We start from the raw sequence: 72089 nt of genomic DNA, 5'->3' as shown, positions 1-72089 counted from the left end.
TGTTTGTAGGAAATGCCAGTCCATATTCATTTTCCTAATCCACTCCCGTCCCAGTAGTGGAGAACCTCCTTCAGATATCACATATAAGTCCATTATTTGACTGTCTTCGCCCTTGTGGACCACGGCAACCTCTATTTTCCCGATGGGGTACACTCTTTGCCCCGTGTATGTTTTCAATATAATCCCCGTATCCTGTAGGGGAACATGTTGGAATAACTTTCCGTAATCTTTCTTATTTATGACCGTCAATGCCGATCCAGTGTCCAATTCCAGTTTTACTTGGACTCCTTCTATCTGAAGAGTGACCCAAATTGTCTGGAGGTCTGCACCCTTACCAGCGTTGAGTACTCTTAAGCTAGCCAGTTCATTACTGCTAGCGTCTGAATCGGACTCCTGTTCGGTCACCTTGTGTACCTTTGCGTATTTTCCTTGCGGTGACTTCTTGTTGCTGGTCTTCTTCCCTGACCTGCATACTCTAGCTATATGTCCAAGCCTACCACAAGTTCTACATTCTTGGTTTTTAAACCAACACTGGTTCTGATCATGCGTTGTCTTTCCACAACGATAACATTTGCCAGAACTCACACCCAATTTGTGTGCACTGAGCTCCGGTGATCGTAGCTGCATTACTGCCGTGCCTCTCGCTGCGGCTTCATGTGCTGCTGCCATAGTGACCGCCTTCTCAAGTGTCAGCTCATTCTCCTTGAGCAGTCGCTTTTGTGTATCCTGTTTAAATAAACCACACACAAATTTGTCTCGAAGTGCCTCTGTCAGTCCCATTCCAAACTGGCAATATTTCGCTAATTTACGCAATTCCAGCAAATAATCAGCATTGCTTTCATGCTGTAGCTGCCTTCTGTCGTAAAATTTAAATCGTTCCGCTAGCATCAGCGGCGTGGGGTTTAGATGATCTTTCAGGACAGTAACAATCTCATCGAACGTCTTATCCGCCGGTTCATCTGGTGATAACAGGTGTTTCAATTGCCCGTATGTCTTCGCACCCATTAAATTTAATAATGTTAGAGCTTTATCTTGGTCATGAATTTTATTGGCCTTACAATAATTTTTTACTCTTTCAACATATATGGCCCAATCTTCGAGGTCACTATCAAAGGTGCTAATATTCCCGTGTTTAGGCATTGTAGATTTGCAATTTCTCAGATTTTATTTTGTTTACTTGTTATCAAAGATGGCGGCTTCCCGCTCTTGCCGTCGTCCTCCGCCCACAAAATGGCGGTTTTCCCGCGCTTGGCGGTCTTCACCCGTCCCCCGACGCCGTCTCCCTTCAGCCCCCGAGTGCGGCCCTTATCTTTGGTTCCGATCGCCCGAGTGCGGCCCTTATCTTTGGTCCCGATCGCTGGCCCGCGCTGCGCCTCGCACTTGAAGCGGCTCCCGGCCTCTGGCTTACCCGCTCGCGCGTTTCACCGCGGCTCTTATCAGGGATTGCGATCGCCCTTATCTTCTCCAACTTCCCCAGCCCTGTCTTTGCAGCCAACACTGCACGGCTTACCCCATCACCTAGGTTGAACAAGGAAACTGCAGAAAGACTTCTGTCAGTCGCTGGAAGCTGTCAGGATGTTTGCTGCACTCCAGTGCTCAGTCGCTGATGGAGGCATCAGAGTCCTAAAGCCTGTCGCTTCTCGTGGGGTGGTGATGTTTGAAACCTCTCTTCAACTGCCGCAGGGTAAGAACCTGACTCGTCGCCAGTGTTAAGTATGTGTATTGTATTGAACAATTAACACAAAGACTTAAACGTATAACTCAAACAGGTCTTTACTGGTTGGAGGTAGGGACTATACATAGGTCTTTACTTCATGCCCACAGGCGGGAACTGAGGGGGATCAGTACCCACAGTACTATTTATACCCCTATGGCCAGGAGTGGTACTGCGTATCACTACGCCCAACAAGTAGTGCAGTCCTGTCCATAGGTTCAAAGTAGCACACATATTACATACACAACAAGCACTACCCACCTTGTGGTAGTCAAGATAATGGGCGCCCTCAATATCATGGCACGAACAGCTTCAAGTCCACAATGGGGGATATGAGTTGTGATTTGCTTCACAGAGTCATAGATCGATGCGTTGTTTGTGCAGGCCGAGCAGCACATCAACTTTGGCAAGGAGCAGTACTGGCAATCCAAACACTGTATTCACTAGAGTTTAGGAGAAAGAGAGGGGATCTCATTGAAACGTATAAAATTCTGACAGGGCTAGACAGACTGGATGCAGGGAGGATGTTCCTGATGGCTGGGGAGTCTAGAACGAGGGGTCACAGTCTCAGGATACAGGGTAGGACATTTAGGACAGAGATGAGGAGAAATTTCTTCACTCAGAGGTTGGTGAACCTGTGGAATTCTCTACCACAGAAGGCTGTGGAGGCCAAGTCACTGAATATATTTAAGAAGGAGATAGATAGATTTCTAGACACAAAAGGCATCAAGGGGTATGGGGAGAGAGCGGGAATATGGTATTGAGATAGAGGATCAGCCATGATCATATTGAATGGCGGAGCAGGCTCGAAGGGCCGAATGGCCGACTCCTGCTCCTATTTTTCTATGTTTCTACAACAGAGCTTCTACCACAACAGCAAAATACTGCGGATGCTGGAAATCTGAAATAACAACAGAAAATGCTGGTAACGCTCAGCAGGCCAGGCAGCATCCGTGGAGAGAGAAACAGAGTTAATGTCTCAGGTCTGTGACCCTTCGTCAGAACTGGAAAAAGTTAGGGATGTAACAGATATTAAGCAGATGCAGGGGCAGGGAGAGGGGGAGGAGGCAGGGGAGAGATTCTACCATAGAAACATAGAAACATAGAAGATAGGAGCAGGAGTAGGCCATTCGGCTCCTCGAGCCTGCTCCGCCATTCAATGCGATCATGGCTGATCATCCAAATTCAGTACCCTGTCCCTGCCTTCTCCCCATATCCCTTGATCCCTTTAGCCTTAAGAAATATATACAACTCCTTCTTGAATATATTTAATGAATTGGCCTCCACTGCCTTCTGTGGTAGAGAATTCCACAGGTTCACCACTCTCTGGGTGAAGAAATTCCTCCTCATCTCTGTCCTAAATGGCTTACCCCTTATCCTTAGACTGTGACCCCTGGTTCTGGACTCCCCCGCCATCGGGAACATCCTTCCTGCATCTAGTCTGTCCAATCCTGTTAGAATTTTATAAGTTTCAATGAGATCCCCTCTCATTCTTCTAAACTCCAGCGAGTACAAGCCCAATTGACCCAATCTTTCCTCATATGTCATTCCTGCCATCCCAGGTATCAGTCTGGTGAATCTTCGCTGCACTCCCTCCATGGCAAGAACATCCTTCCTCAGATAAGGCGACCAAAACTGCACACAATACTGAAGGTGTGGTCTCACCAAGGCCCTGTACAACTGGAGCAAGACATCCTTGTTCCTGTACTCAAACCCTCTCGCTACGAAGGCCAACATACCATTTGCCTTCTTAACTGCCTGCTGCACCTGCATGCTTACCTTCAGCGACTGGTGCACAAAGACACCCAGGTCTCGTTGCACTTCCCCTTCTCCCAATCTATTGCCGTTCAGGTAATAATCTGCCTTCCTGTTTTTGCCACCAAAGTGGATAACCTCGCATTTGTCCACATTATACTGCATCTGCCATGGTTCTGCCCAATCACCCAACCTGTCCAAATCATACTGGAGTTTCTCGGCATCCTCCTCACAGCACACATGCCCACCCAGCTTTGTGTCATCTGCAAACTTGGAGGTATTACATCTAGTTCCCTCGTCCAGATCATTTATATATATTGTGAATAGCTGGGTTCCTCGGACTGATCCCTGCAGTACCCCACTAGTCATTGCCTGCCACTCGGAAAAAGAGCTGTTTATTCCAACTCTTTGCTTCCTGTCTGCCAACCAGTTCTTTATCCAAGTCAGTACCTTGCCCCCAATCCCATGTGCCTTAACTTTACACGCTAACCTCTTATGCGGGACCTTATCGAAAGCCTTCTGAAAGTCCAAATACACCACATCCACTGGTTCTCCCTTATCTATTCTACCAGTTACATCCTCAAAAAATTCCAGTAGATTCGTCAAGCACGATTTACCTTTTGTAAATCCATGTTGACTTTATCCGATCCTGTCACTGTTTTCCAAGTGCTCTGCTATTACATCTTTTATAATGGACTCTAGCATTTTCCCCACGACCGATGTCAGGCTTACCGGTCTGTAATTCCCCGTTTTCTCTCTACCACCTTTTTTGAATAGTGGGGTAACATTAGCTACCCTCTGTAATGTCCGTGTGTAATTGAGACACGGACTGCAGAAGTTGGTTATAACAGGTGTTTATTGAATGGAGACAAAACTGGAACTACTATACAAAGTTACTACACAGGCTTATATACAGGGGTGGTCACTACTGGTACTGCAGTATACAGGGGCTGCAGAATATAGTTCCTTCTTCAAGTACATACACTACACCCTCCAATCCATGGGAACTGTTCCAGAGTCTATCGAATTTTGGAAGATGATCAGCAATGCATCTACTATTTCTAGGGCCACTTCCTTAAGTACCCTAGTCTTCCTTAAGTACCAACCTGGTCTTCTGTGCCCTTCCTTCACCCCACCATTGCCGGTCGTGCCTTCACCATCTAGTACCCACATTCTGAAATTCTCTCCCTAAACCCCTCCGCCTCCCCACTTCTCTCTGCTCCTTTAAGATCCTCCTGAAAACCCACATCTTTGACAAAAATTTTGCTCCCCCCCCCCTGCCTAATAGCTCCAACTGTGGCTTGGTGGCCATTTTCTTTTGGTTATGCATCTGTGAAGCATTTTGGGGATGTTTTTCCACATTAAAGATGGTGCTGTAACGGCCCATTACTGCTGCTGCTGTTGTTGGTATCGGTGTCAAATCTTTGTTCGGTAACGCTCCTGTGAAGCACCTTGGGACCGGCGTCTCCCCCCACCTTGGGACCGGCATCTCCCCCCACCTCTGGAGCACGCAGGCCGCGCACCAGCTGCTGCCGCCGGAAGAGATACCGTGCATGCGTGGCCATGCAGCAAATTTAAAGGGCCCGTGCATGGGGGGGGAGGTGGAATTGGAGGGAACATTGCTCGGGATGTTTTACAACTTTAAAGGCACTATTTAAATGCAAGTTGCTATTGTTGTAGATGAAGGCCTTTCCCTTTCTTTACTTTCAGGTGGTGAGTATCCACCAACTTAGAATGATTAATATTGATGCCCAGTTGCCAGGCAACAGTCATTATTCATTTATTCTGGGCCCATCCAACTTTGCCAAGTCCATCCAACAGAAGAGAGTGCTTCATAGAGCACCTGGACTATGGGGGCAATTTTGCCAGCCCTGGGGAGGCGGGTTAGGAGGTGGGACTGCCGAGAAATTGGCAGAATCTGGGGGCTGGTGCCCATCCCGCACCCAACCCGCCTCCGTGCCATCTTCCCGGGAGGTGGGTAGCCGACCCGCGCTGGGTCCCGTCTCCCGGATGCGGGAAGGGGATTACAGCCACTTAACTGCCTGTTAACAGATAGTTAACAGGCAGTTAAGAGGATTGTCCCCATTTTTCCACCAGAGGTGCAGACTTCCCGACGTCGGGAAACCCCGCCAGGGTCACCGAGGCGAGCAGTGGGTCTGCGGGGGTCGGAGGGGTGCTTTGGAGGTGAGTGATGGGTGCAAGTGTGGAGAGGTAAATATGTGAGGTGAGTGAAAAGTGATAGGGAAAGTTGACTTACCTTTGTTTCTTCCTGCAGGCTTCAACAGTTGGGGATGCGGAGAGTCCCTGTGAGGGTGCCGGTCAGTTCCTTCAGTAACCCCTAGATGGCACCTTCACTGGTTGGTTTCCCTTTGTTAATTGTTACTTGATTCTCCTGTTTATTACTTAACTGCCTTTCATCTGGTTTATTGGTTTCACTTGTTTTTGCTTGTATTTAAGTTCTGTGGTTTCTTCCCTCTGGGCTCAAGCCTGGCAAGGGAGTTAGTCTTGACTAGGTGCTCTGTCTTGACAAGCCTGTTGCCCTGTGGTAGCTTGCCTTGACAAGCCGGTTGCCTTAGTGGTTGCTTGTCTTGAGCTCCTATGTCTATAACTGTTTATCTGTGTTATGTTTCTGCTTGTATTTAAGTCTGTGGTTCTTCCTTTGTTCTCGGTCTTGACAAGGTGCTGACAAGTTGCTCAGTCTTGATAAGGTGCTCAGTTTGGACAAGCGTGTTGCCCTGTGGTACCTTGTCTTGAGCTCTGTATTGACAAGCCGGTTGCCTATGCGGTAGCTTGTCTCGAGCTCAGTCTGGACAAGTCGGTTGCCTCATGGAAGCTTGTCTTGAGTCCCTATCTTGACTAGCCGTTTGGTAGCTTGTCTTGAGCTCTTATGTGTGTTACTGTTTTCCCTGTGTGAATCTGGTAAAGTACCTTAAAGACTGCATACCTGCTTCTCGCCTCGTCTGTCTGCACTTGGGTCCAGAATCTACCTCGCCCGGACAGCACGGCCCCGTTTCTACACGGCCCCGTGACAGCAACCCTGACAGTCTCGCATCTCATCGGCAGAGATGACAGATGACTACTGCATTCTCCAATGCAACAGCTATCTGCTTTCTGTTCACAAAAGAGGTTAGATGAGCCTTGAATACAAGAACTCATCAAACAAGAGCGTGTCAGTGTTTGACAGCTTCACAGAGCTGTCAAACGATGACAATTCATCTGTCAAAAAATTTTGACAGATGAAACGTCATACGTTGACGTTCTCTGTAACCGGCTTCCCCTTAATTAGCCTGCTAAGCCCGCTGGGCGGGCTTAACAAGGCCAATCAAAGGAAAATAGCATAGGTTGGCCACAAGTCAATGGAGGCGGGACTAAAACCCGACAAGTGGGAGTCCCGCCTCCAAAGTGCCCCCATTGGCAAAGTCACCCCCTATAAGCGGCAACAATGACTTATAACACGATAGCAAAATATTGCGGATGCTGGAAATCCGAAATAACAACAGAAAACACTGGAAAAACTCAGCAGGCCAGGGCAACATCCGTGGAGAGAGAAATAGAGTCAACGTTTCAGGTCGAAACAGGTCTGAAGAAGGGTTTCGACCTGAAACGATGACTTATAACACCTTTGTCTCACCCGCGCACTAGGGCTGAGCGATAGTATATTGAGGCTTGGTCAGAGTGTTGCTGGAGCTGGCTGCGGGCTTTGTCAAACAGTCCCTCGGGTATATGGGACTGCTCAGGTGGTTGCCTCTGAACAGATTGGCAAAGCAGTGACAGCGTGCAGCATGCAACACTGTGAACGTGTAAACAATAGCGGTAACAGGAAAAGACCTTCTAGTCCATGCAGCCTGTCCCACATAATTGCACTGCCTTCACCATCACAATATATAGGCTCTCCACCTACCCCCACTCAAAAGCATGTGATCGCCTGCGAGAGGCAAAAAACCAGTTTAAAAAAACAGGCTAATTTGGCGGGGGTGGGGGTGAAACCTGGGAATTTCCTCTCCCACCACCCCCCCTCTGTTACATCCGTGATTCTTAAAGTATGATGTTTCCCAAGAACTACACGGAGGCTGTAACTTAACAATCAACAGGTGTTTACTGGAGTAGGGTAGTCTCAAGACTGGGAGTACAGAGGCATGCTCAAGGCTTATATGCAGGTGTGGTCACTGCCGGTACTACAGTATACAGGAGCTGTAAAAGTAGTTCTCTCTTAAAGGTACATACACTACAATTCCTCCCCTTTTAGATTAACAGTACCCATAACATTCAAATAACAATTAACACTTTAACATGCACATTAACTGAAATAGTCCATTTCTAAATTCAGCCTTTGGGGCGGCTTCCTGATCCTTTCTGGATAACGCCTTTCCTGAGGTTCTTGGTGCGGAGGCGATTCTGGCTCCCTTTCGTCGGTTAGTTCATCAGTTTCCGCTGCTACTGTTTCTGGAGTAGATGCTACCGGTATGTCGGGTTCATCCCCAGGTACGCGAGACATGGGGTTGACTCGTTCCTGTGACGCTAGGATCTGGTCGACGTGGCGTCTCACAATGTCCTCCCCGACATCCACTGTGTACATTAGTGGCCACTGCCGTGTGCATATCGTTCCGGGTTGCCATTTCTCTGTTCGGTAATCACGGGCCAAGACTGGTTGTCTTACATTGAAGCTCCTTGTCGGCTTCTCATTGATGTGCTGGAATTGTTTATCCTCAACATTTCTTCGCACATTTGGTCTGAGCAAATCCAGACGAGATCTCAACCTTCGGTTAAAGAACATCATGGCCGGGGTCTGGTTGGTGATTGTATGTGTCGCATTTCTGTAGGCTAACAGGAAATTGTCCACCTTATGCTGCAGTGGAACGTCGTTATCACACATGGCCCTTACTGCTTTTTTAAAGGTTTGTACAAACCTCTCAGCTAATCCATTGGTGGCTGGATGATACGGAGCGGAGGTGTAATGCCTTACCCCATTCCTTTTCATAAATCTTCAAAACTCTTCGGACACAAACTGTGGTCCGTTATCAGAGCAAATCTGCTCTGGCAAGCCGTTCCTGGCAAAGATGGTCCGTAGGACTGCAATAGTTTTCTCCGTGGTGGTGGAGGGCATTTGGATCACCTCAGGCCATTTCGAGTGCGCATCCACAGCTGTTAAAAACATTGAGTCCATGAATGGACCAGCAAAATCAATATGCACCCGTTGCCATGGAGAGGAGGGCCACTCCCAGGGGTGTAGAGGGGCATGTGGTGGTGCATTTTGGACCTTCTGGCATCCTGAGCAGCTCTTAGTTAGGTCCTCGATTTGTTGATCAATCTCCGGCCACCACACATAAGCCCTAGCAAGGCTTTTCATTTTCACCCCTCCCAGATGACCTTCGTGAAGCTCATTTAGCACTCTCTCCCTTAACTTGGGCGGAATTACCACTCGGGATCCACACATCACTGTCCCCTGTCATACTGACAGTTGTTCTCTTCTGGATGAGAATGCTGGCAACAGTGAGTTGCCATGTGTTGGCCATCCCCTCACCGTCAAATCATATGTCCGAGACAGTGTCGGATCATTGCGGGTCTCCTTCTCTATATCCGCGTTAGTTACTGGCAATCGTTCAATTATTGACGAATAAAATATCTCGATAGGGTCCACTGCTGGTGCTTCCTCCACAGTAGGCAGTGGCAAGCGTGATAGCCCATCAGCATTTCCATGCTGTTTCGTGCCTTTATATTCTATTTCATATTGGTTCGCCCCTAGAAAAAGGGACCATCTTTGTAACCGTTGTGCAGTCATCCCCGGAACGCCCTTCTTTGGATTAAAGATGGAGTCAAGTGGTTGGTGGTCAGTCAGCAAGGTGAACTTCTGTCCATGCAGATAGTGGTTGAATTTTTTTACTCCCCATACTAGGCTGAGGGCCTCCCTGTCGATCTGGGCGTAGTTGCGCTCGGCTGAGGTTAGTGACCGAGACGCAAAGGCTACTGGCCTCTCCAACCTGTCTGGGAATTTGTGCGATAACACCGCTCCAATACCATAGGGTGATGCATCACATGCCAACCGGATTGGTAGTGCTGGGTTGAAATGGGCCAAAACCTCTTTTGATGTGATCAAATCTTTGCACTTCTGGAAAGCTCGTTTACATTCATCATTCCACTTCCATAGTACCCCCGTTTGCAGTTGGGTATTCAGTGCGTGTACTACTGTAGACAAATTTGGTAAGAACTTATGGTAGTAGTTCACCAGCCCGAGGAACGACCTCAGTTGTGACACATTTTCCGGTGCTGGAGCCTTGACTACTGCATCAATCTTTTCAGGGGACTTATGTATCCCCTCTTCATCAATAATGTGGCCACAATACGAGATCTGCTTCTGGAAAAACGCGCACTTGTGGCGATTAGCTCGTAGCCCATATTCCTTTAATCTAGTGAGCACCTTCTCCAGGTTGGCGAGGTGATCACTGTCATTTTCGCCCGTGACCAGGATGTCGTCCAAATAACACTGGGTTCCTGGAATCCCTTTGTAGGGGGTTTCTCTTGCTCGTTCTGGTCTCCTGCCAGGCTTTTGTGCAATAATTACCCTTGAGTGGTTCGACCCACTCCCCCTACGGTTCTAGACCTTGGACTTAGATGCAGAGAACTGTAGTGCAGAGAAAGGACTCAATAGACCAGGTTGAATAGCACGAAATGGATGCTTTTATTTTTTAAACAGTTTGAAGCATTACAAAATACATGTCATAGGCACAGATTAAAGTAACTACAATCATGCACAAATTTATGAACTTGACTCTATGGAAATGGGAAACACACGGCACATCGTAAAAGGGAAAACACATTACGATTACCCTTAACTCCCTCCCCTATACCTAAACTAAGTTTCGACCTGAGGAACTTGGGATCATGCTCACCACTCTCAAAATCGCGAAAAAGGGGTTCGCAGCCTTTTGGCACAGCTTTCCGTCGTCACGTGGATCTGGAAACTTCTGTCGCAGTCGATATTCTTTCTCTCTCTGTCGAGGCGGCGGGGTAGACACAGCCTCGATGAGTGCTCGTCTAGGTTGGATCAGCTAAAAGCTGTTGAAGAACTGCATGCAAATGGGAGAATCTGAAGGTCTCTGGCCGAATGGTATGTCGAGGACCTTTCTCGCTCCCGCCTGGCTCGGTGGCTTTCCAGAGGGTGTCTTCTCCTTCGGCCTGGGTCGTCGATGATCTCCCGACAACAGTACCCGGGCCACCCTCGTCGTCTTCCCGTCGTCACCGAGCCTTGTCTGGCTGAACACCGACCACGTTGTCGTTTCACCGAAATTGTCCGTCCGAAGCGTCTTTAAAAAGACGAAGCGTCTTCATCGATTCCGAAGCTACCGAGGTAGAAGAGGTGCCGATCCTGGATCTGTGTAACCGTCACCGTCCGTCCTTCGTTCGTCCGTTCGTTCCGCTCGTTCCGCAACTTTTGATGGACTTTCAATCCATAGTTATACCCTTTTGGGACAGTCTTATCTCCCGCCAAATCATAGTCCTGTCTTTGTATTAATTTTGGCGGGCAGAAATCTCTGCAGGGGCGCTTTGTCTTGTAATGGGAGCCGGTGATAACTTAACTGGCCTTCCTGGCCGATAATGTCTTTTAATGTCTTTTACATTGTCACCGCGACTCGGTTCGCATATTGATCGGTCCGGAGATTTTCCTTAATGGCTGTTAAACGGTTTCTCCTTTGTACATTAAATGGGTATAAGTGTTTTTGCATTGTCCACCCATATCTTGATGGGCCCCATCCTGTACTTAGAATCCATTGAATATGTATGCTGTTTCCCTGAGTTTCGGTTCCCCGATACTGGCTTTCGCGGGCTTACTGTCTTCAATCCACAAGCCTGTCTGGCTTGCAGTAACAGAAATCAAATGGTCCAGAAAACTGATCACGAGGCCCGGCGGCCATTTTGTATGCCCTTTTATCAAAGGTTTTTCTGCAAGCTTACTTTGGTCAATAAACTGTCTTATTTTATCTTGTTTTCTTGCGTGATTATTGCTGAAAATTTCGAATCTTACAGGCCCCCCGTGATACTGATAGCTTGCTAGAGGTATCAATAATCCTTGGTGAGCAAATTTTCCCTGATTCCCCACATCCAAACATTCCTGGCACTTAACTATCTATGACCCTCACGACACATGCAGTTCCCATTTCCGAAAAAAACGAAAATTACCTTTTGCACATTTGGACAATCATAAGCAGCATTTCTTAAACTATAACACATTCGTCTGTCAGATGTGCAGGGGTTGATACCACCTTGCACCACCTGCATACACCTTTTATTAATCCAAAAACTTAAGAACGACTAATAACATAACAACATTCATATTCTTAAAACAAAAAAAAACGCAAATGACCAAAATCTAAAATGGAGGGACGCTTAACCTTCAATACTAGCAACTTAAAGTGGGGTGTCTTCTTCCCCCATTCACACATAGCGTTCTCTCCATTCTCCTGTGTTCTCGTGCCTCTGGAGGCGTTTGCCTCTTTTGCAATGCACGAATAGCAAAAATATCACAATTAAAACCTGACACACTACTGGGATGTGGGATGCTATTCTAATCCAGGCCGGGACCTCTATGTTAGTGAACAAGTCCCACCATGGTGGGATGACTATGTCCAATATGTATTTTCCTATCTCTAAAGTCTTCTGCTCCAGTGTGTAAAAATGTTTCTGTGAAACTATAACGGCTTTTAAAATCTTGGTGAGGTGTTCGGGAAGAGGGGGAATGACATAACCAAAATGCGCGACGAATCGTTGCAAGTCTGTGAAATTCTCTTTTACAGTGAGGTGAACGGTGGAGGGTGCAGGAATGGGGACAATTCGTTGTTGTGCCACTTGAACCTCGGCCCTGGGTTTGAAACAGAAACTGCTATCACTGATCGAACACCACTCGTGTTGTCCGTAGCGGTAGTGAGGCGCTGCAGTGGTGATGCAGTATGTCCCACCCCCGATATATGCTACCTGCGGAGGCACATGGTCCTCTGCCATTGCCTCCATGGTGCAATTTATCGGCTTCGCGCTAGCGGTTCTGAACCCGCACTGTGGTTTCAAAAAGGCATTCAAGTGCTGGGGACACAGGATGATGTGTGCTCCCCGGCTCCGACATCCCGAGAGGTCGGTGCCTGTCATCGTACGCTCCCATCTGATGACATAAGGCGGGACCACTGCGTAACGAATGTGTGCGCCCCCCTGAATGACTCCAATGTTCTCTACCCTGTATACCGGGGCGGGCTTTGCTGCGGGACCCAACACCGGCATTCTTACCACTATTCCCATGATAGTATGATTCGAACGTCCGCAGTCCACTGGGACTGGGTACGCTTCTGCAGCTAATCTGAGCTGGCACGGGCTTAATGCATTCTCAAAAGGGTGGAGCGCTTGCAAGTGCTTGTTGCTGATCCAGGATGGGACCAAACCCTGTTTTAAATCCTCAAGATTACTGCGACCCTCGCCCAGTAACCACGCCCCGTATAGCACACAGGCCTCGTTTTGCGCAGCTTGATCGGACGCATTCCGATCCTCCTTAATGAGCGCATTTACCGTTCTTGCGTGTTTCTCCAGCTCAGCTATTATTTCCTTAAAGTGTAGTGTCATGGCCTGGTCCTCATGTAACTCAGAACCCACTACCTTATTTTCATCCGTCAGTATGTTCCTTAACTGGGCTTTTAAACAGTTGATCTGTGTCTGCAGCTCCACGTTATCTAGAGCGTTGATGACAGATGTCCCGGTATTAAAAGCAGTGAATATGTCATTTACTGTACCCCTTCTTTGCCTCCCGACTCGATCCAAAACTTCTGGTGGTGTGGTGTATAATTTGTCTTTGTCGATGTCGGCAAAGTCAAATTCGTAAAACTGTCTAAACATTCGGGTTAACAGGACCTGGTATAATTGTTCCGTTTCTTTGGGACACCACTCCGGCAATCGTACCTCAGTGAGGTTTAAAATCACTGAGGCCACCGTGTAGTGTACCCCTTGATACAGCACCTGACCGGTGGGTACCAATACTAAACCGTTCCCGGGTCCCTTGGTGGTGGTTGGGCACCCTTCTTTCTGGGCTAGTGCTACCGGAAGCGTGGGAAGGGGCTTGCGTGGGCGGGTGATGAGTTCAGTGGCGTTTACCGGAATAGGGGAGTATGGGGCTCCGCACGCTCGAGTGCTGACATCCCATCTCATCCCCTTTCCTTCATCCTGCCACTGCCTCTGGAAGAAGATGGATACGCCCTTGGGGCAAACGTGTCTTGAACCCCACATACAGACATATATTCCTTCATCTGGTTCCCACCATTTGTCCCAACACACACGTAATTGTCCGTGAGTCCCCGTAATAGTCCGATGGGTATTATTACCCAGTCGCTCCCACTCGACCGTAGAGTTCCTCATGTCCTTTCCCAGCTTCCGCAGCCACCACCATCGCCTTAGTGGTACGTTCCCATTACACACCAGACAGATCCTCTTTCCCACGGTAACGCTGACTCTGGGTGCAAGGATCCTCACCCGAGGGCACGTTAACGAAGTCTCTTGGTAGGCAAAACCGAAATTGCTGGAGTATTCCGTAGAATTCGTCCCCAGCCAACCTGGCCATCTCCCCTGGTGGAAGTAGGTGGCGGTTTCCTCAACCTCTCACTTCCCTGTCCCATCCGTTGCGATGGGGGCCGTGTCCCCGGAACACCCGAAGATGATGACGTCCTTGGTGCGGCCTCGATAGGCCCACCCGCACCCGATCGCCACGAACACGATGAGAATCTTTTTCATCATATCCCAGGTTTCTGTAACCAATAAAATGATGTAGCCGGGCTCCCAATAGGTGCTGGCCTAATTAAATGGATGCGCGGGTTCCTGGACCCCGCTCCCAAACAAGCACATATACCGACCAGACTTCAAAATTGTACTCTTAACATTTCTTAACACCGTAAACTATATATTCCTTAAACTATCACCATAATTACCTAACTTAACTTATGTACAGCGCCGCCCTCCGCGGGGCGGCCTACTGAATTCCTGTGAGGGCTGCAGCGTGCCACACCCTGCGGTGGGGCTGCACTGGCCTTCAGCTTTGATCCCCCGCAGCCTGTCGCTGTTGAACGGGAACCATGCCTTCCTGGGGCTGCTCTAAACCAAGGTTGGGAAAAATGGGGAGAATCTGGCCAAAACTTTCTGGGCTGGGGCGCTCAAGTCGACCTACGGGGGGCTGCTTTGGGTGGGGCTCCCGGGGCTGATGGACCGGGGGTCGGGACTGTCACCGTCACAGCCTGTGGTTCCTCCACAGCTGCCGGCTCCAGCTCCCCTCCCTCAGGCTCCGCCCCCCCGGGGCCGGGATTTGTGGCTTCCGACTCCACCTCACCTGTCCCTACAGGTAGTGAGTCTCCGCCCCCATTCCCTACCTCCCCCAAGCTTGAGTCGAGGGCGGGATCGTCGTCCTCTGACTCTTCCTCCTCCGTGATTGTGTCTAAGGCGAGGTCGAGATGTTCAGGCTCTTCCTCGTCCGAATCCCAATCTAGAGGGGTGACCTCCCACTCCGATGGGGTGGCCCCTCCCTTCACGCAGGCTACTGTTCCAGCCTGTGTGGTCTGTACTCTGTTACAGGCTGAGGATCTTTGTTCTCAGACCTGGTCCCTTTTGTTGGCCCTTGTGCACCCGATTTAAACAGTTTACACTGGTTAATGTGAAACCATTTGGTACGTCGGGGCACCTTCACTGCATAAACCATGGGGCTGGCCTTGTCCACAATGCTGTAAGGCCCCATGTACAATGGTTCAAAACTCCCTACCCTGGCGTAGTTTCGGACCATGACCTGGTCTCCGACTATCCACTCTTGTTGCTTACGAGGTTCCAGTAACAGTCTATTTCCCTGGTGCTGTCTTCCCATGTTCCCAGCCGCCTGCCCATAAATCTGTTTCAGGCGCTCCAAAAGGGTTTGGACGAATTTGTCTCGCTTCACCTCTCGGAGCTGGCCCTCAGTGAGCACCGGGGCTAGTACATGGGTGGGTGTTCGCATGATCCTTCCAGTCATTAATTCGTGCGGGGAATACCCCGTACTTTTGGACTGGCTGGCTCGGATCCCCATGAGGACTAAAGGCAGGACCTCCGCCCATTTCTGGGGCGAGCCCATTGTCTCTTTCCTCAGCTTTTCCTTGAGGGTCCGATTCATGCGTTCAACAATCCCGGATGACTGGGGATTGTATGCTACGTGCCACTTCCCCTCAATGCCCAAGAGCATGAGGGCGTTCTGCATTACTTGACCGGTGAACTGACTCCCTTGGTCGGACTCTACAAAATGGGGGAGTCCCCACCGTGAGAACACTTCCCGAATCAAGATCTTAGCAGTGCCCAGTGCCGTAGCTGTTCTGCACGGGAAAGCTTCTACCCATTTGGTGAACACATCTACCAGGACAAGGCAGTACTTATATCCTCCCTGGGCGGCGGGCAGGGGCCCTATGTAGTCGACCTGAATCGACTGCCATGGTCCCTCTACCCTCCTGATGTGCCCCATGGGCACCTTCCTTTTGTGGGGGTCTGGGTTGTTTGCAGCGCACACAAGACAGCTTGTGCAGAATTCGCGGACATCGTCCCGAAGTCCCGGCCACCATCCCACCTGCTCTACCCGCTGCCAGGTAACCTCAGGCCCGGGGTGTCCCGCCCCTGGACCCTCGTGGGCCAGTTGCAGGAATTCCCTCCGGTGCTGCTGCGGCACAACCCACTGCTCCTCTCGGAACAGCATGCCTTCTTTGACTGTGAGGGCTGCCGTACTGTACGGACCCTCTACCTGCTTGCCTTCTGTGATGGCTTTTAGGACTGTTTTTAGGGCGGGATCCAGGGTTTGGACGGTCTTTAGGTCTGGGGGCGGTGTCACCCCTGTGTTCCCTGGAATTCCCTCCCTGCCTTGGATCGCCGCCACGGGTCCGGGTTCATAGGGGTCCCAGAGAATGCCGTTGCGGGCACCCTCCCTGGCTAGCGCATCCGCCTGCTGGTTGCCCTGACTGCGGGGTTCTGTGGTGGAATGAGCCTTCACCTTATGGATGAACACCTCCCCTTCCTCTCCCACAGCTGCCAGGATCTTTTCCAGCAAGGGCTTAATTGTTAAAGGCCGCCCGTCCGCGGAGGTATACCCGCGTCGGGACCAGATGGCGAGGCACTCTGTACACGAATTGCATGTGAACATGCTGTCTGAGCAAATCGTGTATGGGGTTGGGAAAATCTCGGGGTGGGTAACCACATACGCCACCGCGGACAGTTCAGCCTGCTGTGCGCTCATAGTGCTGGGGAGCTTAATTGCCAGGGCAATGTTTGCCGCAGGGTCATAAACTCCACACCCTGTGAGTCGTTCGCCAGCAGATACAGTGCTAGAACCGTCTACGTAGATTTCGCGGCCTGTGGGGTGTATCCCGGCCCGTAAACCTATGCTGACCTCCCATACCCCTTCTACGGAACACCGATGGGCTGTTCCGGGATATGCCATGTTGGCTGCGAGCCTTGGCGCGCAGAGGTCTTTAACTTTGAGATCCATCTGGGAAAGGAGGAGGGCCCAGCGCGCAATCCGAGCGCTGCTTACGGTCCCATCCTTAATCCTTCCATCCAGAAGCATCTTTGTGGGGGTGTGATGGGTGAGGAGCGTGATGGGAGAGGTTCCTGTGAAGATCACTGATCTGTTCACAGCCCAATGCGTGGCCAGGAGATGCCGTTCGCAATTGGAGAAACTCCTCTCTACATCCGTGAGCACCCTGGAGGAATAAACTACCGGTCTCAGCTTGCCGTGCCGCTCCTGGAGCAACACGGTGCTCAGGCTGTCCCCACTAGCGGCTACCTCCAGGAAGAACTCCTCTCCCCCATCTATGGCCCCTAGGGCTGGCGCGGTCTGCAGATCTCTTTTCAACTTCTCGAATGCTGCCTGGCACCCCTCATCCCAAGACCACGCGACTCCCTTGTGTAAGAGTCGGAGTAGCGGGGCTGCTGTGACAGCATAGTCCTCGATGAAATCTCTGCAGTACCCGGTCAATCCCAAAAAGGACCTTACACCCGTTACTGTGTTGGGGATCGGCAGATCTTGTACTGATTCCCTTCTGGCCTTATCTATGGCTCTTTCTCCAGCGCGGATGGCCAGACCCAGGAATTTGACTTCCTGCTGGCCGATCTGTGCTTTCTTCGGGTTTACTTTGAAACCCTTCCTTTCTAACAGTTCCAACAATTCGGCTAATAGTGGGCCGTGCTCCTCCCTTGTGTCCGTGAACAGGAGTAGGTCGTCCACATACTGTACTATCTGGTTGGGTTGGCTAAACTCTTTTAAACTCCCCGCCATGCATTGATGGAAAATGCTGGGGCTGTTGTGAAAACCCTGTGGCAAGCAGTTCCAAGTGTACTGTTGCCCTTTGAAAGTAAAGGCAAACTTGTACTGATCCTCCCGCCGCAGCGGAATGGACCAGAAACCGTTCGAGATGTCCAACACCGTGAACGTGGTCGCCGATGCTGGAATACTCCCTATTAGGTCTGCAACTGCTGCTACCGTGGGCGCGCAGGCTGGGATGTTACTATTGAGGACTCTGTAGTCCACCGTGGCTCTCCACGAATTGTCCGGCTTCTTTACCGGCCATAATGGGGAGTTCACGTGAGTGGCTATTGTTCTCAATACGCCCTGCTGCACCAATGAAGATATTGCGGTCTCCATATCGGGTTCTGCCTCCTTGGGGAAATTATACTGCTTTTGGGGTCGGATCATGGGGTCCCCGTCTACGCTGACTTCAAACCCAGTGACTCTCCCACAGTCGTGCTTGTGGGTGGCAAACGCGGTCAGATTTTCCGACACACACGCCTGCAAGTCCGTTGGGACGTTCGCTATCATGAGCTCGAGATCGTAACCTCCTGACGGCTTCATGGTGCACAGGGCCCCCTTTTCTTCCCTCCCTGGGATTACAACTACCTTACCTAAACTGCTCTCGGCTCCCCAGAGACAGTGATTTCTCAGGTCCACGAGGATCCCGTGTTCCACCAAGAAATCAGCCCCGAGGATGCCTTTTCCACCCCCCTCACTCCACTTCAATAGGATACACGTCCATGTGGTGTGGAGTGCTCCCAAATGAATGGAGAGCGGGATGGAGTACGCGCCAGCCTGTTCTCTGCCTGTGAAACCCGCTACTAAGTATGGAGCCTGGGCGGACAGAGGTGAGGCAAAAGGTTTATCTGTGTGGATCACGGTACACGAAGCTCCCGTATCCAACAGGTAACTACCCTTTTGTCTTTCCACCTCCATCTCCACCACAGGTCTTCTCCAGGCGTCATAGCGGAGCGGACACAAGTAGACGGGCTGCGCAGGCGTCAGTCATTTAGGTGTTTCGGTTGGGATCTCGGGAGCGATAGGGCTGTTGGCGACCGCTACCTTCCCCTGCCAGGTCATCAGAGACCGCATAGTCTCCAAGACTGACTCGATCGCAGCGGGATCCACAACCGCACCACCCCCTGTGGTTGGGGCAGGGGCTACGGTCTGGGCTTGGACTGGTGCTGGGGCAACGGTCTGGGCTTGTGCTTGGACTTGGGCTTGGGCTCGGGCTTGGGCTGCGACGAACGCTCTCTCTCTCTTATCCTTCCATGGATTTCTACAGTCCTTGCGCCAATGACCCTCCTTCCCACACCCGTAACAACTGCTGTTGGCTTGGGGAGGGCGATTTCCCTCCTGATGCCATTCCTTTTTAGCAGAGGCTGCGGGCCTCACCTCATGCACCTTTCCTTTTAAAACAGGCGTTTTCCTACCCTTGTTGTTCCTGTAACTGAGCGTGAGCTGATCAAGTACCAGTTCCTCCGTGGAGCGGGCGTTAGTGGGGTCAAACCATGCTTTGGCCTGCTCCCTCACTATTGGCAAGCAACCTGCTACCAGGCACCGGAGCCAATGAGCCCTTTGGTCATCATTTAGCGCGTTCCGTTCCGGTCCTCCCGGGCAGCTGCGTCGATACACGGGCCACAACCTTCCGGCGAAAACCCGTGGGGGTTCTCCCTCTAGCTGCACTGTCTTTTCTAAACGGAGGAACGGAGTTCCGTCACCCTCTCCTATAATCTCCAGGATCTCGTCCCGTAACAACTCATAGTCCCTGTGCCCTCTCTTGCTCTCGTCAGGGAGACACTGGAGGAGCGAGCTGTCCAGGGAGAACAGCAGCATTTTAGACTGTTCAACCCCGTCGCAGTCATTGACTGCTGCGGTCTGCTCCACGTCCCTGAAATGCACGGAGGGATCTCCTGACTCGGAGAGTTTTGGGATGTGACTTATCATTGCCCTCAGCTGTTGTGCGCTGTGGGGCATTATGATCCGATTCACAAGGGGTCCGTCCTCGCCATTGTCTTCATTCGGACCAAGCCTCCGGTGTCGAGTTGGACACACCGGCGCCGGCCCCGACTCTACTATCTGGTGTTTCTCTACCTCAAGAATCTCTTCATCTACCGTCTCCGTCTCCTTCCCCGGAGTCCAAGACTCATCATAAGCAGGAGGCGCAGAGGGTTCGGGGGTTGGTTCCCGAACTATCTCTTGTGGAACCGGTCTTTTGGATTCCTTGGCTAGCAATAGCTGGCTCGCTGGTGGATTTATGAGACACACCAACCCGTTTGCCTTGGCTAGGGCCGTTCTCAGGTCCTCTTGCTCCCGGCGGCAAGCGCTGTGGTCGGTGCTCTCAGATCTATCCTCCATGGCCATCTTATATGCTGCCCTGGCTCCCAGAAGTTTTTCCTCTTGTGCCTCTACCTGCTTAGCTAGACGGAAACACCTCTCTCTCATTCTACCTTCACAGGCCTTGGCTTCAATGACCTGACATTTTAAATACTCTACCCGGGTTTCGTGGCAGCGAGTTGTGGAGTGGCGTTCCTGATTCAGCGCGTTAAGCGATTCAATCAGTTTTTGACCTCCCGCAACCTTTTCCTCTACGTCTGTAAGCAACCCTTTGATCTGAGCTGTTTGTGCTGCAACGACTTGGCCCAAAAGCTGGACTTGCTTCTTGTAGCACATCAGCCAGACCGCCTTTTCTACAGATTTCTTATGCTCTTTACCCTCTGTCCAGGTTGGCGAGGTGATCACTGTCATTTTCGCCCGTGACCAGGATGTCGTCCAACTAACACTGGGTTCCTGGAATCCCTTTGTAGGGGGTTTCTCTTGCTCGTTCTGGTCTCCTGCCAGGCTTTTGTGCAATAATTACCCTTGAGTGGTTCGACCCACTCCCCCTACGGTTCTAGACCTTGGACTTAGATGCAGAGAACTGTAGTGCAGAGAAAGGACTCAATAGGCCAGGTTGAATAGCACGAAATGGATGCTTTTATTTTTTAAACAGTTTGAAGCACTACAAAATACATGTCATAGGCACAGATTAAAGTAACTACAATCATGCACAAATTTATGAACTTGACTCTATGGAAATGGGGAACACACGGCACATCGTAAAAGGGAAAACACATTACGATTACCCTTAACTCCCTCCCCTATACCTAAACTAAGTTTCGACCTGAGGAACTTGGGATCATGCTCACCACTTTCAAAATCGCGAAAAAGGGGTTCGCAGCCTTTTGGCACAGCTTTCCGTCGTCACGTGGATCTGGAAACTTCTGTCGCAGTCGATATTCTCTCTCTCTCTCTCTCGAGGCGGCAGGGTAGACACAGCCTCGATGAGCGCTCGTCTAGGTTGGATCAGCTAAAAGCTGTTGAAGAACTGCATGCAAATGGGAGAATCTGAAGGTCTCTGGCCGAATGGTATGTCGAGGACCTTTCTCGCTCCCGCCTGGCTCGGTGGCTTTCCAGAGGGTGTCTTCTCCTTCGGCCTGGGTCGTCGATGATCTCCCGACAACAGTACCCGGGCCACCCTCGTCGTCTTCCCGTCGTCACCGAGCCTTGTCTGGCTGAACACCGACCACGTTGTCGTTTCACCGAAATTGTCCGTCCGAAGCGTCTTTAAAAAGACGAAGCGTCTTCATCGATTCCGAAGCTACCGAGGTAGAAGAGGCGCCGATCCTGGATCTGTGTAATCGTCACCGTCCGTCCTTTGTTCGTCCGTTCGTTCCGCTCGCTCCGCAACTTTTGATGGACTTTCAATCCATAGTTATACCCTTTTGGGACAGTCTTATCTCCCGCCAAATCATAGTCCTGTCTTTGTATTAATTTTGGCGGGCAGAAATCTCTGCAGGGGCGCTTTGTCTTGTAACGGGAGCCGGTGATAACTTAACTGGCCTTCCTGGCCGATAATGTCTTTTAATGTCTTTTACATTGTCACCGCGACTCGGTTCGCCTATTGATCGGTCCGGAGATTTTCCTTGATGGCTGTTAAACGGTTTCTCCTTTGTACATTAAATGGGTATAAGTGTTTTTGCATTGTCCGCCCATATCTTGATGGGCCCCATCCTGTACTTAGAATCCATTGAATATGTATGCTGTTTCCCTGAGTTTCGGTTCCCCGATACTGGCTTTCGCGGGCTTACTGTCTTCAATCCACAAGCCTGTCTGGCTTGCAGTAACAGAAATCAAATGGTCCAGAAAACTGATCACGAGGCCCGGCGGCCATTTTGTATGCCCTTTTATCAAAGGTTTTTCTGCAAGCTTACTTTGGTCAATAAACTGTCTTATTTTATCCTGTTTTCTTGCGTGATTATTGCTGAAAATTTTGAATCTTACACCTTGCAGGACTTGATCCATTGCCCTTTGCCAAATAGCCGGAGCCGATGCTACCCCGAACACCAGTCGGTTGTATTGATAGAGACCTTTATGAGTGTTGATCGTGAGGTATTGTTTCGAGGCTTCTTCTACCTCCATTTGCAAGTACGCCTGGGCCAGATCAATTTTGGTGAAGCGTTTACCTCCCGATAGCGAGGCGAAAATATCCTCAATCCGTGGAAGCGGATATTGTACCGTGTGAAGGACTGGGTTCACTGTCACCTTAAAATCCCCACAGATGCGGACCTTCTTTGGTTCCCCAGGCGTATTACTCAACGACCTCTTCATTACAGGGACGATGGGTGTAGCCCACTCGCTCCAGTCTACTTTGGACAGTACTCCTGAACATTCCAACCCTTCCAGCTCTGCTTCAACGGCTGGTCGGATAGCATAAGGCACCAGTCTGGCCTTAAAAAACTTTGGACTTGCATTTTCCTCTATTTTAATCGTTGCTGTTATGCCTTTTAGTGTTCCGAGTCCCTCCTGGAACACTTCTTGTGCGTCAGTTAGCATTTTTGACAGTCGGCCAGGTGTGGCATCATCATCCTTTTTGGCCTCAACCTTCAGTGCCTGTATGGAATGCCAATCTAATTGTATCTTCCGGATCCATTCACGTCCTAGTAGTGGTGGTCCTCCATCTGGCAATACATATAGGTCCATTTTAAGTATTTCCTGGCCTTTGTATATCACTTTCACCCTTATTTTCCCTTTGGGGTAGACTTTTTGCCCCGTGTACGTCTTCAAGACAATCTCTGTAGCTTCCAAGGGCATATGTGAAAATAGCTGCTTGTAGTCCCTTTGGTTTATGACTGTTAGAGCTGATCCAGTGTCCAATTCCATTTTCACTTGGACTCCGTCTATCTTGAGTGTGACCCAGATAGTCTGGTGATCCTCCATTTTGGTTACCTTATGTAGTTTCAGACAACCCAGCTCCTTGCTTCCGGAGTCTGTATCACTTCCCTGTTTGTCTGAAATACTGTCCATCACCTTATGTACCTTTTTGTACTTCTCCTGTGGAGATTTCTTGCTGTTGGTTTTCTTCCCTGACCTGCAGACTCTTGCTATGTGTCCTGTTTTTCCACACTGTCTGCACACTTGGTCCTTGAACCAACAATCCTTCTGGTCGTGTATTGTTCTGCCGCAGCGATAACACTTCCCTGCTCCATACGACATTTCATTGGTGCCGTATTCTTGCGGTCTCCATTGTATCTCTGCAGCGCCCCGAGCGGCTGCTTCGTGTGATACTGCCATGCTGAAAGCCTTGTCCAGTGTAAGATCCTTTTCTGATAGAAGCCGTATCTGGGTTCCTTCACTTTGAAGCCCACACACAAACTTGTCCCTTAACGTATCTGATAGTCCCACTCCAAACTGGCAGTGTTTCAATAACTTGCGCAGTTCCGTTAAGTACTCAGCATTACTTTTGTCTTTATGCTGGTTCCTTTTGTGGAACTTAAATCTTTCTGCTATCAGCAGCGGTGTGGGGCTTAAGTGGTCCTGTAGGATTTCTACTATGCTTTCGAAATTCTTATCCACGGGGTTCTCTGGGGTTATCAGGTTTCGCAGTAAGCAATAAGTTTTTGCACCCATGGAATTTAACAAAACCAGTGCTTTCCTAGCATCTGGCACTTCATTCGCCCTGCAGTACACCTCAATGCGTTCCACATATGTCGCCCAATCTTCGACTTCATTGTCGAACGCAGTGACACTGCCACTCTTCGCCATCCCTGGGTGTGATTTAACTGTCTAAAATGGCGTCTCCCGCGCTCTCCCTTCTTCTCCGCTGGCACAAAATGGCATCTCCCGTGCTTTCCTTCCTTCCCGCGCTCGCCCTTCTTCTCTGCTGCGGCTTCTAAAAATGGCGTCTCCCACGCTCGCCCTTCTTCTCCGCAGCTCAATGGCGTCTCCCGCGCTCTCCCTTCTTCTCCCCGTGGACGCGGTTCAGCCCTTGAGTCCTGGCTGTGCTCTGCGCGTTCTCCTGTGCGCCTTTCCCGTTGCCATCGCTCGGCCCTGAATCCGGCTGCTGCTTTACCCTCTCTCTCTCTGTTTGTTTTTCCTCGACGCCGCTCGGTTTTCAACCCCCGGCCGTGCCCTGTGCGCTTCACCCTCTCTCTTACCCCATCGACGCTGCTCGGCTTTTCTACGCCGTCGGTCGGCTCCAGCCGCCGCTGTCCAGGAAGGGTGTGCGCTGCACCTGTTGCCAGTCTGTTGCTGGATCGTCGTGGCTGGGGAACCAAGCCTGGTTCTCAACAGCCTCTCCTGTGATGTTTACTTTCTGCCGGATGACTGGGCGGTTGCTCGTGGTCGACGCCCGTGCTTGTGGCCTCGACTTTCTTCCACCGTCCTCCCGGAGCGAATCCTTGAAGGGAAATGCAGAGTTGCAGGCAGACTCGAATCGACCTCGTCGCCACTGTTAGATCCGTGATTCTTAAAATAGGATGTTTCCCAAGAACTACACAGAGGCTGTAACTTAACAATCAACAGGTGTTTACTGGAGTAGGGTAGTCTCAAGACTGGGAGTACAGAGGCAGGCTCAAGGCTTATATACAGGTATGGTCACTGCCGGTACTACAGTATACAGGAGCTGTAAAAGTAGTTCTCTCTTAAAGGTACATACACTGCAATCGGAACTAGTCCAGGAGATCACTCGGGCCCCATTAATGCTATGCAGCACCTACACTTCTGTACGAAGTGATCTCCGTCCTGGCCAGAAACAGGTCCAGCTCTCATTTGAAGGGACTCAGCCAATCGCCATCCACCGCACGAGACGGCAGCCTGTTCCAGAGGTCCACCATTCTCTGGGAGAAGAGCCCCCTCCTGACATCTAACCTAGAGCTGGCCTTGTACAACTTAGTATTGTGACCCCCCCTGGTCCTCCCTAACCTATATTAACTGTTGGATCCGTGGTTCAGTGGATATGCTATTATTAAATAATCACACGGATGCTGTACATTAACAATAAACAGGTCTTTACTGGAGGAGGGCAGTCTCTAGACTGGGGGTACAGAGGCATGCGCAAAGCTTATATACCGGTGTGGTCACTGCCGGTACTACAGTATACAGGAGCTGTAAAAGTAGTTCTGACTTAAAGGCACATACACTACATTAACGTTGACAGAGCATGCAGCTCACTGATAATCAGCAGGCACCAGGAGACTGTGGCGGGGCCTTTTTATTCAAAATGGCCTTTATATTAAAATAGCGACAAAGGAATGAACACGTTGTAAGTATGTTAATATTTCCACAGCATCATTTGAAGACCCACATAACATAGAAACATAGAAGATAGGAGCAGGAGTCGGCCATTCTGCCCCTCGAGCCTGCTCCGCCATTCAATGAGATCATGGCTGATCATCCAAATTCAGTACCCGGTCCCTGCTTTCTCCCCATATCCCTTGATCCCTTTAGCCTTAAGAAATATATCTAACTCCTTCTTGAATATATTTAATGAATTGGTCTCCACTGCCTTCTGTGGTAGAGAATTCCACAGGTTCACCACTCTCTGGGTGAAGAAATTGCTCCTCATCTCTGTCCTAAATGGCTTACCCCTTATCCTTAGACTGTGACCCCTGGCTCTGGACTCCCCGGCCATCGGGAACATCCTTACTGCATCTAGTCTGTCTAGTCCTGTTAGAATTTTATAAGTTTCAATGAGATCCCCTCTCATAACATCTGAACACATCTCAGATAAGTACTATAGATGGAGGTAGAAAACATTCTTACTTTTCATTACCTGCAACTCGCCCTCCCCTTCACCTGAGAAGAAACTATTCCAAGTGACAAGATACTAATCGTTGGGCAGCAATTCCGTTCCGAATCCTGGGAAGCCAGGATCCCATTTATAAGCAGGTTTCTACCACCTTTACGATACCCTCTCCACCTCTCTACCGCTCTCTCCTCCTTTAAGACGCTCCTTAAAACCTCCCTCTTTGACCAAGCTCTTGATCACCTGTCCTAATATCTCCTTATGTGCCTCAGTGTCAAATTCTGTTTGATAATAAGAACATAAGAAATAGGAGCAGGAGTCGGCCATTCGGCCCCTCGAGCCTGCTCCGCCATCAATAAGATCATGGCTGATCCAAGCTTGGCCTCAACACCACTTTCCCGCTCTCTCCCCATACCCCTGGACTCCCCTGTAGTTCAACTGTCTGTCAATCTCCGCCTTGAATATATTCAATGACTCCGCCTCCACAGCTCTCTGGGGTAGAGAATTCCAAAAATTCACGACCCTCTGAGGGAAGAAATTCCTCCTCATCTCCGTCTTAAATGGGCGACCCCTTATTCTGAACCTTTGCCCCCTAGTTCTAAATTCCCCCACGAGGGGAAACATCCTCCCTGCATCGACCCTGTCAAGCCCCTTCAGAATCTTATATGTTTCAATAAGATCGCCTCTCATTCTTCTAAACTCCAATGAGTATAGGCCCAACCTGCTCAACCTTTCCTCATAAGTCAACCCCTTCAACTCAGGAATCAACCTAGTGAACCTTCTCTGAACTGCCTCCAATGCATGTATATCCTTGCTTAAATAAGGAGACCAAAACTGTATGCAGTACTCCAGGTGTGGTCTCACCAACGCCCTGTACAGTTGTAGCAAGACTTCCCTACTTTTATACTCCATGCCCTTTGCAATAAAAGCCAACATTCCATTTGCCTTCCTAATTATTTGCTGTACCTGCATGCTCCTGTGCTCCTGTGAAGCGACTTGGGACATTTTACTACTGGTCAGCCGTGGCTCAGTGGGTAGTACTCTTGCATCTGGGTCAGAAGGTCGTGGGTTCAAGCCCCACACCAGAGACCTGAGCACAGAAGTCTAGGCTGATGCTCCAGTGCAGTGCTGAGGGAGTGCTGCACTGTCGGAGGTGCTGTCTTTCCGATGAGACGTTAAACCGAGGCCCTGTCTGCCCTCAGGTGGACATAAAAGATCCCATGACACCATTTCAAAAAAGAGCCAGGGGAGTTCTCCCTGGTGTCCTGGGCCAATAGTTATCCTCAACCAACATAACAGAAACAGATTATCCGGTCATTATCACATTGCTGTTTGTGGGAGCTTGCTGTGCACAATTGGCTAAACCTCTCTACCTCTGTCTCCCCCTTTATTATAAGCATTATTAGTCATAATTTTACTATTAAACTCTCTTATTATTCCTACATTACAACAGTGATTACACTTCAAAAGGACTTCATTGGCTGTAAAGTGCTTTGGGATGTCCTGAGGTCGTGAAAGGCGCTATAGAAATGCAAGTTGTTGTTGTTGATTGCTGAAATGATTGCATCTGACCTGCCAGATCCCCCCCAAAAATCTAAATTTGGAAACCAGCATTTGTCGGCGTGCTTTATGTTTCTTGTGCTATTTTTGTCAGTATCTATCAAATCATTAACAGCAGCAACACAATTAACAATGCTATCAAAGCACTAGGATTTATTTCTAGGAATATAGAGTTCAAGGAGGATAGATAGACAGACAAATTTTTGAAAATCAGGGGAGTCGAGGGTTATGGGGGTCGGGCGGGAAAGTGGAGTTGAGGCCAAGATCAGATCAGCCGTGATCTCATTGAATGGCGGAGCAGGCTCGAGGGGCCGAATGGCCGACTCCTGCTCCTATTTCTTATGTTCTAATTCAAAAGTAGTGAAGTTATGTTAAACTTGTATAGGATCCTGGTCAGGCCGCACAAATACTACTGTGCACAGTCTAGTCTCCATACTATAAAAAGGACATAGAAGCATTGGAAAAAGTGCACAAAAGATTTACAAAGATGCTACCAGATCTGAGAGATTACAGCTATCGGGAAAGATTGAACAGGTTGGGGCTTTTGAGAGGTGAGCTGATAGAGGTCCTGTAAAATTATGAATGGGTTGGACAGGGTAGATCTTTCCACCTGTGTGCGAATCCAAAACTAGGGACCATAAATAAAAGATAGTTACTAATAAATCCAATAGGGAAATAAGGAGAAATCTCTTTACCCAGAGAGTGGTGAGAATGTGGAACTCGCTACCACAAGAATTGCTTGAGGCAAACAGCATAGATGCTTTCAAAAGGAAACTAGACGAGTACATGAGAGATAACGGAATAGAAAGATATGCTCAAAGTTTGAGATGAGGGAAATGGACTGGGAGAAAGAAAGACTTGCATTTCTATAGCCCCTTTCACGACCACCGGACGTCCCAAAGTGCTTTACAGCCAATGAAGTACTTTTTGAAGTGTAGTCACTGTTGTAATGTAAGAAACGCGGCAGCCAATTTGCGCACAGCAAGGTCCCACAAACAGAATGTGATAATGACCCGATAGTCTGTTTTTAGTGATGTTGAGTGAGGGATAAATATTGGCCAGGGAAAAATCCCCTGGTCTTCTTCGAAAGAGTGGCCGTGGGATCTTTTACATCCACTTGAAAGAGCAGACGGGGCCGCGGTTTAACATTTCATCCGAAAGGCGTCACCTCTGACAGTGCAGCACTCCCTCAGCACTGCACTGGAGCATCAGCTTAGCTTTTGGTGCTCAAGTCTCTGGAGTGGGACTTGAACCCACAACCTTCTGACTCACAGGGGAGGGTGCTGCCCACTGAGTCACGGCTGACACACATGTGGGGTATAAACACCAGCACAGAATAGTTGGGCGGAATGGCCTGTTTCTGTGCTGTATGTTCTACCTAATTCTATGTAAACATAAAGGGGGAAAAGTTCAGTATCGCCCCATTTGGGGCGCCATTATCGGCCGTGCGCAAAGTTTAGCGCCTGGCGCTAATTATCGCCTCCGACGGCAAACTTGGCTTTTATCGCCCCTGGAGGTGATTGGAGTGCTAAATCAGGTGCTTCACACCTGTCTTAAGGCGCAAAGGCCGAGGAGCGAGGCGCTACCTCAGAGCGCTGGCGAAGCAAGGAAGGGCAAATCAAAATGAACCTGCAAAGTGCTGCTCAGTACCCAAAACTCCTTCACACAGCGTTGAATCTCTCCAGAAGCCTCTCTCTCTCTCTCTCAGAATGCGTGGTGCAAAAATGTCACCAACAAAAAAAGGCAGGAAGCGGTCGCCTTTAAATAGCGCTCCCCTAGTCCCTTCCCGACTGCAAAACGCTCCCCTCAACCTGTGGTTGCTAGCGGCAGGCAGTAAGGGAGGGGGCGCCACTCACTATCCGGTCCTGGGCGCTACCGGGGCGTTGCGCACTCGACTGACGTCACAATCTGCCGGCGCAGGAGAACGTGGCGGCAGTGTTTAGCGCTGCCGCAAAATGTCTAGTTAATTTTTGCGAGCGGCGCAAACATCGCCGCGCCCAGGCGCTAGTTGCTTTTTGCCCCCCATTAGCGCCCTCTGAAGGCGCTAACGGGAGGCGCAAACAACTGAATTTTTTCCCCCAAAGAGTCAAATCTTTTATGGGGGTTGGGGGGGGTGGGGGTAGTTCATTCATTCCGACAGGAGCATATCTCACTGCGCGTCACTCAATCACCTTCACGCTCTCTGCGGGGACGTCATAAACTCATAACTTAAGACGTGTGTGTGCTTTTTCCTCCCCAGCTTGCAGTTGTACATCAACCAGACAGGGAGGCCAATGTTATGCGGTTTCTTTCGAACCTCGTTGATGAATGAGCTCAGGAGCTTTCATTTGTCTGTTGGAATGAGGGTGGCTGACACTGACATGAGCGTGGTGAAGGCTAGGCGGGGATGGTAATTACAGTAATGTGCATTGTTTCGTGCGTACGCTAAATCTTGCTGTCACATTCACACTTGACAAACACTGGCCTGCGTTTAGCGTTTCTTGTAGATTAGTCAAGCACGATTTACCTTTTGTAAATCCATGTTGACTTTGTCCGATCCTGTCACTGTTTTCCAAGTGCTCTGCTATTACATCTTTTAGAATGGACTCTAGCATTTTCCCCACTACCGATGTCAGGCTTACCGGTCTGTAATTCCCCGTTTTCTCTCTGCCACCTTTTTTGAACAGTGGGTTTACATTAGCTATCCTCCAATCCATGGGAACTGTTCCAGAGTCTATCGAATTTTGGAAGATGATCAGCAATGCATCTACTCTTTCGAGGGTCACTTCCTAGGATGTAGATTATCAGGCCCTGGGGATTTATCGGCATTCAATCCCGTCAATTTCCCTAACACCATTTCCCTACAAATACTGATTTCTTTCAGTTCCTCCCTCTCATTAGACCCTATGTTCCCTGACATCTCTGGGAGGTTATTGGTGTCCTCCTTTGTGAAGACAGAACCAAAGTATGTATTTAATTGGTCAGCCATTTCTTTGTTCCCCATTATAAATTCCCCTGATTCTGACTGCAAGGGACCTACGCTTGACTTCACCAATCTTTTTCTCTTCACATATCTATAGAAGCTTTTACAGTCAGTTTTTATGTTCCCTGCAAGCTTACTCTCATACTCTATTTTCCCCCTCTTAATTAATCCCTTTGTCCTCCTTTGCGTTTAGCATTTCTTGCCCTCTTCACGTCCCGACTGCGATCATTTCCATCCATCAGCACAAACAGCGGGCCTGCCGAGGACCAAATCGGCAATGACATTACGAGATGTTTAAATCCACTTTTATGTATTTAATGTTCCACTAGCTGCTGAACAATGATAAAAGTGTCAACATGTCAGTTCAATTGATCAGGAAATTTGGTGATTATATTCAGAACGCACAGGCCCAGGTTTGTTAATGTCACTCCCAAAGTATTTTCAGAGAGCCACAGATCAAATGGCTGTCAGCTGCTTCCATCGCCCAAGCCCACCTCGATGGCAGGGACGGTGGTTAACAACAGCAGCCACTTGCATTTAGATAGAAATTTGTATTTTAGACACAAATCGTTGAAGGTGGCAGGGCAGGTTGAGAAAGCAGTTAAAAAAGCATACGGGATTCTGGGCTTCATGAATAGAGGTATAGGGCTGGATTTTCCCAGCCCCGAGGAGGTGGGACAGCCGGTAAACTCAGAGAAAGTGGGGGCGGATGGCAAAACCCACCCCCATGCCGCCTCCGTGCCCTTTTGCCAGGAGGCGGGAAGATGTGCAGCTTCAGGTCCCGTCTCCCAGAGGCGGGAAAGGCATTTAATCCTTTTAACTGCCTGTTAACTAAAAGGATTAGTGCCATTTTACCTTCACAGGTGAAGGCTTCCCGACCTCGGAGAACCCCGCCGGGTTGGAGGAGACGTGGAGGAGGTCTGCGGCGGTCGGAGGCACCTGGAAGTGAGGTGTAGAGGTGAGTGATGGGTGCAAATGTGGAGTGGTAAGTATGCAAGGTGAGTGATAAGTTTAAAAAAGTGTTCACTTACCTTGTTTTCTTCATACAGCCTTTAGCCGCAGTGGATCGGGAGAGCCGACATCCTGCTTGTCAATTTCACAAAATGGCTGTTGGAACCTCCTTTCCTACAGACATCTGAAATTTACAAATTTGCAATGTTTGGTGAGTCCTCGCCTCAAAGATTCATCAAACTAAAGAGAATGTCAGTGTTTGACAGCTTCACAGAGCTGTCAAACGCTGTCATTTCTTCTTTCAAGAAGTCTTGACAGAGAGCGGGCAGGATTTTCATTGGGCCGTGGAGGCGGGATTGGAGGCGTGTGGGGGGTTAAATTCCCGAAATTGGGGTTCCGACCCCATCCCACCCCCAACCCGCCTCCATGCCAGTTTCAAAGGAGGCGGGTACCCGACCCGCAGTGGGACCCGCCTCCCCGAGGCGGGAAGGGATTAGTGCCAATTAACTGCCTGTTAACAGGTAGTTAACAGGCAGGTTTTAGCCTAATCCCTGTTTTTAATGTTGAAGTGTGGGATTTCCGATGGCTCCAAACCACGCCAAGTTAGAGGAGGCGGACCGTCGGGATGAAGGGCTTGGAGGGGTCGAGATGTCCTGTGTTCAGGTGAGTGATGGGTGCATGAGTGCAAAGGTAAGTGTGTTTGGTGTGTTTAAAGTGTTTAAAGAAGTTTTACATATCTTTACTTACCTTTACAACCTTCCTTCCTTCAGGTCTCGGGAGTCCCTCATCTCACCGGCACAGAAAGCAGAACGGCTGCGAGCTGTCAAAAATTGCAGCATTCAGCTTTCTGTTCCGGGGAGATCTCTAAATCATCCTGAGAGGAAGGAATTAACTTAGAATACAGATTGTCAGTGTTTGACAGCTTCAAACAGCTATGAAACGCTGATATTTCATCTGTCAAAAGCTCTTGACAGATGAAATATCAATCTGTGACATCACCTGTTGCCGAGAGGCCCTTAATTGGCCTGCTGAGCCCGCTGGGCGGGCTCAACAAGGTCAATCAAGTCAAACTCACGTGGGTTGGCTAGAATTCGATGGAGGCGGGACTACAACCCCGAAAGTTGTAGTCCCGCCTCCTGCCCGACTCCTCAATGAAAATCCAGCTCAGCACGTCTGATGTTGACGTGATCTGTCAGTGACTTCCTCCCTAATTGGCCTGCTGAGCCCGCAGGGCGGGCTTAACAAGCTCAATCAGAGGAAAATCCCTCTGAATGGTCAGGCGAGGATGGAGGCGGGACATTGACACGACAAGCAGCAGTCCTGCCTCCAACTCGCTCCATACACAAAATCCAGCCCTTCGAGTACAAAAGCGTGGAAATTATGATGAACCTGTATAAAACATTGGTTCGGCCTCAACTGGAGTATTGTGTCCAATTCTGGGCACCGCACTTTAGGAAGGATGTGAAGGTCTTAGAGAGGGTGCAGAAAAGATTTACAAGAATGGTTCCAGGAAATGAGGGTCTTCAGTTACGTGGATAGACTGGAGAGGTTGGGGTTGTTCTCCTTAGAGCAGAGAAGGTTGAGAGGAGAAATAACAGCAGAAAATGCTGGAAAAACTCAGCAGGTCAGGCAACATCCGTGGAGAGAAATTTGAGTTGACGTTTCGGGTCGAAACCCTTCTTCAAAACTGGAAAGATTTGATAGAGGTGTTCAAAATCATGAGGGGCCTGGACAGAGTAGATAGAGAGAAACTGTTCCCGTTGGCGGAAGGGTGGAGAACCAGAGGACACAGGTTTAAGGTGATTGACAGAAGGTCCAAAGGCGACAGGAGGAAAAACTTTTTTACGCAGCGAGTGGTTAGGATCTGGAATGCACTGCCCGAGAGGGCGATGGAGGCAGATTCAATCGTGGCTTTCAAAAGGCAATTGGATAAGTACCTGAAGGAGAAACATTTTCAGGGCTACGGGGAAAGGGTGGGGGAGTGGGACTGGCTGAAGTGCTCTTGCAGAGAGCCGGCACGGGCTCGACGGGCCGAATGGCCTCCCTCTGTGCTGTAACCATTCTATGATTCTAAGATAGCGCCTTTAACATCTCGAGGCACTTCACAGGAACATAATCAGTCAATTGAAAATCAGCCCCACATCACATCTGAGCACTCATTGTGACTGGCCTGTGCATTCACAGTAAGTTCACCACCACCTTCTGGAGGGCAATTAGGGGACGGGCAATAAATGCCGGCCTTGCCAGCGACGCCCACATTCCATGAATGAATTTTTAAAAAACATTGCTCCATAATGACACTGGTAAGTGCCTGGTCTGCTCCCTTTCAGCACGTTGGCCTAACGCAGTTTTCAGAAGCTGGCAGTACAGACATAATGGCGGCGGTTTTAACCCCACTCGCTCAGCGGGAACCTGGCGGGTGGGCGGGTAAAGTCGCTCTGGGCTCTCACCAGTCCAAAAGCCGCCACGATCGCAACGCCTGCAATTTTAACCTGCTCTCCTGAGAAGGCAGCAAGGGCAGGCGCCCGGAGCCATTTTGCGGCCATCTGGAGACCCGACTGTAATTTTAACTCAGGCCTGAGCGGGGAATCCACCTGGAGTTACAATCGGGGATATGGGATTTTATATATATAAATATATGAATTTTTTTTGTCCTGTTTTACACAGAAAGGAATTGAAGATAAGAATTACTTTTTAACGTTTGATTTTTTTTACTAAAGGCAAGTTGATTCCCTCAACACCCTTTACGTTGGAAAGTTCATTGCGTGCTCTCTTTCTGTCAAGAGGGACTCAAAAAGAGACTAACTGGGACATAGGCAAGAGAGAGACGTTTTTGAAACAGGACGGTTTGTTAAGGAGAAAGCTGTAAGGGCTTTCACTGAGGCAAAGAGGTTAGAAATGCTGGACGAGAGTTGGAAGCCATTTTGTTTAAGTCAGAGGGGGGAGAAATTGGGTCGCGTCCCTCGCTGGGGCGTTAACTTCGCCAGCGTGCTACTTTTAGCGCTCTGAAAAAGTTAGCGCCCCCCCCACACCATAAATTGAGTGGTAGCGCCACAAGCAGGAGGCGGGGCGCTACTGGAAGCGCTCCCCCTCCCTCTTGGGGCGCTCCCATTCAATATCGCGGCGCAACGTGCAGCAGCACCACGTGCGTCGGCACATAGCGCCACGGTACTGCAGGCCTCCCTCCCCTGATTAAAGGGGAGGAGCCTAGCGCAGCGCACACCGGAGCCCTGCTGAATCACCAGGGAGCGGGGTGCCGGGAAAACAGCCCGGTGCTCAAGAGGAGCGCCAGGCTGACCGATCGCGGCCGGCACCCCGCAGGAGGAGGCGAGAGGGGGCAGGTGCTGGCAGGCAGACCAAAAAAAATGGCCGCCCGGCACTGGCCCTTTAATTTGCGCTGCCGCGGCCACAAATTCGCCACCGTGACCCTATTGGACACGGCGTCCGGCGGTAGGTCAGTGGGCACAACTGAAGTCTGCAGCCGGGGCGCGAGCGGGACGCTGTGTACGGTGATGATGTAATCACCGAAGCGCAGCACCGCGGGGCGCTGCCGGCTACCGCCGCCGCTAACCTCCAGCTGAATTTCGCGGGAGGCGTTAATGGCGCTGCGCCCAGGAGCTAGGGGCTTTGCACCTGGGGCGCTAACGGGAGGCGCAAAGCAACCCAATTTTTCCCCCATAGATTTATAGAATGATACAGCACAGAAGGAGGCCATTCGGCCCATCGTGCCTGTGCCGGCTCTTTGGTCGAGCTCTCCAATTAGTCCCACCCCCCTCTGCTCTTTCCCCGTAGCCCTGCACATTTCTCCCCTTCAAGTATTTATCCAATTCCCTTTTGAAAGCTACTATTGAACCTGCTTCCACCGCCCTTTCAGGCAGCGCATTCCAGATCACAACAACTCGCTGCGTAAAAAAATGTCTCCTTATCTCCCCCTGGTTTTTATGCCGATTACTTTAAATCTGTGTCCTCTGGTTACCGACCCTCCTGCTGCTGGAAACAGTTTCTAATTATTTGATCTATCAGAACCCTTCATCATGATAAGTTGACCCACAGATGGGATTGCACTGTTCAATCTTTATTTTGTATTATTACAATAGGTAAGTTGGGCAGCTTGAATTAAGTGAGTCTGATCATAACGACTGTTCTGTATGTTTTACCTTACTAGAAAATAAAACAATTCATCGAATTGTTTGTGGTCTTTTCTCACCAACTGTATGCTCGAACCGCCTTCAGATAGGAGCAGGAGGAGGCCATTCGGCCCCTCGAGCCTGTTCTGCCATTCAATGAGATCATGGCTGATCTGCGACCTAGAAACATAGAAACATAGAAGATAGGAGCAGGAGTAGGCCCTTCGAGCCTGCTCCGCCATTCAATGAGATCATGGCTGATCATCCAAACTCAGTACCCGGTCCCTGCTTTCTCCCCATATCCCTTGATCCCTTTATCCTTAAGAAATATATCCAACTCCATCTTGAATATATTTAATGAACTGGCCTCCACCGCCTTCTGTGGTACAGAATTCCACAGGTTCACCACTCTCTGGGTGAAGAAATTCCTCCTCATTTCTGTCCTAAATGGCCGACCCTTTATCCTTAGACTGTGACCCCTGGTTCTGGACTCCCCGACCATCGGGAACATCCTTCCTGCATCTAGTCTGTCCAGTCCTGTCAGACCTAACTCCATATACCTGCCTTTGCCCCATATCCCTTAATACATTTGGTTAATAAAAAGCGATCAATCTCCAATTTCAAATTAACAATTGATCCAGCATCAATCGCCGTTTGCGGAAGAGAGTTCCAAACTTCTACCATACTTTGTGTTTCCTAATTTCACTCCTGAAAGGTCTGGCTCTAATTTTTAGACTGTGCCCCCTAGTCCTAGAATCCCCAACCAGCGGAAATAGTTTCTCTCTCTCTATCCTATTAATTCTTTCCAAGATCCTAAAAACCTCAATCAAATCACTCCTTAACCTTCTAAATTCCAGGGAATACAAGCCTAGTTTGTGCAATCTCTCCTCATAATCTAACCCTTGGAGCCCAGGTATCATTCTGGTGAATCTGCCCTGCGCTCCCTCCAAGGCCAATATATCCTTTCTAAGGTGAGGTGCCCAGAACTGTACACAGTGCTCCAGATGTGGAGGGCTTTGTATATCTGTAGCAAAACTTAGTCATAGAGTTATACAGCACAGAAAGCAGCCCTTCGGCCCATCGTGCCTGCGCTGGCCATCAAGCCCTGTCTATTCTAATCCCATTTTCCAGCACTTGGTCCATAGCCTTGTATGCTATGGCATTTCAAGTGCTCATCCAAATGCTTCTTGAATGTTGTGAGGGTTCCTGCCTCTACCACCCTTTCAGGCAGTGAGTTCCAGATTCCAACCACCATCTGGGTGAAAAAGTTTTTCTTCAAATCCCCTCTAAGCCTCCTGCCCCTTACCTTGAAACTATGCCCCCTGGTTATTGACCCCTCTACTAAGGAGAAAAGTTTCTTTCTATCTACCCTATCTATGTCCCTCATAATTTTGTACACCTCAATCAGGTCCCCCCTCAGCCTTCTCTGCTCCAAGGAAAACAACCCTAGCCTGTCCAGTCTCTCTTGATAGCTGAAGCACTCCAGCCCAGGTAACATCCTGGCGAATCTCCTCTGCACCCTCTCCAGTGCAATCACATCCCTCCTATAGTGTGGCGACCAGAACTGCACACAGTATTCCAGCTGTGGCCTCACCAGCGTTTTGTACAGCTCCATCATAACCTCCCTGCTCTTATATTCTATGCCTCGGCTAATGAAGGCAAGTATCCCATATGCCTTTTTAACCACCTTATCTACCTGTCCTGCTGCCTTCAGGGATCTATGTACATGCACACCAAGGTCCCTCTGACCCTCTGTTCTTCCTAGGGTCCTACCATTCGTTGTGTATTCCCTTGCCTTGTTAGTCCTCCCAAAATGCATCACCTCACACTTTTTAGGGTTAAATTCCATTTTAATTTTTTTTTCTTCGATGGGATGTGGGCGTCGCTGGCTAGGCTTGCATTTAGTGCCCATCCCTAATTGCCCTTGAGAAGATGGTGGTGAGCCACCTTCTTGAACCGCTGCAGTCCATATGGTGTAGGTACACCCACAATGCTGTTAGGGAGGGAGTTCCAGGATTTTGGCCCAGCGACAGTGAAGGAACGGCGATACAGGTCCAAGTCAGGATGGTGTGTGGCTTGGAGGGGAACTTGTAGGTGGTGATGTTCCCATGCGTCTGCTGCCCTTGTCTTTCTAAGTGGTAGAGGTCGCGGGTTTGGAAGGTGCTGTTGAAGGAGCTTTGGCAAGTTGCTGCAGTGCATCTTGTAGATGGTACACACTGCAGCCACGGTGCGCCGGTGGTGGAGGGAGTGAATGTTTAAGGTGGTGGATGGGGTGCCAATCAAGCGGGCTGCTTTATCCTGAATGGTGTTGAGCTTCTTGAGTGTTGTTGGAGCTGCACTCATCCAGGCAAGTGGAGAGTATTCCATCACACTCCTGACTTGTGCCTTGTAGATGGTGGAAAGGCTTTGGGGAGTCAGGAGGTGAGACACTCGCCGCAGAATTCCCAGCCTCTGGCCTGCTCTTGTAGCCACAGTATTTATATGGCTGGTCCAGTTCAGTTTCTGATCAATGATCAATTTGCCACTGTTCTGCCCATCTGAACAACCCATCTATATCGTCCTGAAGCCTGAGGCTTCCCTCCTCGCTATTTAGCACTCCACCAATTTTTGTGTCATCTGCGAACTTACTGATCATACCTCCTACATTCACATCTAACTCATTAATGTACACTTACAGAACAGAAGGAGGCCATTCGGCTCATCGTGCCTGTGCTGGCTCTTTGAAAGAGCGGTCGTGCTCAGTCCCTCACCCCCACTTTTTGTCAGTAACCCTGTGAGTTCCTCACCCATAGTACCCGTCCAACTCTATTTATGGAACCAGCTTCCACCATCTTTTCAGGTCGAGCGTTCCAGACCCCGACAACTCTCTGAGTGAAAAAGATTTCTCCTCCTCTCCCCCGCTCGATCTTTCGCCAATGATTTTGAATCTACAACCTCTGGTTATTGACCCACTGGCCAGGGGGAGTATTTATTCCCTATTTGCTCTGTCAAAGAAATCTCGCCCTCTAGATACAAAGGCTAACATTCCAAGAGCCTTGTTGATTACTTTCTGCAGCTGACCACTGCGTCTGATGCTGATTCCTAAGAAACAGGAGTACAACGCCAAGATTATTGCCTTGACAAGCATACTGTCTGACGACCATGTCTTTAATCAGGCAAAATTGGCTGTTTTCAGCACAGCTGAAAGAAAATCAAAATTTGCAATAGCAATTCAAGCCAATCTGGAACTTATTGGCTCATTTCTATTCTATTGCAGCGGTTTTTTAAAAGCGCTATTATCTCCCAAGTCACATGGCACCATTTAATCATTATTCACCCAGTACGAACTCTCAAGGAGTTACCAAAGGAAATGTTAACGGTCAAATCCACATATACACTGCAAACTACTGTTGTTTAAAACTTCAGAAGGATTCAACTCCCCCTTTCATGTTGATGGAATAATTCCAACTCAATTTCACTCATGCAATATTCTACACACAGTATTAAAGAAAACTGTAAAAAAAAATACATAGAATTACATCGAATGCACAGCACAGAAACAGGCCATTCAGCCCAACTGCTCCGTGCCGGTGTTAATGCTCCACACCAGCCTCCTCCCACCCCTCTTCATCTCACCCCATCATCATATCCTTCTATTCCTTTCTCCCTCATGTGTTTATCCAGCTTCCCTTTAAAAGGCATCTATACTGCAGGAAACTTCCGATTAACCGGCCCCTAAATAACCGGAACGCTCTATCCACCGGCAAAATTCAGGAGTCGGTTCAGGTAACTTTTATTACTTTTTTTACTCCACTTGTTGCTGTGCAAAGGTGTAGCTGAAGCTGTTGCTAAGCTACAGAGATGCTTGCAACTTGTGCCGATTGTTTTGAAGCCAACAGGGTTTGTTGCTTTATACGGAGCTCTGAGCTCCGTATCTTTTACTATAGCGTTCGGTTATCCGGCATTGTTGATGAACTGGCAACACGTCGGTCCCGTCCGTGCCGGATACCAGAAAGTTTCCTGTATTCGCCTCAACCACTCCCTGTGGTAGCGAGTTCCACATTCTCACCACTCTCTGGGTAAAGGAGTTTCTCCTGAATTCCTTATTGGATTTATTAATGACTATCTTAAATTTGTAGCCCCTTAGTTTTGGACTCCTCCACAAGTGGAAACGTCTTTTCTACATCGACTCTACCTTCATCATTTTAAAGACCTCTATTAGAGCACCCCTCAGTCTTCTCTTTTCTAGAGAATAGTCCGCCAGCCACCAATAAAATGGACTCCAACTTGAAGTCAATGGGATTAAAAATGGGGAAAGATGTAAAACGGGCAGCCGACTCGCATTTTACGCTATCGCAACAAAGGCAAGATCTACTGCAGCATACCTATCTCCCCATCTCCATGTCCTCTGTACTAGTTTCCCAGCCACAGTGTCAATAAAGGAACGAAAATATGCCAATTGAAGGTTGTGGAAACAATACTTGATATTGCCGCGAATCCTGCTGATGACATCAGTTGCTGGTACTGCTCGCTTTAGCAAGCTTGACAAGCAGATAATGAAAACGATTCAGTGTAGAATACTTGGAAGGGAGTCATTCCTCAGCAAACTCTGAGTAGATATCCTCTAAATGCTTATTTGTATTGGCACAAAGTGAAGTATGTTTGAAATCTGTAGTCCCACAGTGTCCCAGAAATCTGTATTCAACATCAACCTGAAGCTTTCAAAAACAATAACAATAACTGGCATTTATATAGCGCCTTTAATTACAACAGTGATTACATTTCAAAAGTACTCCATTGGCTGTAAAGTGCTTTGGGACGTCCGGTGGTCATCAAAGGCGCTGTAGAAATGCAAGTCTGTCTTTCTTTTTAGTAAAACGTCCTTAAGCATTTCTTCTTCTTAGGCAGTTCCCCGGAACCGAGGATGACTTGCTTCCACATTAAAAATGAGTTCTCCGGTGACTGATGAGTCCAATGCGGGACCTACAGTCTCTGTCACAGGTGGGGCAGACGGTGGTTGAAGGGGCGGGTGGGTGGGGTCCTTGGGTTGACATGTGCTCCTTCCGCTGTTTGCGCTTGGCTTCTGCTTGCTCCCGGCGAAGAGACTCGAGGTGTTCGGCGCCTTCCCGAATGCTTCCCCTCCACTTTGTGCGGTCTTGGGCCAGGGATTCCCAGGTGTCGGTGGGGATGTTGCATTTTTTCAAGGAGGCTTTGAGGGTGTCCTTGAAGTGTTTTCTCTGCCCACCTGGGGCTCTCTTGCCGTGTCGGAGCTCCGAGTAGTTCGCTTGTTTTGGGAGTCTCGTATCGGGCATGCGGACGAAATTGCGGACTAAAGCATTTCACATGGGCGTTATCAGACAGCTTTGACACTGTCACATCAGGAGATATTAGGACAGGCCAAAGAGGTAGGTTTAAAGGAGCATCTTAAAGGAGGAGAGAGAGGCGGAGAGGTTTAGGGAGGGAATTCCAGAGTTTAGGGCCCAGGCAGCTGAAAGCACGGCCACCAGTGGTGGAGCGAAGGAAATCAGGGATGCGTAAGAGGCCAGAATTAGAGGAACCCAGAGTTTTCGGAGGGTTGTGGGGCTGGAGGAGCTTACAGCGATAGGCAGGGGTGAGGCCATGGAGGGATTTGAAAACAAGGATGAGAATTTTAAAATCGAGATGTTGCCTGACCGGGAGCCGATGTAGGTCAGCGAGCACAGGGGGTGATAGGTGAACGGGACTTGGTGTGAGTTAGGACACGGGATAGCTGAGTTTTGGATGAGCTCAGGTTTACGGAGGGTGGAAGGTGGGAGGCCGGCCAGGGGAGCGTTGGAATGGCCGAGGTAACAAAAGCATGGATGAGAGTTTCAGCAGCAGGTGAGCTGAGGCAGGGGCGGAGACGGGCGATGTTACAGAGGTGGAAGTAGGCGGTCTTGGTGATGGAGATGATATGTGGTCAGAAGCTCAGATCAAATAGGACGCGAAGGTTGGGAACGGTCTGGTTCAGCCTCAGGCAGGGGACAGGGACAGGGATGTAGCTGGTGGACAGGGAGCGGACTTTGTGGCGGGAACCGAAGACAATGGTTTTGGTCTTCCCAATATTTAATTGGAGGAAATTTCTGCTCATCCAATACTGGATGTCGGACAAGCGCATATGACAGACGTCAGGTTGCAAATACATCTGAGAATCAGGCTATATACAGAAAGGTCAGAGGAGAAGTGAAATAGAAAATAAGAGGGGCAAAGAGTTGTTGCCGGGAGTAGAGAATCTGAGCTATGAGGAAAGACTGGATAGGCTGGGTTTGTTTTCCTTGGAACAGAGGAGGCTGAGGGGAGACCTTATTGAGGTGTATAAAATTGAGAGGCATAGATAAAGTGGATAGAAAGGACCTATTTCCCTTAGCAGAGGGATCCAAAACCAGGGGGCACAGATTTAAAGTAATTGGTGGAAGGTTTAGAGGGGAAATTTCTTCACCCAAAGGGTTGTGGGGGTCTGGAACTCACTGCCTGAAAGGGTGGTAGAGGCAGAAACCCTCATCACATTTAAAAAGTACTTGGGTGTGCACTTGGGATCTGTAACCTGCAGGGCTATGGACCAAGAGCTGGGAAGTGGGATTAGGCTGGATAGCTCTTTGTTGGCCGGCGCGGACACGATGGGCCGAAATGGCCTCCTTCCGTGCTGTAACTTTCTATGATTCTATGAAGAGAGGGTATGAGAAGAGAATGGCAGCTAACATAAAAGGTAATCCAAAAGTCTTCTATAGGCATATAAATAGTAAACGGGTAGTAAGAGGAGTGGTGGGGCCAATTAGGGACCAAAAAGGAGACCTACGCATGGAGGCAGAGGGTATGGCTGAGGTACTAAACGAGTACCTTGCATCTGTCTTCACCAAGGAAGAGGATGCTGCCAGAGACATAGTAAAGGAGGAGGCAGTGGAGACACTTGATAGTATAAAAATTAATAAAGAAGAGGAATTAGAAAGAATGGCTGTACTTAAAGTAGATAAATCACCAGGAGCAGGTGGGATGTATCCCAGGATGCTGAGGGAATTGAGGGTGCAAATCGCAGAGGTACTGGCCATAATCTTCCAATCCTCCATAGATACAGCGGTGGTGCCAGAGGACTGGAGAGTTGCAAATGTTACACCATTGTTCAAAAAAGGGTGTGAAGATAAACCCAGCAACTACAGGCCATGCCAGTTTAACCTCGGTAGTGGGGAAGCTTTTAGAAACAGTAATCAGGGACAAAATTAACAGTCACTTGGATAGGGGTGGGTTAATTAAGGAAAGCCAGCATGGATTTGATAAAGGCAAATCGTGTTTAACCAACTTGATCGAGTTTTTTGATGAGGTAACAGAAAGGGTTGATGAAGGTAATGCGGTTGACGTAGTGTACATGGATTTCCAAAAGGCATTCGACAAAGTGCCACATAATAGGCTCGCCAGCAAAGTTGAAGTCCATGGAATAAAAGGGATGGATACGGACTTGGCTAAGTGATAAGAAACAGAGAGTAGTGGTGAACGGTTGTTTTTCGGACTGGAGGAAGGTGTACAGTGGTGTTCCCCAGGGGTTGGTTCTAGGACCACTGCTTTTTTTGATATATATTAATGACTTGGACGTGGGTGTACAGGGCACAATTTCAAAATTTTCAATTGACAAAAAACTTGGAAGTATAGTGAACAGTGAGGAGGATAGTGACAGACTTCAGGAAGACATAGACAGGCTGGTGGAATGGGCGGACACGTGGCAGATGAAATTTAACACACAAAAGTGTGAAGTGATACATTTTAGTAGAAAGAATGAGGAGAGGACATATAAACTAAATGGTATAATCTTAAAGGGGGTGCATGAACAGTGAGACCTGGTGATATACATGCAAAAATCGTTGAAGGTGGCAGGGCAGGTTGAGAAAGCAGTTAAAAAGGCTTACGGGATCCTGGGCTTCATAAATAGAGGTATAGGGGGAGAAATTCAGTATCGCCCCATTTGGGGTGCAATTATCGGCCGGGCGCAAAGATTCGCGCCTGGCGCTAATTATCGCCTCCGACTGCAAACTTGGCTTTTATCGCCCCTGGAGGTGATTGGAGCGCTAAATCAGGTGCTTCACACCTGTCTTAAGGCGCAAAGGCCGAGGAGCGAGGCGCTACCTCAGAGCGCTGGCGAAGCTCATGTGATGTCAGTCAGCAATGGAACACAGACACACCGGCGCCGGCCAGTTCTTAAAGGGGAGGGTTGATCTTGCTCTCCATCCACATCCTGCTCATTGCAGCCTTGAATCTCGGCCTGGAGAGACCTGTACATCAAATCTGCTGGCAAGAACAATGGAGAGACCCAGGGAAAGAGCTCAGAGTGCAGCCCCCACAGTCTCTTCTAAATCGATACAAGGAAGGGCAAATCAGAAAGAACCTGCAAAGTGCTGCTCAGTACCCAAAACTCCTTCACACAGCGTTGAATCTCTCCAGAAGTCTCTCTCTCTCTCAGAATGCGTGGTGCAAAAATGTCACCAACAAAAAAAGGCAGGAAGCGGTCGCCTTTAAATAGCGCTCCCCCAGTCCCTTCCTGTCTGCAAAACGCTCCCCTCAACCTGTCGTTGCTAATGGCAGGCGGTAAGGCAGGGGGCACCACTCAATATCCAGTCCGGGGTGTTGCACACTCGACTGATGTCACGATCTGCCGGCACAGGAGATCGTGGTGGTAGTGTTTAGCGCCGCCGCAAAATGTCTTGTTAATTTCGTGAGCAGCGCAAACATCGCTGCGCCCGGGCGCTAGTTGCTTTGCGCCCCATTAGCGCCCTCTTAAGGTGCTAACGGGAGGCGCAAACCAACTGATTTTTTCCCCCATAGAGTACAAAAGTGTGGAAATTATGATGAACCTTTATAAAACACCGGTTCGGCCCCAACCGGAGTACTGTGTCCAATTCTGGGCACCGCTCTTTAGGAAGGATGTGAAGGCCTTAGAGAAGGTGCAGTAAAGATTTACGAGAATGATACCAGGAATGAGGGACTACAGTTATGTGGATAGACTGAGGAAGCTGGGGTTGTTCTCCTTGGAGCAGAGAAGATTGAAAGGAGATTTGAGGTGTTCAAAATCATGAGGGGTCTGGACCCAGTAGATAGAGAGAAACTGTTCCCATTGGCAGAAGGGTCAAGAACCAGAGGACACAGATTCAAGGTGATTGGCAGAAGAACCAAAGGCGACATAAGAAAAAACTCTTTTACGCAGTGAGTGGTTAGGATCTGGAATGCACTGCCCGAGAGGGTGGTGGAGGCAGACTCGATCTTATCTTTCAAAAGGGAGTTGGGTAAGTGTGATGAAATATTCCATTCATCACTCATCAGTATTTCTCTGCCTGTGACTGTGGTTGGTTTCAGTTTCATTTCCATTGTATTGTACTGTGTGTAGGGCTCTGCCCATACCTGGCTCCTATGTAAGCTGGCCCAGCCTGCAGCACATCCAGTACGGCAGACCTCTGGATGGAAGATACATTCTCCTCTGTGTGTTACCTTCTAAGTCAATAAAAGCCTTGTTTTGTTTCGCTAACATCGAGTCTCGGATTTATTGAGGCACATCAGTAAGTATCTGAAAGAAAACATTTTGCAGGGCTACGGGGAATGGGCAGGGGAGTGGGACTAGCTGAGTGTTGGCACGGGCTCGAAGGGCCAAATGGCCTTCTTCTGTGCAGTAACCATTCTATGATTCTATTCTAAGCAGTGTGACAAATCAAGAGCAGTGAAGGGGTCGAGAGAGGTGGTAGTGAGGTAGGATAGCAAAATACTGCAGATGTTGGAAATCCGAAATAACAACAGAAAATGCTGGAAAAACTCAGCAGGTCAGGCAACATCCGTGGAGAGAAATTTGAGTTGACGCTTCGGGTCGAAACCCTTCTTCAAAACTGGAAAGAAAAGAAAATAGATCGAAGGCAGGGCTGCGATCGGACAAAAGAAGTGAAAGAGACAAAAGAAGTAGAAGAGACAATAAAAGGTGTTCGAAGCCAGACGAGATGGTAATAGGCTGAGATTCGGTGTGAAGTGTACTGGCAGGGCAAGAGATAGCTGCCAGGTGGGAGAGTGAAACAAAAGTAAAGGGGGGGGGGGGAAAGGAGTGGAAAAATTACAAGTAAAAAGGTAATAGGGGCCGAGGTTATGATCTGAAATTGTTGAACTCGCTATTGAGTCCAGAAGGCTGCAAAGTGCCTAATCGGAAGATGAGGTGCTATTCCTCGAGTTTACGTTGAGCTTCCGTGGAACAATACAAGAGGCCAAGGACGGTGAGGTCCAAGTGGGAATGGAGCAGTGAATTAAAATGACAGGTGACCGGAAGCTCGGGGTCACCCTTACAGACTGAACGGAGGTGTCGTCAGTGTATATGTGGAACCTGACGCTGTGTTTTCGGATGGTGTTGCTGAGGGGCAGCATGTAGATGAGAAATAGGAAAGGGCCAAGGATAGAGGAGCTCATAGACCTCTTTGTCACCAATGTAGAGATACCATCCATTCAGCTGCTCCTACTGCTGACTCTCAGTTCCCCTTTACCATGAAAGCCAAATCTCCACCCCCCCAAACCCCTCCACCCCCACTTAAATATGTACATCAGCTGTTAGTTCGGATTTAAAGCTGTTTAAAACTTCTCAATCCCACCCACGGCCTCAGTGTATCCTTCAGTCACTTCTCTCTCCAGAAACATATCTAATTACCTCCTTAATCCGTTCATGCTATCTACTTCAATGATCTTCCATTTTAATTTCTGGCACAGGTCTGCTGCCCTTTAGGTGGAGTCCTGCTGTGTGAACGTTCTTCTTATTCCCAATTTCATCCTTTCTAACTTATGCCCCTTGGTATTTCAATTGTTTTCTACACTGACACCGTGTCACATTTTTCTCTGCATAAAATACTTGCTTTTCTTCATAATTTCTGACCCATTAATGAAATTCTGGGACATGCGGTTTTGAAATGTTTAATTCCTGAGAATGAATTTATTATACTGTTCAAGAAAAAAAGCAACCAATCACATCAAATGATGATCTTTTAGCACTTCTTAGCAGCTAACAAACTACTTAGAGTCATAGAATGATACAGCACAGGAGGAGGCCATTCAGCCCATCGTGCCTGTGCCGGCTCTTTGAAAGAGCTCTCCAATTAGTCCCACTCCCCCCTGCTCTTTCCCCACAGCCCTGCACATTTCTCCCCTTCAAGTATTTATCCAATTCCCTTTTGAAAGTTACTATTGAATCTGCTTCCACCGCCCTTTCAGGCAGCGCGTTCCAGATCACAACAACTCGCTGCGTAAAAAAATTCTCCTCATCTTCCCTCTGGGTCTTTTGCCAATTATCATAAATCTGCGTCCTCTGGTTACCGACCCTCCTGCCAGTGGAAACAGTTTCTGCTTATTTACTCTATCAAAACCCCTCATAATTTTGAACACCTCTATTAAATTTCCCCTTAATATTCTCTGCTCTAAGGGGAACAATCCCAGCTTTCGATAATGGCCATTTTCCTTCCTAATTGCTTGCTGTACCTGCACGCTAACTTTCTGAGTTTCCTGTACGAGGACACCTAAATCTCTCTGAACACCAACGGGATTTCGACTCCACAATGAGCAATGCTGTCATGGACAGATGCATCTGCGACAAGTAGATTGGTGAGGATGAGGTCAAGTAGGTTTTTCCCTCATGTTGGTTCTCTCACCACCTGCCGTAGTCCTAGTCTGGCAGCTATGTCCTTCAGGACTCGGCCAGCTCAGTCAGTAGTGGTGCTACTGAGCCACTCTTGGTGATGGACATTGAAGTCCCCCACCCAGAGTACATTCTGTGCCCTTGCTACCCTCAGTGCTTCTTCCAAGTGGTGTTCAACATGGAGGAGTACTGATTCATCAGCTGAGGGAGGGCGGTAGGTGGTAATCAGCAGGAGGTTTCCTTGCCAATGTTTGACCTGAAGCATTGAGACTTCATGGAGTCCGGAGTCAATGTTGAGCACTCCCAGGGCCACTCCTTCCCGACTGTATGCCACTGTGCCACCACCTCTGGTGGGTCTGTCCTGCCGGTGGGACAGGACATACCCAGGGATGGTGATGGAGGAGTTTGGGACATTGGCTGAAAGGTATGATTCTGCGAGTATGACGATGTCAGGCTGTTGCTTGACTAGTCTGTGGGACAGCTCTCCAGAACCCCAGATGTTTGGTTCTTCTGCCAATCACCATAAATCTGTGTCCTTTGGTTCTCGACCCTTCTGCCAAAGGGAACAGTTTCTCTCTATCTACTCTGCCTGGATCCCTCATGATTTTGAAACAGTAAGTGCTGAGAGAGAACGCCACTGTCCTGTGATCTGGATGCCAACATCCTCAGCATAGTTTAAATGAAATGTTAATAATCTAACTGACTAATTGGACAGATAAAATCCAAGTCAGTGAGAGAGTTCTTACAGAAAAACTGTTGGCTGATTTGTAGACTGTTACACTTCTTTGATGTTTGAGACTGGAATCTCCAGAGGAATTCCACTTGGATAGTCTATTAAGTTACATACAGTCTATCGGGGGAGGGCTGTTTTTTTTGCTTTTCAAAATAAAGCATTCACACGCCTGAAAAAAAACCAAGGTTAATACTGCAGCCATCAGCATCTAAGAATGCAGGATGAGGGATGCGGGACTTTAGTTATGTGGCAAGACTAGAGAAGGACCGATTTCCCTTAGCAGAGAGGTCAATAACCAGGGAGCACAGATTTAAAGTAATTGGTAGAAGGATTAGAGGGGAGTTGAGGAGAACTTTTTTCACCCAGAGGGTGGTGGGGGTCTGGAACTCACTGCCTGAAAGGGTGGGAGAGGCAGAAACCCTCATCGCATTAAAAAGTACTTGGATGCGCACTTGAAGTGCCGTAACCTACAGGGCTACGGACCAAGAGCTGGAAAGTGGGATTAAGGTGGGAGAGCTCTTTGTCGGCCGGCACAGACACGATGGGCCGAATGGCCTCCTTCTGTGCCGCAAATTTCTCTGAGTTTATGATTCTATTATTCTCTGATTCGAAGCTGGGGTTGTTCTTCTTAGAGCAGAGAAGGTTAAGGGGAGATTAAATGGAGATGTTCAAAATTACCATCCCGCCTTCTCAGATGCTGATTGATGGCTGCAATGTTAACTTTGGGTTTTTTTCAGGCCTGTAAATGCTTTATTTTCAAAAGCAAAGAAACCAGCCCCTCCCCCGATGGACTGTCTGTAACTTACAGAAGACACAAGTGGAAATATAAAGGGTTTTGACAGATTAGATAGGGAGAAACTGATTCCAGTGGCTGAAGGGTCGGTAACCAGCGGACACAGATTTAAGAAAATTATCAAAAGAACCAGAGGGGGAGATGAGGAGAATTTTTTTTTATGCAGCGAGTTATGGTGGTCAGGTATTCACTGCCTGAAAGTATGGGGGAAGCAGATTCAATAATACCTTTCAAAAGGGAATTGGATAAATATTTGAAAAGGAGAGATTTACAGAGCTGTGGGGAAAGAGCAGGGGGAGTGGGACTAATTGGGAGAGCTCTTTCAAAGAGCCGGCACAGGCACGATGGGCTGAATGGCCAAGCTATCCGAGTCCTGAAGGACATAACTGCCAGACTAGGACTACGGCAGGTGGTGAGAGAACCAACACGAGGGGAAAAACCTACTTGACCTCGTCCTCACCAATCTACCTGTCGCAGATGCATCTGTCCATGACAGCATTGGTAGCGGTGACCAGCGCACAGTCATTGTGGAGACGAAAGCCCATTGGTGTTCAGCGAGATTTAGGTGTCCTCGTACAGGTCAACTATCCCTTATCCGCAATTCCGAAATTCGAAAAGCTCTGAAAACCGAAAGTTTTTACGTGGAGCGTCACTCAGTGGGGAGATACTTAAACGGATAGGAAAATGGTTGAGATTTCTTGTGCTTTAAAAAAACTGACCCTTAAATATTCACAATACTTGTTGTATTCATACTTTGTATAAATTGTTGCACTGAAATATTGTATATTTTTGATGAGTAAATTAGGTAAACAGTAAATCTGACTTTACAACGTTCCCCGTGGGCTGCATTGTTCGATGTGGCTAGTTTCTTTCAATGCGCGGTATTTCCAGTGTAAAAGCTTGAGCAGCTTGCACGGGAGTTTGCAGATTACTGCGTGGCCGTGTGCAACTTTGAGGAAACATTGCTGTTAACTATTTCTTTATAGTAATCTGGTTACGTAGCCAGGTTTGCATCCATCACTAGTGGTGTAGTTGTAGGGTAAACCCGACAGCTGCCTCTTGTCCATTTATAAGCATCGTCCGTTCTGAAATCCGAAAAATTCCGAATTCCGAAACACATCTGGCCCCAAGGGTTTCGGATAAGGGAGAGTGCACCTGTACTGGAAACTCAGAAAGTTAGCGTGCAGGTACAGCAAGCAATTAGGAAGGCAAATGGCCATTATCGAAAGCTGGGATTGTTCCCCTTAGAGCAGAGAATATTAAGGGGAAATTTAATAGAGGTGTTCAAAATTATGAGGGGTTTTGATAGAGGAAATAAGGAGAAATTGTTTCCACTGGTAGCAGGGTCGGTAACCAGAGGACACAGATTTACGATAATTGGCAAAAGACCCAGAGGGAAGATGAGGAGAAATTAATTTACGCAGCGAGTTGTTGTGGTCTGGAACGCGCTGCCTGAAAGGGCGGTGGAAGCAGATTCAATAGCGACTTTCAAAAGGGAATTGGATAAATATTTGAAAAGGATAAATTTGCAGGGCTGTGAGGAAAGAGCAGGGGGGAGTGGGACTAATTGGAGAGCTCTTTCAAAGAGCCGGCACAGGTACGATGGGCTGAGTGGCCTCCTCCTGTGCTGTGTGATTCTATGATTCTATCAGCACCTGAGAATTTACTGTAAAAATACTTTGTGCTAGAGATTGAATGAAACTGGGGCGGAATGCAAAAATACCCAAAACATAATTCATTCATAGTTTGAAAGTGTTTTATCCCAAACTTCTGACATTTTTTTAACTGCTTCTTTTATTTTTTAACCTGATTGTGACAACACTTAATTACCATATTTCCTTGCATAGAAAAAAAGAAAGACTTGCATTTCTAAAGCGCCTTTCACGGCCTCCGGACGTCCCAAAGCGCTTTACAGCCAATGAAGTACTTTTTGAAGTGTAGTCGCTGTTGAAATGTAGGAAACGCGGCAGCCAATTTGTGCAGAGCAAGCTCCCACAAAGAGCAATGTGATAATGACCAGATAATCTGTTTTTAGTGATGTTGGTTGAGGGATAAATATTGACCCAGGACACCAGGGAGAACTTCCCCTGCTCTTCTTCGAAATAGTGCCATGGGATCTTTTACATCCACCGTTCAACGTCTCATCCGAAAGATGGCACCTCCGACAGTGCAGCACTTCCTCAGCACTGCACTGGAGCATCAGCCTAGAATTTTGTGCTCAAGTCTCTGGAGTGGGATTTGAACCCACAACCTTCTGACTCAGAGGCGAGAGTTTTTTAATAAATATTATTTATTGAACATTAAAAACATTTACATCATCGTGATCATCCCATTGTATCATACAAATCCATTCCGCCGTTCTGCACAGCCATTCCTCCACCACATATTAACATCAAAACCTGAAGTTTAATTTGTCTCCCATAACATATACTAACCTATTGTACTTTAAAAATTGATCAGTAATCATGGCTCCGAATAAGGGAAGTGTGCCTGATAGTCCCCCATCATTTAATCTCCGGCCCTTCCCTCCTCTCATGCTCCAATCCAACTTTTCGGGTGGCTGCTGCTTTCTCCTGCAGCCTCCGGCTCTTTTTCACCTCCTGTTTGAACCTCCCCTGCAGTTTCAGCCTCTTCCTTACATTAGGTTTGGGCTGAGGAGCTCCCCTTTCTCCCTCCTTCTGCCCCTCACTAACCTTTCCCTTTCCACACGATGCCACCCCACCCCCCACTTCCATGTCTCTGTCCCCCTCTGACTCCTGACTCTCGAGCTCTTCTGTAACCTCCCGTCCCTGCTCCCCGTCAGAAACATAATCTCCCTTCGAGGGTCTTCCTGCTATCACGGTTTCTCCAACAGTGCCATTCCCTTCGGCCTCATCTCCACTGCTGACACTTGCTCCCTGATCCTTCTCTCTCTGGGACAATGCTGCACCTATATTGCTCCCTTCTGGTGTCTTTGTCTCCCCACTTCCATCCTGCTGCCCCTTTAAGGCTCCTGCCTCCTGCACCCTCTCCTTGTCTTGACCCCTAGTGCTCCCTGAGATCTCCAAATCCCCATCTTTCTTTGAAATACTTACACTTACCCCGCACCCCACTCCCGCCTCCTCTCCCCCCGCGGACACCAGATTCTTTAGGGAGAGCAGTGCCGTATTATGGCTCGACTCTGCCCTTGACTCATGCTGCCCGCTGCTGTCTTTTTCCTTTTCCACTGTACTTGGTGTGTTTTCCACCATCTCCATCCTGTTCTCTGCTCCGCAATTTTCTGCCTCTTCCTTCGCTCGTTTCTCCTTCCATTCACCAGCTGTGTCCTCCACCTGCTCCACTCCTCCGGCTGTTCCACTCACAGCTCCTGCTCCTTCTCCCATCTCCTCGTCACTTAAGGGGCTTCCTTCTGCCTCACACTCACAGTGGATGGGGCCTTTGTGACTCACACCACAGCTCTCCGCCTTGCAGCTCCGAGTGATGTGTCCTGACTCGCCGCAGTTATAACTGGACAGCATCTTACAAGATGGTCATGTCCAAAACAATAATAACAAACCTTCACTTGGTTATCATGCAGTACTCGGATGTACTGCACTCCTTCGATTGTCTCGAATTTCATGCTGTACAGCAATGACTTCACCCCCTCTGGGAACTGCACCTTTACATAACGGGTTCCATCTGCTACCCGTGTTCCTGGATAATATCTCCTCTTTATTGCCGAGCAAATGTTAATGTCCCATGACTCCAACTTTTTTATTAGCACATCATCCTCAATATAAACCGGCAGGTTTAAGAATGAGACCACCACCTCTTCCAAATATAGCAGAGATACCTCCAAGAACTTATCTCCAACCTTCAAACTGAGTAAAAGTCTTTCCACCTCCTCTCGGCCACTGACCGTCACCTCGAACCCAACATTCAGTTTGGTCGGCAGGCAAAGCAGCTTCCCTCGCCACAGTCCTCATGTCCCACCTGGATAATATCCCAAGCTCCTATCTCCTTATTCTCGCACTGAACCACCACCGTGTTTCCTTTTCCAAACCTCCTGGGGTCCCAGCCCAAATCTTTGGGCCTTTTTTTCTCCCTTCCCCCAACATTTTCCCCCCTGATTAAATTCATCCTGGGAGCACTGTCCTCTGTGGGGCCGGGCACTCCGGGCCTCCAGGAGCAAAAAGGTCCTAAAACCTGGGGGAAAAAAACAAAAACCCACCACCAACTTTTTACAAACTCACTCCAACTCCCTGCAGCAATCAGGCACCCAGCAGCACCTGCTCACTCCTAGCCCCGCCCACCTAGAGTGTGCTGCCCACTGAGCCACGGCTGACATAGGAGTAGAGAATGCGCAAGAAGAGAGAATAGCTGGAAAAAAGGAATAAAGTGAACTGAAGTGAAGAATTTACCTTCTGTTATTTATATGTTAAGTTAACCAATAAATTACTGAACACAGTTATATGGCATTCCTGTGTCTGTTCTTTTAACAACAACAACTTGTATCTATATAGCACCATTAACATAGTAAAATGTTCACAGGAGCGATTATCAAACAAAATTTGACAGTTATTAGGGCAGGTGACCAAAAGCTTGGTCAAAGAGGAAGGCCTTAAGGAGTGTCTTAAAGGAGGAGAGAGAGGCGGAGAGGTTTAGGGAGGGAATTCCAGAGCTTAGGGCCCAGGCAGCTGAAGGCACGGCCGCCAATGGTGGAGCGATTAAAATCAGGGATGCTCAAGAGGGCAGAATTTGAGGAGTGCAGAGATCTCGGGGGTTGTGGGGCTGAAGGAGATTACAGAGATGGGGAGGGGGGCGAGGCCACTGAGGGATTTGAAAACAAGGATGAGAATTTTAAATTCGAGGCGTTGCCAAACCGGGTGCCAATGTAGGTCAGCGAGCACAAGGGGGGTGATGGGTGAACGGGACTCGGTGCGAGTTTGGATACGAGGCAGCAGAGATTTGGATGAGTTTACGGAGGGTGCAAGGTGGGAGGTCAGCTCGGAGAGCGTTGGAACAGTCAAATCTAGAGTCTAGGGGTAACAAAACCCACCATTAATTTTAACGCTTTGCTTAGATGCTTTTTCTGTCTCTGACACCATGCAGGATTAATATTGTAGGAGCTCCATTTTTCATGCCCCATTTATATTTCAATGCCACTTATTACGTTGACGCCTCATAAATGCTTCAACTGCAGTCAGCTTTCCAAAAAGTTAGCGGATGGTTCGGCTATATTCAGTTCCACATAAATATTACATACTGGTAGGTGAAACACGATCTCAAAATGTATTTAACAATGCATCTTTTTCAAATGCCGTTAAAATCAATAATAAAACTATGACTATAAATGTAAAGCACAGCTTAAGCAGAAAATGCTGGAAATACTCAGCCGGTCAGTCAGTATCTGTGGAGAGAGAAACAGAGTTAACGTTTCAGGTCGATGATTCACCAGACTGATACCTGGGATGGCAGGAATGACATATGAGGAGAGATTGGGTCGATTGGGCTTATACTCGCTGGAGTTTAGAAGAATGAGAGGGGATCTCATTGAAACTTATAAAATTCTAACAGGACTAGACAGACTAGGTGCAGGAAGGATGTTCCCGATGGCCAGGGAGTCCAGAACCAGGGGTCACAGTCTAAGGATATGTGGTAAGCCATTTAGGACAGAGATGAGGAGGAATTTCTTCACCCAGAGAGTGGTGAACCTGTGGAATTCTCTACCACAGAAGGCAGTTGAGGCCAATTCAATAAATATATTCAAGAAGGAGTTAGATATATTTCTTAAGGCTAAAGGGATCAAGGATATGGGGAGAAAGCAGGGACAGGGTACTGAATTTGGATGATCAGTCATGATCTCATTAAATGGCGGAGCGGGCTCGAGGGGCCGAATGGCCTACTCTTGCTCCTATCTTCTATGTATCTATGGCCCTATGACCCTTTGCCAGAACTGGAAAATGTTCAAGATTTAACAGTTTGTAAGCAAGTGCAGAGCCAGGGGAAAGGTGGGCAGGGAAAGAACAAAAGGGAAGGTCTGTGATAGGGTAGAAGGCAGGAGAGATTAACTGACAAAAGGGATGATGGTGCAAAGGCGAAAGGAGACGGTGATGGGACAAGTAAAGAAACAAAAGATGGGTCCAGAGGAGGTGTGAATGGTTACAGCAGAATAGCAGAGAAGGGAGGGAGGCATAAACAATCTGCCAAAGTGGAGAGGGTTACTGTGGCCCTGGGGGGTATGATAGAGAAATGGGGTAGACCCCAAGAGGGTGCCGGCTGTGTAAAACTAGGGAAAGAATGGCAAAAATGCCTCAAATCCTTCAAAAAAGTTCCATTGCCCATAAACAGGTTGCCCATAAACCTGACTTGCATTCCCTTGAGTTTAGAAGGTTAAGGGGTGATCTAATCGAGGTGCTTAAAATTATGAAAAGATTCGATAGGATAGATGCAGAGAAACTATTTATTTGGTGGGAGAGGGAATCCAGAAGAAGGGGGCATAACCTTAAAGTTAGAGCCTGGCCATTTAGGAGTGAACTCAGGAAGCACTTCTTCACACAAAGGGTAGTGGAATTGCAACTCTCTCCCGCAAAAGGCTGTGGATGCTGGGGGTCAATCGAAACTTTCAGGACTGAGATTAATAGATCTCCGTTGGATAAAGGTGCCGAGGGATGTGGAACCTGTTAGATCCGTGATTCTGAGGGTATGCTGTTTTTCAATAACCACACGGATGCTGTAACTTAACAATAAACAGATATTTACTGGAGGAGGGTAGTCTCAAGACTGGGGGTACAGAGGCATGCGCAAAGCTTATATACAGGTGTGGTCACTGCCGGTACTATAGTATACAGGAGCTGTAAAAGTAGTTCTGTCTTAAAGACACATACACTACAATTCCTCCCCTTTTAGATTAGTAGTACCCCTAATATTCAAATAACAATTAACACTTTAACATGTACATTAAACAAAAATAGTCCATTATAGATTCAGTCTTTGGGGCAGCTTCCTGACCCTTTCGGGATAGCACCTTTCCGGAGGTTCTTGTTCTTGGTGCAGAGGCGATTCTGACCCCTTTTCATCGGGTAGATCATCGGGTTCCACTGCTACTGGGTCTGAAGTATGTCGGGTTCATGCCCAGGTACTCGAGATATGGGGTTGACGCGTTCCTGTGACGCTAAGATCTGATCGACGTGGCGTCTCACAATGTTCTCCCCGACATCCACTGTGTACATTAATGGCCCCTGCCTTGTGCATATCGTTCTGGGTTGACATTTCTCTGTTCGATAGTCACGGGCCAAGACTAGTTGCCCTACATTGAAGCTCCTTGTCGACTTCTCATTGATGTGCTGGAATTGTTTGTCCTCAACATTTCTTCGCACATTTGGTCTGAGCAAGTCCAGACGAGATCTCAGCCTTCGGTTAAAGAACATCATGGCCGGGGTCTGGTTGGTAACTGCATGTGTCGCGTTTCGGTAGGCTAATAAGAAATTGTCCATCTTATGCTGTAGTGGAATTTCATCGTCGCATATGGCCTTTATTGCCTTCTTAAAGGTTTGTACGAACCTCTCAGCCAATCCATTTGTGGCTGGATGATACGGGGCGGATGTATAATGCCTTACCCCATTCCTTCTCGTAAATTTTCGAAACTCTTCGCACACAAACTTTGGTCCATTATCAGAGAAAATCTGCTTTGGCAAACTGTTTCTGGCAAATATGGTCCGTAGGACGGCAATCGTTTTCTCTGTAGTGGTTGAAGACATTTTTATCACCTCAGGCCACTTTGAATGAGCATCCACTGCTATTAAGAACATTGAGTCCATGAATGGACCAGCGAAATCAATATGCAACCGTTGCCATGGAGAGGAGGGCCACTCCCATGGGTGTAGAGGGGCATGTGGTGGTGCATTTTGGACCTTCTGGCATCCTAAGCAGCTCTTAGTTAGGTCTTCGATTTGTTGATCGATTCCCGGCCACCACACATAAGCCCTAGCAAGGCTTTTCATTTTCACTCCCCCCAGATGACCTTCATGTAGCTTATTTAGCACTCTCTCCCTTAACTTGGGTGGAATCACCACTCTGGATCCACACATCACTGTCCCCTGGCATACTGACAGCTGTTCTCTTCTGGATGAGAATGCTGGCAACAGTGAGTCGCCATGTGTTGGCCATCCCCTCACCGTCAAATCATATACCCGAGACAGCGTCGGATCATTGCGGGTCTCCTTCTCTATACTCGCGTTCGTTACTGGCAATCGTTCAATGATTGACGAATAAAATATCTCGATCGGGTCCACTGCTGGTGCTTCCTCCACAGTAGGCAGTGGCAGGCGCGATAGCCCATCAGCGTTCCCATGCTGTTTCGTGCCTTTATATTCTATTTCATATTGATTCGCCCCTAGAAACAGGGACCATCTTTGTAACCGTTGTGCAGTCATCACCGGAACGCCCTTCTTAGGATTAAAGATGGAGACAAGTGGTTGGTGGTCAGTCAGCAAGGTGAACTTCTGCCCATGCAGATAGTGGTTGAATTTTTTTACTCCCCATACCAGGCTGAGGGCCTCCCTGTCAATCTGGGTGTAGTTGCGCTCGGCTGAGGTTAGTGACCGAGACGCAAAGGCTACTGGCCTCTCCAACCCGTCTGGGAATTTGTGCAACAGCACCGCTCCAATACCATAGGGTGATGTATCACATGCCAAACGAATTGGTAGTGCTGGGTTCAAATGGGCCAACACCTTTTTTGATGTGATCAATTCTTTACACTTCTGGAAAGCTCGTCTACGTTCGTCATCCCACTTCCATGGTACCCCTGTTTGCAGTAGGGTGTTCAGTGGGTGTAATACCGTGGACAAATTTGGTAAGAACTTGTGGTAGTAGTTTACCAGCCCGAGGAACGACCTCAGTTGTGACACATTTTCCGGTGCTGGGGCCTTGACTACTGCCTCAATCTTTTCAGGGGACTTATGTAACCCCTCTTCGTCGATGACGTGGCCACAATACGAGATCTGTTTCTGGAAAAACTCGCACTTGTGGCGATTAGCTCGTAGCCCATACTCCTTTAATCTGTTGAGCACCTTCTCCAAGTTGGCGAGGTGATCACTGTCATTTTCGCCCGTGACCAAGATGTCGTCCAAATAACACTGGGTCCCTGGAATCCCTTGCAGGACCTGATCCATCGCCCTTTGCCAGATAGCTGGAGCCGAGGCTACTCCAAACACCAGCCGGTTGTATTGATAGAGACCTTTATGAGTGTTAATCGTAAGGTATTGTTTCGAAGCTTCTTCTACCTCCATTTGCAAGTACGCCCAGGCTAGATCAATTTTGGTGAAGCGTTTACCTCCAGATAGCGAGGCGAAAATATCCTCAATTCGTGGAAGCGGATATTGTACCGTGTGAAGGACTGGGTTCACTGTCACCTTAAAATCCCCACAGATGCGGACCTTCTTTGGTTCCCCAGGCGTATTACTCAATGACCTCTTCATTACAGGAACGATGGGTGTAGCCCACTCGCTCCAGTCCACTTTGGACAGTACTCCTGAATGTTCCAACCCTTCCAGCTCTGCTTCAACAGCTGGTCTGATCGCATAAGGCACTGGTCTGGCCTTCAGAAACTTTGGGCTTGCATTTTCCTCTATTTTAATCGTTGCTGTTATTCCTTTTAGTGTTCCTAGTCCCTCCTGGAACACTTCTTGTGCGTCAGTTAGCATTTTTGACAGTCGTCCAGGTGTGACATAGTCATCCTTTTTGGCCTCAACATTCAGTGCCTGTATGGAATGCCAATCTAATTGTATCTTCCGGATCCATTCATGTCCTAGCAGTGGTGGTCCTCCATCTGGCAATACATATATATCCATTTTAGGTATTTCCTGGCCTTTATATATCACTTTCACCCTTATTTTTCCTTTGGGGTAGACTTCTTGCCCTGTATACGTCTTCAAGACAATCCCTGTAGCTTTCAAGGGTATATGTGAAAATAGCCGCTTGTAGTCCCTTTGGTTTATGACTGTTAGGGCTGATCTTCTGTCCAATTCCATTTTCACTTGAACTCCGTCTATCTTGAGTGTAACCCAGATAGTCTGGTGATCCTCCATTTCGGTTATCTTATGTAGTTTCAGACAACCCAGCTCCTTGCTTCCGGAGTCTGTGTCACTTTTCTGTTCGTCTGAACCACTGTCCATCACCTGGTGTACCTTTTTGTACTTCTCCTGTGGAGATTTCTTACTGTTGGTTTTCTTCCCAGACCTGCAGACTCTTGCTATGTGTCCTGCTTTCCCACACTGTCTGCACACTTGGTCCTTGAACCAACAATCCTTCTGGTCATGTGTTGTTCTGCCGCAGCGATAGCACTTCCCTGTTCCATAGGACATTTCATTGGTTCCATATTCTTGCGGTCTCCGTTGTATCTCTGCAGCGCCCCTTGCGGCTGCTTCGTGTGATACTGTCATACTGAAAGCTTTGTCCAGCGTAAGGTCCTTTTCTGATAGAAGCCGTTTCTGGGTTCCTTCACTTTGTAGCCCACACACAAACTTGTCCCTTAACGTATCTGCTAGTCCCGCTCCAAACTGGCAGTGTTTCGATAGCTTGCGCAGTTCTGTTAGGTACTCAGCATTGCTTTCGTCTTTGTGTTGGTTCCTTTTATGGAACTTAAATCGTTCTGCTATCAGCAGCGGTGTGGGGTTTAAGTGGTCCTGTAGGATTTCTACTATGCTTTCGAAATTCTTGTTCACCGGCTTCTCTGGGGTTATTAGATTTCGCAGTAACCGATAAGTTTTTGCACCCATGGAATTTAACAAAACCAGTGCTTTATTAGCATCTGGCACTTCATTCGCCCTGCAGTACACCTCAAAACGTTCCACATATGTCGCCCAATCTTCGACTTCATTGTCGAACGTAGAGATACTGCCACTCTTCGGCATCCCTGGGTATGATTTAACTGTCAAAAATGGCGTCTCCCGCGCTTCCCCTTCGTCTCCGCTGGCACAAAATGGCGTCTCCCGCGCTTTCCTTCCTTCCCGCGCTTGCCCTTCTTCTCCGCTGCGGCTTCCAAAAATGGCATCTCCCGCGCTCTTCCTTCTTCTCCGCGGCTCAATGGCGTCTCCCGCGCTCTCCCTTCTTCTCCCCGCGGACCCTGTTCAGCCCGTGAGCCCTGGCTGTGCTCTGCGCGTTCTTCTTTTAATTTTTTTATCTCGACGCCGCTCGGTCTTGAACCCGCTGTTTCTTTACCCTCTCTCTCTCCGGTTTTTTTTTCTCTCGATGCCGCTCGGTTTTCAACCCCCGGCTGCGCCCTGTGCGCTTCACTCTCTGTCTTACCCTGTCGACGCTGCTCGGCTTTCTCTCCGCCGTCGGTCGGCTCCAGCCACCGCTGCCCGGGAAGGGTCTGCGCTGGACCTGTCGTCAGTCTCTTGCTGATCGTCGTGGCTGGGGAACCAAGCCCGGCTCTCCACAGCCTTCGCTGCGATGTTCACTCTCTGCCTGACGACTGGGCGGTTGCTCGTGGTCGACGCCCGTGTTCCTGGCCTCGACTTTTTTTTTTAGTTGCAGGTAGATTCGAATCGACACTCGTCGCCACTGTTAGATCTGTGATTCTGAGGGTGTGCTGTTATTCAATAACCACACGGATGCTGTAACTTAACAATAAACAGGTATTTACTGGAGGAGGGTAGTCTCAAGACTGGGGGTACAGAGGCATGCGCAAAGCTTATATACAGGTGTGGTCACTGCCGGTACTATAGTATGCAGGAGCTGTAAAAGTAGTTCTGTCTTAAAGGCACATACACTACAGAACCAAAGCGGGTAGATGGAGTTAAAATACAGATCAGCCATGATCTAATTTGAATGGAGGAGCAGGCTCAAAGGGTCTGCGATACCTACTTCTGTTCCTGTGTTCTGGGAATGACTGATGGGAAAATCTGCTAATTGTGTGCCCACCGCAACACTATATAAAGCATGGCGATGAACCTTGTAAAGTGTAATGCTGGACATTCTGACATGCGACAGTGACCCTTTAAAATTTTCATGCTCGTGAAATATCTGCTGAAAACATAACCAATCACTTTTAGGTTTTTTTATCAGCATTTCAGCCTATATTTGACTCCACAATGAGTCTCTGTAACCTCCTCCAGCCCTACAACCCTCCGAAATCTCTGCGCTCCTCCAATTCTGGCCTCTTGCGCATCCCCCGATTTTCATTGCTCCGCCATTGGCGGCCGTGCCTTCAGCTGCCTGGGCCCCAAGCTCTGGAATTCCCCCGCTAAACCTCTCCGCCTCTCTGCATCATTTACAGATTGTACACAACTTAAAATTCCTAAAGGAGTCAAGCTGGGAACAAGCATGGTCAAGTGTCCCATTAATAGCCCTTAGAATCATGGAATGATACAGTACAGAAGGAGGCCATTTGGCCCATCGTGCCTGTGCCGGCTCTTCGGTAAAGCTATCCCATAAGTCCCACTCCACCCTGCTCTTTCACCGTACCCCTGCAAAATTTTCCCCTTCAAGCATCTATCCAATTCCCCTTTTGAAAGTTACTATTGAATCTGCTTCCACCGTCCTTTCAGGCAGCGCGTTCCAGATCATAACAACTCGCTGCTTAAAAGAATCCTCCTCATCTTCCCCATTGGTTCTTTTGCCAATTACCTTCAATTTGTGTCCTCTGGTTACTGACCCTCCTGCCAGTGGAAACAGTTTCTCCTTATTTACTCTATCCACCCTCCTCATGTTTTTGAACACCTCTATCAAATCTCCCCTTAACCTTCTCTGCTCTAAGGAGAACAATCCCAGCTTCTCCAGTCTCTCCACGTAGCTGAAGTCCCTCATCCCTGGAACCATTCTAGTAAATCTCCTCTGCACCCCCTCCAAGGCCTTGACATCCTTCCTAAAATGCGGTTAATGAGATTTGTTCAGACGTAAGGCACCTTTATATTTGTAATCTGCAAGAGTCACAGAAAACAAAGCTTGCTTCCAATTGTGTCTAACACAGAGACAGGTGGCACATTGGAGCAGGAAAAGGTGAGAACAATGCTCAGAATTTTCAGGTCACCACTTCAGAAACACTCTGCCAGTGCCCCAGTATCGATTTAAAGTGTCCAAAGGTTATATTATATATTTTTCTTATAAGGAATATTGGTTTATTAATCTCAATCGAGATATAAAATAAAATTTCCATTTTTGAGTACCTCTCAACTTTATTGTTGGCTACACCTGGAATACTGTGCACAGTTCTAGTCTCCTTATCTGAGGAAGGATATACTTGCCTTGGTGGCGGTGCAATGAAGGTTCACTAGATTGATCCCTGGAATGAGAGGGTTGTCCTATGAGGAGAGATTGAGTAGATTGGGCCTATGCTCTCTGGAGTTTAGAAGAATGAGAGGCGATCTCATTGAAACATATAGGATTCTGAGGGGGATTGACAGGGTAGATGCTAAGAATTTTTTTCCTCTGGCTGGAGTGTCTAGAACTAGGGGGCATAGTCTCAGGATAAGGAGTTGGCCATTTAGGACTGAGATGAGGAGGAATTTCTTCACTCAGAGGGTTGTGAATCTTTGGAATTCTCTACCCCAAAGGGCTGTGAATGCTGGGTCGTTGAGTATATTCAAGGCTGAGATCGATAGATTTTTGGATTCATGGGGAATCGAGGGATATGGAGATCGGGCGGGAATGTGGAGTTGAGGCAGAAGATCAGCCGTGATCTTATTGAATGGCGGCAGCAGGCTCGAGGGGCCGAATGGCCAACTCCTGCTCTTATGTCTTATCTTCTTATGTTTTTACATGTGTGTACTTTGTTTTATTTTGTTACTCAATGTAGCAAGGACTGTGCCATCCTTCATTTTACTTAATAACTTGCATTTATACAGCGCCTTTAACATAGTTAAACATCCCAAGGTGCTTCACAGGAGCAATTATCAGACACAATTTGACACTGAGCCCCATAAGGAGATATTAGGAAAGGTAACCAAAAGCTTGGCCAAAGAGGGAGGTTTTAAGGAGCGTCATAAAGGAGGAGAGAGAGGAGAGAGGCAGAGAAGTTTAGGGAGGGAATTTCAGAGCTCGGGGCCCAGGCAGCTGAAAAGAAAAGTCACGAATGGTGGAGCGAAGGAAATCGAGGATGTGCAAGAGGCCAGAATTGGAGGAGCGCCGAGACCGCGGAGGGTTGTAGGTCTGGAGGAGGTTACAGAGATAGGGAGGGGGCGAGGCCATGGAGGGGTTCCCGCAAGCATCCCCCTGCATTGGCCCAGATCAGTCTACACGCACGCTGTCAGTGACAAACACATCTCGCTGACTGAATCTGCCAATCTTCCTACTGTTTAAGGCCACCGCGGCTCCCTTTGGTGCCTACTCTTGTGTGCATTTTGTAATTTAGCCTCGTCCTTCTCCGCCAGTGCCAGCAGATTGTGGGGTAGCTGGCTGATGATTTCCTGTAGGAGCCTTGGAGGATTGAAGTGGGAGTTCCTTTGCTCCGTTATGGGCCTTATCCCTTTCAAGAAGGCAGAAAGCGTGAAGACACTCTGCGCGCCATCCTATGTAATGCAGCCCATGTTTCAGGAAGCATTCCTTCATTGGGAGGGGTGGGGGGGGGTCAGACGCAGGTGGTGGCAATGAATTATCTATCGTGTGAACCTGCCACTGATTCTTTACTAAAAGGCAGGCCGCCCACAATCAGTGGCAAAAAAGTGCAAGAGGTGAAGGGGAGGCAGCCATCGGAGCCTTAAGGAATAATGAGGAGGGAGCTGGATATCCGGCAGACAGAGGGTGCTGGAGAAGTTTGAGGAGCTTTGTCAGATTCAACACAGGTCTCACAAGGGAAATCATTATATTTGCCTTTACAGTCTTCGCAAATACCAACGCCTGCCATTACATCCTGATAACTCAGTATTTTGAGTTACAGAAGTCCCTTCCATTCCAACTAATCCATCTTCAGCTGCTTCATCAATGGCCTTCCCTCCATCGTAAGGTCAGAAGTGGGAAAGTTCACTGATGACTGAACAGTGTCTTCTTCTTCTTCTTAGGCAGTCCCTCGGAACCGAGGATGACTTGCTTCCACACTAAAAATTAGTTCTCAGGTGACTGATGAGTCCAATGGGGGACCTACAGTCTCTGTCACAGGTGGGGCAGATGTTGGTTGAAGGGGCGGGTGGGTGGGGTGCTTGGGTTGACGTGCGCTCCTTGCGCTGCCTGCGCTTGGCTTCCGCTTGCTCCCGGTGAAGAGACTCGAGATGTTCGGCACCTTCCCGGATGCTTCTCCTCCACTTTGTGCGGTCTTGGGCCAGGGATTCCCAGGTGTCGGTGGGGATGTTGCACTTTTTCAAGGAGGCTTTGAGGGTGTCCTTGAAGCGTTTCCTCTGCCCACCTGGAGCTCTCTTGCCGTGCCGGAGCTCCGAGTAGAGCGCTTGTTTTGGGAGTCTCATATCGGGCATGCGGTGACCTTCCCTCCATCATAAGGTCAGATGTGGGGATGTTCGCTGATGATTGCACAGTGTTTAGTGACATTCGCAACACCTCAGGTAACGAAACCTATTGGAGTTCTTTGAGGATGTAACTAGTGGAGTAGACAAAGGGGAACCAGTAGATGTGGTGTATCTGGATTTTCAGAAGGCCTTCGATAAGGTCCCACACAAGAGGTTGGTGAACAAAATTAGGGCACATGGAATTAGGGGTACTATACTAGCATGGATTGAGAATTGGTTAACAGACAGAAAACAAAGAGTAGGGATAAACGGGTCTTTTTCAGGATGGCAGGCTGTGACTAGTGGGGTACCGCAAGGATCAGCCCTTGGGCCCCAGCTATTCACAATCTATATCAATGATTTGGATGAGGGGACTAAATGTAACTTTTCCAAATTTGCTGATGATACAAAGCTAGGTGGCAGTGTCAGTTGTGAAGAGGGTGTGAAGAGGCTTCAAGGGAATCTCGACAGGCTCAGTGAGTGGGCGAGAACATGGCAGATGGAATATAATGTGGATAAATGTGAAGTTACCCACTTTGGCAGAAAAAACAGAAAGGCAGAGTATTTCCTAAATGGTGAAAGATTGGGGAATGCAGATGCTCAAAGGGACCTGGGTGTCCTTGTACATGAGTCACTGAAAGTGAATGTGCAGGTGCAGCAAGCCATTAGGAAGGCAAATGGTATGCTGGCCTTCATTACAAGAGGATTAGAGTACAGGAGTAAAGAAGTCTTACTCCAATTATATAGGGTCTTGGTGAGACCACACCTGGAGTACTGTGTACAATTTTGGTCTCCTTACCTAAGGAAGGATACATTTGCCATAGAGGGAGTGCAACGAAGGTTCACGAGATTGATTCCTCGGATGGCGGGACTGTCGTATGAGAAGAGATTGAGTAAACTGGGCCAGTATTCTCTTGAATTCAGAAGAATGAGAGGGAATCTCATTGCAGCATGCTGGGAGAATGTTTCCCTTGGCTGGGGAGTCTAGAACCAGGGGCCACAGCCTCAGGATAAAGGGTAGGCCATTCAGGACTGAGATGAGAAGAAATTTCTTCACACAGAGGGTGGTGAATCTTTGGAATTCTCTACCCCAGAGGGCTGTGGAGGCTCAGTCATTGGGTATATTCAAAACAGAAGTCGATAGAATTCTGACTGGTAAGGGCATCAAGGGATATGGCGATAGGGCCGGTGAATGGAGTTGAGGCAGAAGATCAGCCATGATCTCATTGAATGGTGGAGCAGGGTTGAAGGGCCGAATGGCCTAATCCTGCTCCATGTTCTTATGTTTTTATGAAGCAGTCTATGCCTGCATGCAGTAAGACCTGGACGACATCCAGGCTTGAGCTGATAAGTGGCAAGTAACATTCACGCCACACAAGTGCCAGGCAATGACTATCTCCAACAAGAGAGAGTCTAACCACCTCCCCTTGACATTCAACGGCATTACTATCACCGAATCCACTACCATCAACATCCTGGGGGTCACCATTGACCAGAAACTTAAGTTGACCAGCCACATAAATACTGTGACAACAAGAGCGGGTCAGAGGCTGGGTATTCTGTGGCGAGTGTCTCACCTCCTGACTCCCCAAAGCCTTTGCACGATCTACAAAGCACAAGTCAGGAGTGTGATGGAATACTCTCCACTTACCTGGACGAATGCAGCGCCAACAACACTCAATAAGCTCGACACCATCTAGGACAAAGCACCCCGCTTGATCGGCACCCCATCCACCACCTTAAACATTCACTCCCTCCACCACCAGTGCACCGTGGCTGCAGTGTGTACCATCTACAAGATGCAACTCACCAAGGCTAATTCGGCAGCCCCTCCCAAACCCACTACCTCTACCACCCAGAAGGACAATGGGAACACCATCACCTGCAAGTTCCCCTCCGAGTCACACACCATCATGACTTGGAAATATATCGCCGTTCCTTCATCGTCGCTGGGTCAAAATCCTGGAACTCCCTCCCTAACAGCACCGTGGGAGCACCTTCGCCACACGGACTGCAGCGGTTCAAGAAGGCGGCTCACCACCACCTTCTCAAGGGCAATTAGGGATGGCCAATAAATGCTGGCCTTGCCAGCGACGCCCACATCCCAGGAATGAATAAGAAAAATTTAAATATTTCCTTCGCTGACCTCTTCCCTTCATGATCCTGTCCCGTTGCTAGGACACTGCACTGGCCACATTACCACTCGCCCCCCCCCCCCGCCCCCTGTTATACAAGTGGGGCTGGCAAATTGGTTTAAAGATGGCAAAATTTCGAGGAGGACCCCCTACTCTCTACTTTCTGTTGCCTAGCCATCCCTTTATTAGAATCATAGAATGGTTACAGCACAGAAGGAGGCCATTCGGCCCATCGAGTCTGTGCCGGCTCTTTCGAAGAGCAATCCAGTTAGTCCCACTCCCCCGCTCTTTCCCCATATCCCTGTAATTTTTCTCCTCCAAGTATTTATCCAATTCCCTTTTGAAGGCTACTATTGATTCTGTGCCCACCCTATCAGGCAGCGCGTTCCAAATCCTAACCACTCGTTGCGTAAAAAAAAGTTTCCCTCATGTCGCCTCTGGTTCTTTTGCCAATTACCTTAAATGTGTGCCCTCTGGTTCTTGACCCTTCAGCCATTGGAAACAGTTTCTCTTTATTTACTCTGAATAAACCCTTCATGATTTTAAACACCTCTATCAAATCTCCTCTTTGATTCATTCCCTTTAATACCGTGGGGGAGAATCTGAAGCCTCCTGCTTGGTAGAAGTGGGGTGGTAGCACCCCAAAAAGTAGCGGGGAATGACTTGTCACCCTGATCCCGTTGGCGGTATGGCTGTCCCTATCTTCCCCAGGGGCTACTGGTGTTATGCTGCCTAAGGTGGCCCTATTTAATATGAAAGTTTGGGGCCCATTGACTCACAGAAGATCCCGGCTGCCATTTTGAAAATCAGCCATGATCTCATTGAATGGAGGGAAAGGCTCGAGGGGCTGAATTGGCTACTCCTGTGCCTATGCTCCTAAAATTGGGTGAGCTGTATAACGGAGGGCTGCTTCAATCCCGCCAGTTAATCCCGCTGAAGTTGAAAGTTACCCCCCTCCATGCTATTTAAAAGAGATGGGGACATTGTTAACGCACACAGCAGAAAACTGTGTCCCTTCATCACTGCATGCTTGATAGCACCTTACTGAAATATTTTCTCTGGCCCAAGTATTATCTAATTTTCTACTGTAGGAGTCTACGTACTCCTAGCAAAAAATACTGAACTCGGAGAGGTTCAACAGAAAAGGTTTAATTGTTGAGGCTGCATGCTGAACACAAAATGGAGTCAGAGACTACACAAAGTATGACTGCCTTTCATCAGTGCACAGCTTCGACTCTTCCTCCCCCGCTCTGGGCTTAACTATGTTGCAGATCGAGTTTCTTAAAGGTGTGATCCTTCTTAAAGGCATGATGCCTGATTTATAGTCTACGGACCGGAAAGCGGATTGTGTCCTTTCTGTGATTGGTACACCACACTACCTTCCTTACTTGTTGGTCACTGCGTGAATGGATTACTTTCTAAGCAATACTTGGAGTAAAAATAGAGCATGCTAGTTTTAAAATAAATCCAATTGAAGAATTCAGGAGAGGCTTCTTTACCCAGAGAGTGGTGAGAATGTGGAACTCGCTACCACAGGGAGTGGTTGAGGCGAATAGCAGAGATGCATTTAAGGGGAAGCTGGATTATCACATGAGGGAGAAAGGAATCGAAGGATCTGCTGATAGGCTGAGATGAAGAGGGGTGGAAGGAGGCTCGTGTGGAGCATAAACACCGGCTTAGACCAGTTGGGCCGAATGGCCTGTTTCTGTGCTGTAAATGTCTGTGTAATTCGATGTAAAAATGCTTGTGACCAACCCCCAACCTCAGTGAGAGAAGTTGTCTGTCCTGCCCTGGATATTCAGAAAGTTGGTTTGTGCAGGTGAGTAATCACTGCTTCTCTGACCTTTCAACTGGGTGGTTGACCTTTCTGCTCATCATGGTGTTCTTTAATGTCGATCCTTGTAATGTTAACTGTTCCTTTTTCAGATGCTGGTGGACCTGTTGTGTCTTTCCGGAGTCTTCTGTTTGTATTTCAGGTTTTTCAGCACCTGCAGATTTTTTTCTCTCAATCTCCTCATCATGCGCAGTCTTCCGCATGTATCCTCTGCTGAGGCCCAACTTCTCACTAGATTATGGTTCCGTGGGTTCTGATAGTTCTCCAGTACCTTAGCCAAATGTCTATTCTTTCAGATGAGGCGTTAAACCGAGGCCCCGTCTGCCCCCCGAGCTGGACGTAAAACGTCCCACGGCCACTATTTCGAAGAAGAGCAGGGGGGAGTTCTCCCCGGTGTCCTGGGGCCAATATTTATCCCTCAACCAACATCACTAAAAAAAAACAGATTATCTGGTCATTATCCAACAGTGCGGCGCTCCCTCAGTACTGCACCTCCGACAGTGCGGCGCTCCCTCAGTACTGCACCTCCGACAGTGCGGCACTCCCTCAGCACTGCACCTCCGACAGTGCGGCACTCCCTCAGTACTGCAGTGAAGCGTCAGCCTCGAATTTTTTTGTACTCAAGTCTCTGGAGTGGGACTTGAACCCACAACCTTCTGACTCCGAGCTGAGAATGTGGCAGCCACTTGAGTTCAAACTCTCTGTGGGGTGATGGATCGGAAGCCCATTTTATTAATGTATCTCAACACCATTTTCATTTTCTCTTATTTATAGTTTTTTTCCCCACAGATCGCAATCCCTATTGGTAACGGAAATAATATGAATCGAGCACGCTGATCAAATCTGCACGGCTCCTTTGTTAGCGATGGAGTGAGATACATACTTGCGGATTCATGAGGCAGAATCTGGAAAACGTCAATTGAATGGAAAGGCCCTAGGATGGCACGACACATGCCTGAGTGATTGAACACAATGCTCCCCATTAAACTCTGCCTCAGAAGGATATCTGCAGCATATCGAAGCAGACACGAGATTCTATTTTGTCCTTCATAACTAAAAATGTCCTGCCATTTGTGTTCAGTTGAATGAAGAATCTTTGTCCAACACAACAGTCAATCAAGGGCAATGATCGTCAAAAAACTAAAAGCTGTCTGGGATGGCTAAACAAAAGAAATCCTATTTTACATGTGAATCATTTGCATGCAACCCATTTTCTTTTGGGTACACACTCTACGATTTTCGTTTTAGTTCTACAACAGTTAGCTCCTGGCCAAATACATTATGTAAATACGTGCCTGTTATGCAAAGCCCAATCAGTTTGGATTTAGGAACTGAGTTGTCAGCTTGCGATGGGCCGTTATTTTCGTACAATGATTAATTCCTGTGGAGGCATTCTGTAGAAACAGTGTCAAGTCCTGCAGGCTTCTCTGCAGCTCGTTGGACTGCAGATGACACGGGGCAGAAGTAATATCGTAAATCAGAAGCATAAAGGCGTCTGCGTGCAGCAGTGTTTATGTTATCGGCCAGCGTCCATACCATCACCGAGCAGGAGCGGACTCACGAGAGGATTTCAGGGACGTGATTCCTTTTCCCAAATTGCTCTTTGACGGTCTTGTGGTATTTTTTTTCCTCTCCAACATACTTTAACATCTTCGTCATGTGAAGATAAAGAAAATATAAAGTGAAAAGGCCTCAAAATAGCGAGAACATTAAAGTAGCCACATCAAAGGGCTTGGTGCATACTTGAGTAAGTCAGATGTGAACTGTTCGCTCATTCGTAAAGAGTCCACTTAATTTTAGTTCAATGGCATTCTTTTTCACTAAGTTGGTAATGGTTAATTGAAGTCTTCTACGTACTCCCTAGAAACAGCACCGCTTTCTAAATAAAACGATTTAACTTAACAAGGATCCCATGAGAACAACCTGGAACTCCCTTCCTAACAGCACTGTGGGAGTACCGTCACCACACGGACCGCAGCGGTTCAAGAAGGCAGCTCACCGCCACCTTCTGAAGGGTGATTAGCCATGGGCTAATAAAGGCCGGCCTTGCCAGCGACGCCCACATCCCAGGAACTAATTACAAAAATAAATGAATGTGATATGGTGAACCAATAAGTCAGAAGTCGAGTATTGTGTGCAGTTTCGGTCGCCTTATCTGAGGAAGGATGTTCTTGCCATGGAGAGAGTGCAGCGAAGATTCACCAGACTGATACCTGGGATGGCAGGAATGACGTATGAGGAGAGATTGGGTCGATTGGGCTTATACTCGCTGGAGTTTAGAAGAATGAGAGGGGATCTCATTGAAACTTATAAAATTCTAACAGGACTAGACAGACTAGATGCTGGAAGGATATTCCCGATGGTGGGGGAGTCCAGAACCAGGGGTCACAGTCTAAGGATAAGGGGTAAGCCATTTAGGACTGAGATGAGGAGGAATTTCTTCACCCAGAGAGTGGTGAACCTGTGGAATTCTCTACCACACAAGGCAGTGGAGGCCAATTCATTAAATATATTCAAGAAGGAGTTAGATACATTTCTTAAGGCTAAAGGGATCAAGGGATATGGGGAGAAAGCAGGGACAGGGTACTGAATTTGGATGATCAGCCATGATCTCATTAAATGGCGGAGCAGGCTCGAGGGGCCAAATGGCCTACTCCTGCTCCTATCGTCTATGTTTCTATGTTGAACACCTGTCTCCCAGCCTAGTCAGTGACAACATAATCATCCTGTTACAGATGTAAGCAATGGACAGTTAAGGAGAGGGTTTGTGAAAGTATTTCATTCCCATCTTCTCACCTCTTGAATCAGAAAGTTGTGGGTTCAATTCCTACTCCAGAGACTTGAGCGCATAATCTAAGCTGACACTCCAGTGCAGTACTGAAGGAGCCCTGCACTGTCGGAGGTGCCGTCTTTTGGACTTGATGTTAAACCGAGGCCCCGTCTGCTCTCTCGGGTGGACGTAAAAGATCCCACAGCCACTATTTCGAAGAAGAGCAGGGGAGTTATCCACGATGTCCTGGCAAATAGTTACCCCCTCAACCAACAGCACTAAAAACAGATTATCTGGTCAATTATCACATTGCTGTTTGTGGGAGCTTGCTGTGTGAAAATTGGCTGCCGTGTTTCATGCATTACAACAGTGACTCCACTTCAAAAAGTACTTCATTGGCTGTGAAGCACTTTGGGACATCCTGAGGTCGAGAAAGGCGGAGAGAGAGGTAGAGAGGTGGAAAGGTTTAGGGAGGGAATTCCAGAGCTTAGGGCCTTGGCAGCTGAAGGCACGGCCACCAATGGTTGAGTGATTATAATCAGGGATGCTCAAGAGGGCAAAATTAGAGGAGCGCAGATATCTCGGGGGGTTGTAGGGCTGGAGGAGATTACAGGGATAGGGAGGGGCGAGGCCATGGAGGGATTTGAAAACAAGGATGAGAAATTTAAAAATAAAGGCGCTGCTTAACCGGGAGCCAATGTAGGTCAGCGAGCACAGGGGAGACGGGCGAACGGGACTTGGTTTGAGTTAGGAGACGGGCAGCCGAGTTTTGGATGACCTAAAGTTTACGTAGGGTAGAATGTGGGAGGCCGGCCAGGAGTGCGTTGGAATAGTCAAGTCTAGAGGTAACAAAGGCATGGATGAGGGTTTCAGCAGCGGATGAGCTGAGGCAAGGGCGGAGGCGGGCGATGTTATGGAGATGCCTACTGGGAATATATAAGAACATGAGAAAGAACAGGATGACAAAATATAATTTGCCCGTCATCAGTCCATGTACAATTTCAACTGTCGGGAGCACTGGCCGTTTTAGGTATCTCCTGGGAAAGTTTGAATAACCACAGGCAGAGAGAGCCGTATGAAATTGCTCTCTGACTCCCAAAGGTAGTCAGGCAAAACTCCGTCACAATTTATATTATTCAACTTTGACCTGCTACACTCTGCAGAATACTCTGCCTGGTCTCAGCAGGATGGGAGGCCATCGCGTTGCCCAGACCTTTCCCAGGGGAGTTCTCCCCAGTGTCCTGGGGCCAATATTTATCCCTCAATCAACATCACTATAACAGATGATCTGGTCATTATCACATTGCTGTTTGTGGGAGCTTGCTGTGCGCAAATTGGCTGCCGTGTTTCCC

The sequence above is a fragment of the Somniosus microcephalus genome, chromosome 7 (assembly GCF_052327205.1).
Source record: "Somniosus microcephalus isolate GS21.2 chromosome 7, FLI_Smic_1.0, whole genome shotgun sequence".
Lineage (NCBI taxonomy): Eukaryota > Metazoa > Chordata > Chondrichthyes > Squaliformes > Somniosidae > Somniosus > Somniosus microcephalus.
Note: the sequence above shows the minus strand (reverse complement) of the source record.